This window comes from Pempheris klunzingeri, chromosome 3 (assembly GCF_042242105.1).
Source record: "Pempheris klunzingeri isolate RE-2024b chromosome 3, fPemKlu1.hap1, whole genome shotgun sequence".
Lineage (NCBI taxonomy): Eukaryota > Metazoa > Chordata > Actinopteri > Acropomatiformes > Pempheridae > Pempheris > Pempheris klunzingeri.
In genome coordinates this window covers 5784273-5856106 of record NC_092014.1, presented here as the reverse complement: position 1 = coordinate 5856106, position 71834 = coordinate 5784273, and the positions used below count along the sequence as shown (strand labels likewise).

Below are 71834 nucleotides of genomic sequence, written 5' to 3'. Positions count from 1 at the left end.
CCTTGACTCAGTTATTCAGGAACTACTCAGATGATTCATTAATGAACAGATGCTCCTGACTTATTCTCTCTTTTCCATTGTTATGAAAAAACAACTATTTCTTATTTTCATTGTGAATTAATCTGCCAACTATCGCCACCAATCATTTGATCATATGAAAATGGTGAGAAATGCCGTCACAATTGCCCAAAGGCCAAAGTGATACCTTGTTCTGTCCAACCAATAGTTCAAAATATTACAAATTAATTAAATTCATTAAGATAATTAAAATGGAAAAGCAGCAAATTCTCACATTTGTGAAGCTGGAATCGGGAAATGTTTTTACAGGAGTATGATGATTATGAAAACAATTAATTTTCTGTCAAGTGCCTAATGATTGCTCAACTAATGATTTCAGGTGTACTTGTATATACAGTTGGGTAGTTTAACAGATATCAAAGCATCTCATTTATAAGCTCTTCACGTTTGTGTGCAACAATCATAATTTGTAACCAAGTAAGTAATGCTGTCAGACAAATGTAGAGAAGGAAAAAAATGCAATATTTCCCTCTGAAATGTTGTGGATTACAAGTAAAAAGTGGCATGAAAAGAAAAGACTCAAGTTAAGTACAAGAACCTCAAACTTAAGTACACTACTTGAGTAAATGTACTGCTGAATTGAACCATCATTTGCAAAATCCAAAAATAAGAAAATGAATGAGCACTCTAGAATGAAAGTGTTGAGATGCATTTATTCACTGTCAGACCAGCGAATCGCACCCGTGGTGTTAACGTAGCTGTCTGTTGTAGCATTTTTCTCACCCTGCCCCCCGTCTGCTTCTACCGCTCAGGTTTTTACACCCAACAGAGTGACTTTCAACATCACCTGGACAATGAGAACAAAGCTGTTGCCTTCAGCTGTGAGTCATCCATGCAGTCATACATGTAGACATCATTATATATCTGTAGTGATAGTGGTACCAGACCAAGAGTTATGGCCCATTAGTCACGATGCGTCATGTCATGCATGCGTTCTGCGTTGTGGTCTCTTGTGGCTATAAATGGTATCTCTTCATCGTCTATGATAGAGGCCCGATTGTTGAGCGTCACCGCAAAGTGTCGAGAGGCTTTTGCTCTTTGATGACGAGGGACTGACACAGCGACCTAATGGTTACTGCTGATGCCTCGGATTGCTAAAAAATATTCCACTTTCAGACTCTTTTGTAACTATGCAGGAAACATGTTGATGTGATGTCACATCACATCAGGATATTATATAACCCTTGGCCAGTTTTCTGTGGAAACAAGAAACACAAAAACAGCAAACAACAGCATGGGCTCAGCAAATAAAGACACTGTTTCAGGGTTGATGTCTCCTGTGAGTGTCGTCTGTGACTTTGACTTAACCATTATGTGTGCGTGACCACATGTGTGTCCTCAATTAAATGTGATCTTAATGACCTTTAGTGTAGGAACACTGGAGGGACTATACTATGGTTTTTAACACACTCCCATTTGATTAATTATGAGTGAAACCTGTCATCTGATAGACTAACACACTGGATTACAGCAGTCAAATATGACTAGCCAATAAAGATATCTGCACACTCTTCAGGACGTCTATACACGTGCAAATATACAAAACGCGTTTATGCAAATTGTACCTACATACATACAGACATGAAGTGTGGTTGACAGCATACATTGTTACATACTGAATGTATTATACATGCACAGTATGTAACTTTCATGCACAAAAACTGTGTGGACTCACAAATAAATAGCTACATGTGCACTTGTGTATTATTTATGCACATAAATGCAAACATGAGAAAGTATTTGTGCTACTGTAATAAAACATGTTTTACATTCCCTTTGCGCTGGCTTGTGGCATTTATTATGCCGACTTATGAAATAAAAAACAAATACTTATCTATATACATTTGTTGCCTAACATATGTGATCATACACAATTATCCATACATTGGTTTTGTTTAACACCTTGCTCAATTTTTATAAACCAAAATCTGAAAAAATCTCAGTTATATTAGTATGCATTGATATTTGTTTCAAATACTTTGTATTATCATACAAATCACAATGCATTAAGGTTTCTGTTTATTAGATCCTCATTAGCGTCTGCAATGATAGTGGTTGCTGTTGCTAATCTTCCTGTGGCTATTTTGATTGTGTTTTACAAGAAGAGAAGGGAACATGCAATTTCTGTGACTTAAATTAGTAGTAATATTTGAGAGGCACAAACTGGGTCATGACAAAAACACAATTTTACATATTTATATATTGTACAAACACCTAATATACACCCATCACAATGTTATTAATACTGTATGCTGTCATGAAGTATATTCATATACCATATGATCACTTCTTAAGGACACACACGTCAATACATCCAAAAATAACCCTACATTTTTTAATACAAGAACATTTATATGAACACATAGTAGGATCACTAATGCAGTTTTCCTATATTGACATGTTTTATAAAAATAAAAAAAAAGGCACATACTGTATGTGGTCATACTCTAGATTTAATCTCTTTATGGGTAAGAAACCGAGACGGACATGCAGACAATCACATCATGGAAGTCATGCCAACAGACAGACAGGCAGACAGACAGACAGACGTTGACAGGTGCAGGGTTTAAGACGACTGACAGCATGAGAGAAGTGGCGGATGGAGGTGAGAGGGAAGTCTATCAGACGCTGTTGGGTTACGTCTGACCTCTGTCACCATGTAGCTGTTAGGAAAGTCACACTCATTTGTGTAGATTGTGTGTTGTGTATCAAGGCTGTAATGGTGATTACCACTGGTAACTGAAATTACAGCCTCAACCCCACAATTATGTTCGATTTTTCAAAAATAGGACACTTAAGAATAAACGTGAATTGATAATTGACCCTTTGCTAAACCCTCCCTCTGACCAGAAACTGTCCAATAGTAGCTTAGCAACCGTAACTAGGCACACCAGATCTTTCTCGACATGGTGAAGAGACGCCTGTAGCAAGAGAGTAGAGGCGAAATATGTGATTTGAAAATGCGAACACGTATGTAAGCTAAGCAGCCAAATAGGATTATACTGGAATGAAATTACAAAAACAGTCCGAGCTCAAAATTTCCATTTTCTTACTTAAAACATTAGATAACATCAACTAACTGGCTCTACACAGCAACATGAGACTAATGTTTCTGTATTTCCTTGTCTACTACACGGATCAGTAACTGGTAATGATGCTGACGTTTTGCCTGGGACATGAAGCCTTTCAGCCTCAGTGTTTTAACACCATGTCATGCATGTTGCTCCAAAATGCATATTTACGACCCCTTTACCCCTTTTCATAGAGTCAGAGTCAAAGTTTTCAGCTAACTCACAGAGTTAATGTTTAATTAGCTGGCTAGCTAAAGCTGATAAAATCTGCTAGTCACGGCGATCATTTCAGCCACCAAAATCAACAGTTGTTGGCTTGAAATGAGAAACAGTGTTCTGTCTACCACTGCGTGAAATAAATGACCCTTTGGTTCAGAAATTACACTAAATTTCTAGAGGTAAGCCCGTCACCCTTATCACTGCAACCTAGCCTTCATACCAGTCTGAGATTTGAGAGTTTGACAACCATAGCTTAGCAGTCACTTCCCATATTTACTACAGTCTTTACAGGCTATATGAAATCTGACAGTAGTGTAATTCCGTTGTAAACTAAACTTCAGGATATACAGTTTGTGAAATACACACCATTCTTGTCATTTATCCTGGAAATACAAGATAAACCTAAAATTAGAAAGTAGATCAGCTGATTTAGCTAGAGCCAATAGAATATAACTTAAGATAAGAAATTAGACAGAAAACTACATGATGCAGATCACCAAATAAAATCCTGATGAATGTGTCTATTTGTGTGTGTGTGTGTGTGTGTGTGTGTGTGTGTGTGTGTGTGTGTGTGTGTGTGAGTGAATCTGCGTCATGCGTGTCTGGGCCCCAGAGGACCAAAGTCTCCTTTGATACAGAACGAAAGGCCAGCGGTGGCAGCGAAGACTAGCCGAGGCGAGAGAAAACATGAAAGCAGCAGCCGTAATTATGCTTAACCCTCACCCCTTAAGGAGAGATTTGGTGATGTAACATCACTCTGCCATCATGAGCCTGATAAAACACCAGCACCTCGCTCTACCTTACATAGGGTTGGGAAAAAAGAAAAAAACACACACACACACACACAGGCATGTAAATACACACTTAATGGAGGAAAGTATGAAGGAGTCGCAGGATGCAGGGAAAAAAATAACACTTGAAATCTTGAAAGCAGCTTCTGTAATCGCTCTTACTCTGTAATTATACCTAATCCTTCAGGGTGGGTTTTGGACATGCAGCATCTCACCACCTCCATCACGCTCTTCACACACATGCATATACATATGCAACTGCACACACACATAAAAACGTGTATGCTCTCATTTATCTCAATACGGTAATAAGACTAATGATATCCCATGGGTACCTCAAAGTATAAAGGAGGGACTGGAGACGGAGAGTGGGAGAGAGAAAGAGTGGGAGAGTTAGAGTCTTTGTGAACAGTATGCTCTCATCTCAGTTGGCAGGAACGCCATTTGTGAGTCTGTAAGATGTTTAAATAGAGACAGCAACTGACGCGTGTGCACGCACACACGCTCGGAAATGCTCACACGCGTACGCACAGACGAGCGTGTGCACTGACTAGAAGACAGAGACTGGGGGAATGGAGAAGAAAAGAGGATTTAAGCGACACTGGCAGGCTCTCGCACTGTTTTTAGGTCAATGACAAGAAGCCTATTCAATAGACAGACGCATGCAGACACACAAGTGAAAAGTACACAAACACTTGCACACGAGTGCGGCTCAAACTCACACATCCACACAAGCTGTGCATACGCGCAAAATATACTTAGCTGCATTTACTGTCAACCCTCAACAAAGAATCTCTGTAACAGTACTAGAAAGGCTTGACAGATATCACACTCTCCTCAGCCGTTATTTCTCCTCATTGTCCTCTTCTCTGCCTCTCTGTGTCCATCTTTCCTCTCTCTGTAACATCTAAACAGGAGTTTTCTACTGCTGTTTTCTACATGGACTGGCTCCATTTCCTGTTTGGTTGGACACTGTGTGCTCCGGACCCACCATCTTGGCTGGGGTTCAAAGGGACAGTGTGTTTGTTTGTGTGTTCATGTGTGCATGTGTGCATGTGTGTGTGTGTGTGTGTGTGTGTGAAGTAGGGGCATACAGGAGCAGGCAGACAGATCAAAGGGGGTTGAAAACAGTCTGTCATCCCACTAGGAAGCATCAACTCTCATACATATTCACCAGAGGACGTGTGTGTTCATGTGCGTGTGCACGTGTGTTCAAACGAAGCCCACTCAAAGAACTTTAAAATTAAACCAACCACAAAAACCAATAAACTCTGCTTAATATTTTTTATGTGTGCAGTTTAAATCTTGTGTGCTCTCAAGTCAGGAACGAGCAAGATGTGTGGAGGGGTGTAGCTTAAGGACAAACGTATGTTTCAGGTACGTAGGATGGAGTCACTTATCCAAATGTTTCAAATAAGGGTTGGACACCAGGCTACAAGAAGAATTATAATTCTGCCTCATCCCCAAAATTCCCCCCACCCAACAGTCGTGAGTACAAATCATTTCAGCATCAATAACCCAAAGGCAAAGCATGAAGAATACATAAGTTCCTGCATGTAGCAGTACACATGGGACTGACCACATACGCCGAGACTACCAGCATCTTCCATCTATGTTTTCAGAACGGAAAGACACATAAAAATGCTGCAAAAATTGAAACACACCCATCTGCACACAGTGAACAGCACCAATAGATTAGGAAAATATTCAGGAGTGAAAGTGCTGAGGAGAGGAGAAGCAGCTCAGCCTTGGGAAATCACTGCAGCTCTGTGAGACACCGGGACATGGTCTTGCCATTTTATGTCACATATCTGACTACTACATGACTACTTTCACTCTTGATATACTAATGGAGAAACATGTTGGGCATCATTCATTTATTATCTATAGGGCTTATAACTTAAGGGTTGCAGAAGGGGGGCAATCCCAGCTGGCATTGGGTGATAGGTGGGTTACTGCCTGGGCTGACACATTTAGACAGATAATCACTCACGCTCACAACTACAAGCAAATTAGAGTCACCAATTATCAAACCTGCATGTGTTTGGACTGTGGGAGGAAGAGGAGAGAACCCACGCAAGCACAGAGAGAACATGCAAACTGTAAACAGAAACCAAGGTCACCACAACATACTGGCAACATGTGATGCATTTGGATTATATTCTAGAGCCGACTTTGCATCACACATGCATGTTTTTCCCTTTACGACGACTACATATCCACATTTGTGAAAGTGGGAATGACTGCTGATAGAGATAACGGTAGCAATTAATCACCAACATCCATTAACATCCACTTATATTCTGCAGTTCTGTGTATCTAATGTTGGTCTTGTGATGGGGATGGGACACATAAAGTCCTGATTCAGACAAAGGATTGTTGTCCTCTGTTTGTGGCAAAGTGCAGTTTTATGACTCCAAAGCCATTATTTTAATCTTTCAACAAAAAGCTGCATTTTTACAAAACTACACTGTTTCCTTAAGCAAAAACACAAATACATAACACAACCCTGTAGTGTGTTAGAAAGTAGGTCATATCTTATTGGAATATAGTTGAAATATAATCCAAGTTGACAATGGGCTTGGCTCAGGTGAAAGAAATGAAGCCCAAACAGTATCAACAGTCTACAAGTAGCCAAGAGAGAGTCCAATAAAACAGCAAACTTACCGTAGATGGTTCCTTGGGGCAAATGAGAATAACCAGTAAAGCAAAAAGAAAAAGAAGTTGAGGGTTAAATCCAAGGAGAAAAAGGTGAAGACTGAAAAAAAGAATCAATCATAGCCACTCCAGGGATCAGCACTCTGCCTGGCAGCACACGGTTGCCCAAGTAGGAAATCCAGCTAGCTCTGCATACAAGCTGGCGCTCACATTCCTCCAAATAAACCTTTTTCTTAGTCATACTTGTGTGCTTTTTCTCTGCTTTTCACTCAGGGTTAAGGAACAGTGTTCAGAATCTGGATCAGATCTAAAATATCTCCTTTCTCAAGACATTTCCTCCTCTCTCCTTCACATTCTCCTCCATTTTGGTTTGCCTGGCATGTTTTGCCCCCTCCCACAATCACAGGTGTCACTCATTTATCTCCTCACCTTTCAGGCTCTAAAGGGCTAAGCTGCATTTTTTTTTTCACCCCTGTTCTTTCCTCTCTGCTACATTATTGCTTCCCACAGCTAGCGGTGCATTCATGTCTCCCTGTTTTATCTGACAAACCTAAAAACTCTTCAGGAGATGCAGGATTTTCTGTATTTCAGAGTCTTTTCCAGCTTTATACACCACTGTTAGCGCAGAAGTTTCTCAAACTGCACATCAGAACTCTGGATAATATTTAACCCATTTACATTCACTCACACAGACTATTTTAACGCACACTTAAAAGTACAGTTGGATCAATATTGTGTTTGTTGTGGTGTGGATGTTATGCTGCCGTACTGACTATTAGTGTTTATAACTGACATGCTTTTTTCTGTATCTTTAATATTTGTTTGTTTACGGTTGTGTTGTATTGGTTTTCTGACTCTTTGTAAGCTGGTTTGTTGTTTAGGAGTATGCTTTTTTTTTATAAAGGAATATATACTTTTATCTGATTACACAAGTGTATGGCCTTTTTTTTTAAGAAGAAGAAGTTTAAAGAAAAGAAGTACAGTTCATGCTTTGTAGAAAAGTGTTTCCCAGTCTTTTGTGGTCGATCTCCTGATAGAAAGCAGTGTTTTCTGCAATCACATCTATGAGGTCTTAGTGATTTTTCATGACTTTTCCCGACACAGATTTTATAGGTCTGAAGAGGTAACACTATTCTGTAGCTTCCTAGAAAAAAGCAAAAGTTAAAATGAATACAGATAATTTTGTGCAGCAGAATTTTGTTTTTTTCTAACTTTCTACATTGGTGATCATCTTGTGATTCCTCCGATTCATGTCACAGCTCCTTGTGGGGGTCATGATCCCCCAGGTTGGGAAATAGAAGCACTGACTCATCAGCAGTTAAATGTGCGCAGCTGTGTCTAGATAAAGAATCTTTCCAAGCCAGCTGCTTCAGCTTTGGGGCTTCTGGACCATATATTACCTGGATTACTGTGCAAGCTGCACTTAGGGCTACATTTTAAAGTGCTGTTCTGACTGCCTGGGTTTGTATCAGTGAAGTTTAACCCATCAGGTGAAATATGCGACAGTCACCAACAGGAACTGATTCCTTCCTGGGATCCATTAAATCCATGTCTTTCAACTTTAGACTAGTTTCTATCATCTGCTTTCAGCTGCTGACAAATATTGTAACGCCTGGAAAAGTTATTACTTACATCTTGAAAGTCTTTCAAACTGATTTCAGCTCCATCACTTAAACGGTTTTGATGATATCTGAGTGAATTAGGCTGTAGAGGATGTAACACCTGTAATGGAGATGATTATCTTTTTTGTAGTACACTTTATCTTCCAGGATGACAAAGTCCTGTCCCATTCTGCTGGTTATTTGAAGATTTGTTCTATACCGACGCCTTTATGTTGTCTTTTAAGAACAACACTGACATGTGGTTGCAAGCCACACCGCCACTATAGGTGTTTCCATTAATAAAAAAGAATCACCTTTGGCATTTTGAAAATACCTACTGTTAGTGTACACACTGACTGTGGTGAAGAATGAACAGTTTCAGAAGAAACAACAGAAAGCAATATGCAGGAAACACTCCATGTGAAAACCTAATGGCTGCCATAACTCACCGGCACCTTAACACTTCCCTTAAGACCACATCTGTTTATGTATGTGTGGGCCCTGTGTGTGTGTGTGTGTGAGGGAGACATTGATTTATCTGTTCTCGGACAATTTAAGCAGTGTCCGTTTTAAATGAGTCCATTTAATGGCCTACTGTTAACAAGTCCTGCAGGATTCTTTTTTTTTTTTTTCTGCTTTTTTTTCTCCTCCCTGCTCATTTTCACTCATGCAATGTCTAAATAGAGTTGTGTTTTGATTGTTAATCGCAAAGTTATTTTATTTCTGGTGTTGTGCATTACCACGAGCAGGACAAATAAAAGAAATAGAGAGATATCAAGAGATAGACAGATACAGGGTGTTAAAGAGAGAGAGAGAGAACAGACCAGCCAAAAAAAAAAAAAGTGAGAAAAGGTTTTCTTTTCAAAATGTCTGAAAAGACTGAAGTGGTTGTATTCGAACAAAGGCGGCCATGAAAGAATACATAATTTGAAACTCACATGTGAGGCCTTTTCCACCTGTCATGCAGTGCAGGACATCAGGCTGTGATATGAGTGCTCATGGGCATCTCCTGTGCCCGTCCTGTGGAATATCTTCCCTCACTGCAAAAATGTGCCCTCAGGCAACAATAGACAAGCTTAGCTTGAGTGTGTGTGTGTGTGTGTGTGTGTGTGTGTGCATGTGTGTGTGTGCGCTCTGCATGTACATGTCCATGCACATGTCTTTGTCTGTGTATCTGCACGGATATTTGTGTGCAGTGTATGTGTCAAGGACAGCTGTTCCTTCTGTTTCTTAGTAGGGCCTGAGGCAAATCCCCATCCAGCCTGTCCAAACGCTCCTTTCTTCGGGGGACAGCGATAGATTGTCACCATTCTCCGCCCTTAATAAATCCTTCCCAACAGCAATCAACACAATCTGAAAGCTCTGCTGCTCAAAATGTAAGTTTGTTTAATTTCAGTGCTGGTAGCTCAGCACTGATCTGCAGGAAGTGTTGAATATGCTGTGCAGTGCATGAGTGACATTGTGGTGAATTGTTTTTTCCACAAATCATGAATAAACTTATATAATAAATCTTAGCTTCCATGGAAATAGACCAGATAATATATGTTAGAGTTTTTCTCAACTGTTTACACACTAAGAGATAGAACGACCACAATGACTCATGCACCAAGACTCTGAATCGATTCTGCTAAAATACAAGCATGTCTCCTGCTTTACACACAGACTGCAGTTCTAAACCTCACTAAAACACACTGTCAAAACACTAGACACAATTCTCTGCATTTGGCACAATAGTCATGAATAAAATCTCTTGTGTTCACATGGATTGCACTGCCATTCAAAGTGCCAAACTTACATTTCCTACTATCTACTCTGACTCATTACATGGGGAAACACATGTTGCAGCGGGACAGAGGGCAGCTTTTGTGTTTTGTGGCAACAGCTGCCAACACGGGAGAGAGAGAGAGGCAGAGGAGGAGGAGGAGGAAGGGGCGGAGGCAGAGCATGACAAAGGAGAGCCGTAATCTCACATGAGATTTGGACCACTTTGGTGGACCATGTTGCTGGGCGGAGAGGACAACCAAAGACGCAGCCTATTTTTATTTTGTTTGATTTAATCTATTTATATCTATTTTGTTTTACTAAATATAGTGTATTTAGTACATTTTTTGATTATTTATTCTGTTCTTAGAACACTTTACACATCCACCTGTGTGTTTGCAGGGATATAAACTGTACTTTGGGGATTATAATATAATTATATTATATTTGTGTGTTTTATATTTGAGTATAAAAGCATAAAAAATATCTTACAGCACACGACTACATGTGTTTTCTTTTCATAATTGCATTGGCTCTTAGAGATCTAGAGGTCTATTCATGTGATGTTCATTTGAACACAAAATGCTCCTCTGAGAAGATAGAATTGCTTTGAAATTGTTTTGTGTGCGTCTTTTTGGATTTTGCGTAGAGTTCTGAGAATATGAGGTGTGCTTTCAGAAAACGCGTGTAAACAACCGAGACGAACCAATATGTAGTCATAATGAATGAGCTTTGTAAGCTTTTCTGCCTTTCTTAAAAGGTTTGAAATCACTCACATATATGTTGATTCATGTTATTTTAATTGGTCTGTCCCAGTTTCTCTGCTTTCCCTTACCGGCCTGAATACTTTGTGAATCATTTTCCCCAGTCAAACTCCTGGCTAAGCATTTTAACAGCATTTAAGGAACTTTTCTTTCAGCTTACAGAGGCTTTTTAGCCACGCACACCCCCTGAGGTTTACCTACGGCTACCCTCATACACCCACACACACAAACATACACAGATTCTCATAAAGGATTATTAGGAAAGACTTGACACCCACCTCCTCTCTGTGAATTTAAATACTAGAAATGAAAAAAGACACACAAGTATTTCTCTCTCTCATCTCTCTAGAGGGAAGTTATACCTAAAGATTACAAAATGTTTAGAACCAGCTGAGCTGAATATGAATGCTCCAACTATTTCATGCTAATGCATGTGGCTCCACTATCCTTCAACCTCTCTCCAGAAATGCATTCAATATGTTTGTTTTCTAGCAAATTAGGTCTAGATATCATATGTCTTTTGAATATAGCAGTTTGGCGTGTCAGATCCCTTTACCCTGCACAGGTGTCTCTTAAGTGAAGCTTACAGCCACTCAATAACGCACAGCTGAAGATCCTCTCTCCCCAAACTGCCTGTCAGATGTCTGTCAGTCTAATACAGGCCAGAAATATACTATAATATACTATAGAAAAGCAGTGCCCCAGTTCCACACTACATGTTAAGTCTAATCTGATATATAATCACTCTGCAAAAGTGACAAAATCAAGTTTTTCTCAAAGAGACCTGTGTGTTAATGCCCGCTTACAAACCAAACTTCCTCCTGGATAATAAATGAGTTGAAATTGAAGTTGATGGCAATATAGTGTCAAAATAATATAACATCTAAATAAATTGTGGACACTTCCAGAAAATTTAAAAACTGTCCATTTTTGAACATCTGATGCAGATGCAGTTCAAAATGGTGACAGAGAGAAATTCTTGTATAGTAACAGAGGCAAAGGAATATGCTACTGCTGCCTAAATGCTCTGCAACTCTTTAAATATTTTTAAATGTATTATACAGTATTGTATTATGGAAATGATTTATTCCCTAAACCTTGCTTAAGGCTATGTGTTTATCTGTATTTTGTAATTATAATTTGAATGAAATTATTTCTTGTATATACAGCCCTTTGCAAAACTACCTCAATATCTGCACTGAATCCTGAATCCTGAATTGATTTGACTTTCCTATAAGCTGTGATAACAAAGCTGCAATGCATTAACAAAAGAAAAAATTCTTCCATTTCCCCTGAAATTACAGTGGCAGGTAACACTGCAGGAATGCCTTAGCAGTAATCACACATGACCCCTCACAATTGGACAACCTTGGTAGAAACCTCTTGCTCGCTGAAGCAGATGGTAATCCACACTGAAGGAGAAAAAAATAATATCCAAAGAAAACACATTTCAGCGCAGCAGAGTGAGCAGTACGATAGGCCTACAAGCAGGACAATAAAAAGAGAAGCATAATAAGAAAAAAAGTCCTCATGACTTTAGGTTGATCAGGCAGAAAGCCGTATAAACCACCTTCTACCTCAGTCTGGGAGCCGTGTTGTATTGGTGTGTTTGCTCTAAACCAGAGTATACACTTTATAGCCCGCAGCACAAGAAAAGCTTCTTTTCAGATTACACTATTTTCTTTACAGCAGAGTTCAGCGATGATCACAGAAATTGTTTCACATTCAGTAACAACACTGCAGCATTTCTGTTTATCCGTGCTCGGAGTTTATTTATTTTATTCGGCTTCATTATCAAATAGTGTGTGTGTGTGTGTGTGTGTGTGTGTGTGTTTGTGTGTGTGTGTGCGCATGTGTTTGGAAAGAACATTCGAGAAATGTGCCGTATCATCATATTCTATTCCAGAGTGCTGTTTGTTTGTTAATTATATTGTAAGAGGCTTATTCTGTATGGTACTGCATGTATTTTCACCGAAATTACATGCAGTCACGGGGATATAGAGCAACCAGCCCTCACCCTGTGTGTTCTTCTGTGTGTGTGTGTGTGTGTTGTGTGTCTGCAAATTTTGCATGTATCCGGGCATTTTGAAGTGCAAATCTATAGGCAATAATCAATGATTCTCTTCTGTAATCTGTAATCTTTTGAGCATTGTTTGCATGTCTCAGATGATAGATTGTGTGCAAACTTCAAAAGACTCATAGATTAATATCTGTCTATTGATTTGTACTTTACAGTGCAAAAACAAGGGTACTTTGTTGTCACTATACTACGCAGGCTTGTGCAATGACATGGAAGTTGTTGCTCCTTCATGCCACACATAGAGCAGATAATAAGATATACAGTAAGTTACATATATATATATATATATATGCACCCAGAAAATAATTCAGTAGAGCAGTTTTTGAAATTGAGTCTGGATGAATGTAAACAACAGCAACAAGATGGTGCTGGTCTTCATTTTCACATTAAAAGCTCGACATCTGGGAAACACAGAAACAGTGTCCACATTAACTGCCTCCACATACTGTTCTGCATTTACAAACACACACAAGAGAAAAAAAAACATGCAAGGATGTTTTTTTCTAACGGGAGCTGTGAAAAATAAATCAGTTAGCAGCATGAAATTTAGCTCGGAGCCCACAGAGTAACAAAATTTTCTCGTCTTAATTGCAGTACACCTTAGTGCACAAATACACACACCCAACACAGAATATGAAGATGGATTGAGTTGTGGATGCAACAAACTGATAGCAATTATGAAAGACTCAGCTACAGGCTGTATTAACATTTTTACTGGGAAGAAACATAAAAAATATACAGGAATTTCTGTCGGTACAATTGTTGCAGAGAGAGGCTCTCTGTGAGATTGTTGGGTTTTAGATGGAGGGGCCGTGGGTTAAAGGTCATCTGTCAACCGTAACACCACATTAACCGCATGGTGCTGTGAATGTGTTTGGCTGAAGGTCACTGTGTTATGAGTTTGTTTATGAATGAGTATGTTGGGGATGGATGTATTGCACTGTTGTGTAATACATCCTTGTTTTCTTTCCTATCAGCCCACGTCTCATCAAACCCAAACGCTAGGCTTCAGATTATTAATGCAGGCATGAACGTGATTAAATACAAACTGAATGACTTTTCAGAATCTACACCATCCCCACTCATTCCTTAATATTCAGTACTCATAAGTCCTCAGGGAGAGCATTAGTAGCAGCAGATGTCCCCTGATTGTAATATCCAAGAATCTCTCAGAGATATCACTGATCTTTGCCTTGCTGCCATGGTGAAGGAATCCCAAGTGCCTGCAGTTTACAAAATGTTTCCTTTAACTATTTCAGCTCTTTCCAGTAGTAACTTTACAAAAACTCACCATTTGCTTCACCCAAATCGCAAAAACATGATATGTTCTTGCTTACCACATGTCTCGCCATGTAGATCATTTTAGTTTGATGCTCTCAACCTTGAAAAGAGCAGTCTGAAGTATTTCCCTACACCCCAGTGTTATGGAGCATTGAAAAAACTCAACAGCAATGTCTTTCCACAGACAATATCCTGGTTATGCCACATGCGACACTGTGAATAGTTTTCATTGAAACTACTTTCTACAGCAGAAAGTGACTTTTTTCAGTGTTTTGAGGAAAACAAACAAAAAATCTATTCACTTCCATTAGGTTTGCGGCAGCAGAAGACATCCCCAAGCCTGAGCAAACAAAACTGAAACCATCAGCATGACTTAACTCTAATGCCAGAAAGAGCACCGATATTCTCAACTCTGCAGAACTCCACATTATGTTAAAAGACAACGTATCTGCACATGGTAACTACAGGATGGTGAAGGTAAGGGAAAGACTGTGGTTTGGTTTAAAGTTATTATCAATATCTTCATGTCCTGATAAAGACACAGAGAATCATCATCCAACTCTGCAGTTCCCCTTTAGCTCTATCAGTGTTGTTCCCAGACGCAGCAGGCAGTTGTTTTCAGTGAAAAAGCTTAAAAAATCCACTTTACACTATCTGCCCAGCACCAAACAACAAACAGACAAAGTTAGAGATTAGCTGGTGAACATAGTGGAGAATTTAGTAGCTAAAGAGTTGGTGGAGACCAAAACAGAGCTAAAAAGAGAGGGATATATTGAACTTTCATCTCCATGTGTATGTTAATTTTTCTCTGTAGCTCCTGGATGTGTAAATAGACAACTTTTGGCTAACATGTTTGCCATATTAGGTGATGTCACTGATGTGTTCACAGCTTGTTGGAGGCCAGAACAATCAGGTAATGCAGGTTTAGATACTACAAAAGTAACACATTCATTCTCGTGTCAGCATCACCCCATTCAATATTTAAAGGTGTGGTCTGTAAGTTATTTTAGAAGCTATGTTTGCTAAATTGGTTGAAACTCTCATAAAAACAGGTATAGTTGCAGGTACATTCTTTATAAACATTTTGTGATTCACTCACAATGTTTCCGAATTTTTCAGAATTGTCTTGATAAAAATGAAATCTGGGCGGCCTTATGTTTCTTTCATTCAAAAATGCATCTGCTCTACCGTTTGCATCGACAGTTTGATTTGCTTCCCTGCTTTGCTTGTACTCTTTTAATCATCTCATCTCGGTCAGTTCTGATATGATCCGTCACTTCCATCGCAATGTGAGAGTTCATGTCATGGCTCTTATGTCAATGTGACTACATAACTCAGTGGATCATCATGCATATCAAAGTGATGTTTCAAGTTGGATGTCATGTAGGAACTTGGCCTGTTTTTTTCTGACTAAAGCGACCACCTCAACCTCCACACCCCGACATCTGGCCATCCAAATATCACTGCAAGGGATGCTGGGCTGGACTACATTACACATGGGCTTAATAGGAAAAAAAAGATTTTTTTGTGGTTTGTTGCTTTGAAGCTGTTTTGTGTGCTTGTTATGTAGTGATGTTCCATTTGCATTATGCTGTAATGAACTGACATTAGCTGCAGCTCAAATGTTTTCCATAAAATACAGGAATACGTGTCATCACCTGTAGTCATCATCAGACACATGATATTTTCATTTTCCAGTCCAGCACATTAAAGTTTGTTCTTTGGCTCCACTGCACATGGACGGGTGTGCTGAGCAGCTGCACAGATAGCTACTGCAGCCCGGCCTTAAAGACCTCCAACAATTTCATTCCTATTCCATTTTTCTATACTGACTGGGACTTCCGTTGACACATTTGACACTTAAAAGCACCACATTTGCATATCTGCTCATGAGGTAGTGCTCACATCTCTCTCCGTGCGTGACAATTTGCACAAATTCAAGGTTTTATTAGATTCATACCCCGCTATTCAGCCTCACATGTGGTACTGCACACGCTCCAGTTCACAAACTGCTATGACGGCTGTTCTGAGGGTGGGCAGCAGCTACTGTGGCTAGTCTGTGGGCAAAAGAAACCCAAAATAGCATGTGAGGAAAGAGTATTGTATTTGACTAAAAGTGAGAGAAAAAACTAAATGTCTAATATTCATTATTTCCTTTATGGGAAGGGGATTTATTTCAATCCATTTTGAAAGCCATTGTTGAATTGATAAACTTGTTTCCTGTTACACCAACCGGTTAATTTTTAGTGTGAACAGTCGGATCTGATTCATAAGAAGGACAAATGTCAAGGCTACAACAGCATTTAGGATGTCATAAAAAGATAATATGATAATCATGATGATACAATGTGGAAGTCATGAATATATTAACTTTGCTACGAATAATCTTTTAAAAAAACCACCACAGACCGGATTTAATTTCCATTTGTATGACCTGCTGCTGACCTGAGATCATTTACAGCTCTGTTTATTATCTAAATATGATTCTGTGCATGCATGGCATGTGCATACGTGGGAGAGAAAAACAGGAAGAGCATACATGTGCAGATAGTACACAGCAGTGCAAAAGCTCGTGCTGTAAATGTCCAGGGGAGAATATATGGGCCAGTTTTCTGGGGGTAATGGCAGGAGGGGCTGCGGGAGGAGGAGCACCAGGACGCAGCATCTCATCGCGGATGAAAAACAGCTCGCTCTGGGACTTGCAAACCCGCAGCGTAGCTCACCTTCCACTCTTATGAACAAGGACTGCACTATGTGTGGGGAATTAAAAACTGCTCTCTCCGTGTGTGTCTGTGTGTTTCCTCACAGGCTACAGTTCAGCCTGCTCTACACAGGCACGAGTAGTGTAATAATTAAGAGAGGCCTGGGCCTCCAGCCCTGGTCAGTGTGTCTATTATTGGTTCAAGCTGTGAGTTGTGTCTGTGCCCAGTGAACTAGAATAAGTGCTAATTTATTCGGCTGGGAGACAATTAATCATTTCATGTTTTTTTGAGATTCATTAATTGATACTGAATACTTAATACTGTTTGCAAATTTAGGGTATGAGTTTAGTTGGAGTTTTCACACACACCGTCACTTGTCCCCCGTCTTCATCCTGTGGCCTTGCAGTTAGCCTCAACGTGCTCTCAGCGAACAGTCTTAGGTCTCACCACCTAATTTGTAATTTTTTTTTGTAAGGATTTAGTTCTTGTACCGCAAACTGGAAAATTGACTTCTGGTTTTGGTAGCTTCAGGTGATACATTCATTTAATTTCATTATTATGCATTACAACAATCATTATTTTCATGTATATTATTCTACTGCACTTTTGCATATCTCAGTTTTCAAAAAAAACAACCTCCAGCTTGTTCAAAACTCTGCTGTCAAACTTCTAGCAAATTGTTTGCTAAAATGACTCTGGTTCAGCCCCATCTCACTGGTCCCCAGTTCATTTTGGATTCCACTTTAAGTTTGACAAAAAAGAACCTCATCTCAAGGTCCATCTCTGTCTCCTTCCAAAGCCCGCAACTGTATCTCGTGTCGTCAGCGGATGGAGTTAATATAGTTGACATGACAACCCCATACCCTGATGAAGCCGTGAGATGCAGCTGAAAGTTCAAAGGTTCGAAAGGTTCAAAATAATTCATTTATTTTTTTGTTAAACTGCTATATTTTTCATACGCCACAGAATATATTTCGGAATTTTAGAAAACATTTTATATTATCTCTAACATTAAACATGTTAGCTTTAATTAAGTCTGTGTTAAAGGTCTTATAGCTAAACCACCAACTAAACCTAAATCCTGGCCATTTAACTCTTAAACACATTCTTTTTACATCTTCAAATGGCTCTGTACCCCCACACAGGTCTCTTTACTTATTCTGTCTGGTTAGGTCTCTGTTTAAAGATGAGAGGAGCTATGGTGGGAATAAAATGAGTTCCAAACGCAATGTGCCAATAAGGTAGTAAGGTAATTTGCTCCATCTGAACAGGTGCAATAAAGCAGAAGAGAGTGGGAGCTGCCAATCAAACACAGGCTAGGCTGGGTCCGAAATCACCCCCTCATTCACTTTCACACATTCACTACATGCTATATGAAAGACACTCCTGACTCTTATCATCATTTTGCAGCATCATTGACGGGTGTAGTGTCAAACCACTGTAGTTATAAAATGTGACGCATTGCATCATGGGATGGCATGGACACTTCTTTCTCTTTTTCCTTATAGGGATTTTTTGAAAGCACTTTCTGGCATTAAAAGAAAATGCTCAAAATGATTAAGTATAGTGCACTGTGTAGTAGGTAGAGAGTGATTTTGTCCACATAGTCCTTAAGGAACTGTCAAATTTACCTTGCATATTATGGCCAAAAGCCGGGGGGGACAGGACATAGATTGTCAGGGATATAAACAAAGTTGTAATTTATACAGTCTTTTATCAAACATTTTACTGCCATTACTGTCACCTGTTATTAGACTCAGTGCAGCCAAACATCATCTGTCCTTCTCTCCTGTTTGGGTGCTATGCAGTTGTATTATACATTATATAATATTTCCTGAAGGAAAGATCAGTTCCACTGCCTCTCGCAAACTGGCAGGACATTGGAGAGCCTCGCAATTTCACATGTCAAAGTCGAATTATTAGATTTAACTCTGTGCAAAGAAAGCAAGGCGGGTCAATTTGTGACAGGAAGGAAATGTGTCTCACTGGGAAGTAAAATTCAGTCTGACTGTGCCATTAGAGGAGATCTAATAAACCAAAAAAGTAAAATAATCTGTGCAGGACTGGTGTTAAAATCTTTTTTAAATCTGTGTTTGCTGCCTCCTCTTTTGTGTCTCTTTTGTGATTTCCTATGATTCTAACCTGTATTTTATTGCAGTTTTAAATTTTTCTCTAATTAACTAATTAATCACAATAAGTGTACAATACACTAGAGACCAGTTTGGTTGGCAGTAAATAATACGTTTTGACAATACAAATAGTATCTTTTGCCCTTTTGCTCGGATGTTTATCCACTTTGGCCCTGAATTAGTGGGAAAATCTCTTAAGCCAAGAGAAAACTCTCACTAAATCTGGTATTTCATTAAAACAGTTGACATTTCAATTCTTTCTGAAATGTGTAGCTGTGAAAGTATCCATTTTATAGACCTTCACCTGAGCGAAATGGGTTAAAATATTGTTCCAAGAAGCGGGATACAAAAACGCATGAAAATAAGCTCTGAAGGAAATAGCGAGCTCAAATCAAATTCAGAAAAATGTTTTGAATTACTAAAAGTGAAGAAGACAAACAAGACAAGCTGCGGTTATAGAAGTTGCATACAAGCCCGCTAATAGAAATGGACTCATACACACACACATTTGTCAGCAAAAGGTAACTTTCTACCTTTTACACGGTTTATGAGATGACAAATTTCACTCTGTATATTGCATTGCATTTCTGACAGTGATTTAATGAGCACACACTGAATTTCAGCCCTCAGATATAAATGAGAATATGACTTTTCCTCTGCAGTGTGCTGCATGCACATGTTAGTGTGTGTGTGTGTGTGTGTGTGCGTATGCATGTGCACGTGTGTGACATGCTAGTAAAACACAATCTCATTTCCTGCTCGTCTCCGGGCTGCATGTCAAGGCCGTGACATGCAGTGTGTTGGGTGTCAGTTTACAGCATACTATCAATCTTTCTTTTGAGCGTGATGTGTAACAAACTCTTCACATGCATGATCACACATTTGCACACCAATAATTTAAACACACACACACTCTACAACAACAAATATGAAACAAAATAAAACCAGAAGAAAATCAGATTTTGTGTGTAGTTTGTGTAGATGAGAAAAAAAAGACATAAGTGTATGTATATGTGGTTTGAAGTGCGTGTGTGTGCATGTGTGTGTGTCTGTGTGCTATTGTCATATTAGAAAATGAGAACAGCCCCTAACCCTAACATGATCTCCCTCTCATTATTATTTCTCATTTCTTTTCAATCGTTTTTTCCTCTCTTCATTCCTTCATCGTCCCTTCTCTTTCCCTTCAAGGCTAAACTCAAGCTACCTCAGAATCCTCCGTCCACACAAGGCCGCATAAGATTAACTCTGTGTGTGTGTGTGTGTGTGTGAGAGAGAGAGAGAGATAGAGAGAGAGAGAGAGAGAGAGAGAGAGAGAGAGAGAGGGAGAGATTCACCATAAATTCTGTCCTCGCTCTTCTTTCGCACAGTTTTCATCATACAAACAGATAGATCTTATTTGTATGTACTCCATACTGACAAAAAGGGTTTTTATCTGAACTGTGGTGAAAGTGATAAAACAGGTGTGGAAGAAAAACATTACCTGAATGATTCATTTATTTGTCTCCTGCATGTGTATTGGGGGTATTTTTGTTTATTGTTTTGTTTGTTTTTTTGGGTTGGGGGGGGGGGTCTTTTCTTAATTACTTACTTACCTTAGTGTATATTTTTTTTATATTAATTGTTCTGCAGCAGACAAAATGTTAAAAAATATCAACTAAGGTGCCCATCCTTTGGCGAAAATGTGATAAAGTGCCCTATGGGCTGCCCTACATGCTAGAACATTAGATAGCCTCTTAATAGTTCCCTTTGTGTTTTTATTACAGAGGTGTACTGGTTATTCCAATAATCTGAGATGGAACATGAAACATGACATGGTGAAACTGTTTTAATCGGGGTTTGGAACTGTTTTACCATAAATGCATCACTTTCTATGTGCTGGTACCACATTTAGCTCTATTATTCATAAATGACAGGATGCAAACATACATACTTTTAAAGACTGCATGTCATAACCATAGTTTAGCTTTCAGTAGTTAATTCCTATTCCAGGAACATCCACTGTGGGACCACCAGACACCATGATGCACAGAGATAATTCTGGCTTTAACTGAGATTCTGGTTCGTCAACGGCACTTGAGGACACAGACTGAGACAGACAGACAGATAGGAGTTCAAAGAGGGCAGTGAAAAGGAGGATCATAATATATAAACGCTAAAAGACAAGTTGATAACACAGGGAGAGGAAAAAGCAAGAGAGAAGGTTACGAGGGAGAGGCAGAGGAGGCGAACAAAGGACACCAAACACAGACTACAAGTGATGTAATAAGACCTGAGAACCTTTTTAAAATCGATACATTTCACACTGAGCTTGACAAACTCATGAGGACACTGGGATATAGTAATCCTGCATAGAATTATTTAACTCCTATCTCAGTGCGTTTTATCACCTCTGTGATTATGAGCCACCGTTGCTTTGATGTTGATGCTGTTTTCACCTGGATTGTCTCGTTTTTCTATACACATGTATGTATGCTATCAGAGCATGGTGGTGCTTTTAGTTGTAGCATGCTCACATTTGCCAGTTAGCACTAAATGAAGTACATCTTAGGGGAAAGTCATTAGTTTCGCAAGTATTTGGTGTGTTGGACGCATTGAAATTTTGAATAGATAATGGTGCTACAGGGAAAGTTCACTACTTGTGCAAGCTAGTAGGATTTATCCTCTGTGGACCATGAATGTCTGTACAAAATTGTGTTTCAATCCATCTGCTACAGGTTGGGATTTTTCACAATTTAAGTGAAATTTGTACCTGTTGGTGGCACTACAGGAAAAGTCAGGGGAATCACAGAAGTCGTTAAATTTCATCCTTTTGGGGTCATGGATATTTGTGCCAAATTTCTTGGCAATCAATTCCTGGAGCTGCTAGCATGGCTAAAAAGTGAGCGAGCACCTGCCTGACTGTGTGATCGGCTAACTGATGAAGTGACTGACATCAAAGTGACTGGCTGCTCAACTAACCGAGTGACTGACTGATGGACTGACTGACATCGGACTGAATGGCCATCTAATGCACAGTATGGGAAGGCACTTGTCCATGCTTGTGTGTGCATTCATATACCACCCTTTGCAACAACTTGTTCTTCATACATAATGTACAGTGTTTTCATGTTGGTGTCACTCTCATGCTTTGCCCACGCAGCATCTGAACACAGATGAGTTACATCTCACACACACACAAGCCTGTTCACAAAGTACACTCATACCTCTACATATATAAGCATCAGTGCACACAAGCTTCATTAAACCACAGCTTGTACAGGTACACGCTCTCTCTCTCTTTGGCACACTTTGGCACACACTCAGACATACACAAAATCATCCACCTTGATCACTTGACGACCTTCCTCCTCCACAATGTGAGGTTATGATGGACAAAGTGATGATGTTTAAATGGAGAGAACTATATAGATTGATCCAATTAAAACAATACTCCCCACAAGTAATTGCCATGTTAACTGCAGTTTCCAATTAGCTTAAAAAGGTTATAGGTTTGAGTTTAAGACGGGGAGGATTCAATCTCATTATTGAAGTACACTTTAGACATGTATATGCCTTCATGAAACTATGACTCATAGAGTTTTGATGGCATTACATATAGAAATCCGGCTGCTTGATGATGCATGAGTTATTACAGTGAATGAATCAAATCATATATATAGCCATAAAAAGGATATGTCAAAGTGAAATTTGCACAGAGCAGCGACAGGACAGAAATACAGTCAGTAACTGTGAGTTTCCACTGGCCTGTTTGAGATCCCAGACGGTGGGATTTGTCCAAGCTTACATGTTGTGTATTTGGAGCCAGACTTGGGGGTTGTGAATTGGTGGGGGTATTGGGCCACGCTGAGGCACACAAGTACAGGAAAAACCTGCTACCTTTTAATGACGTACACCAGTGTGGTCTAGTGCAACTCATAGCCCTGTTCACGTCATGTAGGATGGATGATGGGATAGATTTAAGTGTTTACAATTTCCTTTCACATTACTGGAATTAGCTGTGTGAGGGTTAAAATAATGCGTGGATCTACTATATTTGGGTCTAAGTTAGGCCTATCTTGATCAATGGACTTAAGATGAAGTGAGCACCACTGAAAAATGAGAAAAGCAATCATAACCCTTTAGCTGCACCACCAACTATGCTCTGCAGACAGTTGAGTCGGTGGTGTAACTATGTCTCTTGAATGAAACGTTGACCTTGTGCCCCATTGTCTGCCCAGCTAGCTAACTTACTTGGCCACCTAGCTTGAAGAGCCATTGCAACTGGCTAGCAGTTTAGCGGTTGCTCACTAGCAGCAGTTGTTGGCCAATCAGCCCTGTCAGTTGTTTTGTCACCAAACTTCTAGCATCTCCTTTCTGAGGGAGTGTAGCTGAACTTCACTGTGACATTTTCTGATGAGACCAGGCCTTAAGTTAGTTTTTATTGACACTATGTCAACAGCCCCCAAAGACCACAGCATGGCCAATTTGAAGGTTGCAGTTTGTAGTATTGGATTATATTAACCCTCCAGAGTCTTGGGGTAAAATGGCCGTTTTTTTACTACTTTTCATTTTACCCTTGTGTTTCCCATTAAAACTGTTTAGCTTGCTTTCTTTGTGTTTGTGTCTTTGACGCCGACGGGCGGTCCGAGACTCTGAAGAGTTAAAAGATGTTTCAATATAAGATGGAAAGTACATTATTATTACTATTTTAATGATGATAGTTGTGAATGTGGATCTTCTCAGCTAAAAGACAAATTCAAACTGAACAGACTCATGTTGCACATGTCCATACAAATGAACTTATTTTGGTGGTGGCATATTTAACATCATTATATGTCATTCAGAAGAATAAAAAAGTGGATTTTGTTTAAGTACCATTTAAACCAATATGGATTACTGGTGGTCATCTGTAGAAATACTCGAGACTCAGTTAAGTGGACATTTGTGAAGAAAAGCAGTTTTTGTCTTTGCCTTCTTTTAAATTAAACAGTTTGTCTCAAATGTCATGTTTGGATGAAAAATTGATTAATTCATCAGGTCTATTCAGTCGGAACAAGCAAAGAATCTAGATCCAGCAGTGCCTGAAAGCCATTTCTCAGCTAAATTAAGTGGCGGCAAAGAATAGTTTTTTTTTTCCCATCTCTGTGGAAATATTTTTGAAAATCATTCCATTTAAACTTCGCTGCAGAGTCAGAACCATGGCGTGTTTAACAGTGATAATTTTCACAAACAAACACATAATTTTAAACAACACATACTCTCTTGAAGACTTCTGAACAGACTTATTAAAATACTACTGTGTCCCCTGGTGTCTAGTGCACACTAAAGGATTTTCAAATCTTAACTGGTTTTAAGATTCAGATTCACTTAATCGTAAAAACGCAGACACCAGACAATTCAGCCAAGATGCAGGACCACACACTTGGTTTTCAGAATAAACAATTTCAAAATGCGGATTCCAGGGACTTGGGATCCCACAGAAATTTGCATGACCAAAGGTGATGTCAGAAAAAAACAAACCAAATTCTGTCAGCTGAATATATAAACTACTATCTAGGTATATTAACCTTCACATTACTGGTAATTGTGTTTTCAGCATTGGCAGATCAGTGTGTGTACCTGGATATGTGTTTGTGAAAAATACTGTACAGAGAGACCAAAAGAGAGAAAGCAAGCTGGAGTGCATGCTTTTTTACTCAGTGGAATGATGAAAGAGAGTGTAACCAGAATACAAAGCTGTTCGAAAGGTATATAGGTTCCATTTTTGTATCTGTCTAAAGTATCTATCTATCTATCTATCTATCTATCTATCTATCTATCTATCTATCTATCTATCTATCTGTCTATCTATCTGTCTATCTATCTATCTATCTATCTATCTATCTGTCTATCTACAGTATCTTGCAGCTAGAGATAGTATTGGACATTAAAAAAGGGATAACACAGGCAGAAAACTGTATGGTAATTGCCTCCTATCTTGCAGAGCAAGAGGTCTGGGAAATTGGAAGTGATTCATAAAATTACTGTGGCACTGAGTGCCATCACAGGCTGAGATTATCATCATCCAATGCTCAGCTCTGTGTGAGTTTGTGTGTGTGTAAATGTTATACACAAGTTAAAGTTAATAAAATCCAAAGATGACGACGCAAACAACACCTACATGCAAATCCAAGGCCGACATATTTGTCAGATTATTCACATCCTACTTTACCCACCTGGCCTGACCTGTGTGTGGGAAAAAATCAAAGAGGCAATGATCCTAATCCTCATATGGCAGCATAACACAGCTTCAGTGATTCATGGCTGAATTTGTTGCATAAAAAAACTCAGAATAAAAAGTTATCCAGCCACATCTTTAGCCTCTAAAGGTATTTCTGAGGCTCTTAATTTGGCCTTGACATTGACAATTATAAGGTTTAACACATTATACCTCACATGAGTTATCATATGACTGAAAAGACATATCTGAGCAATCAGATATATAACTAACACTAGCCAGCACTGTATGAAGGACAGCATCTGATTCTCCAGCAGTGATAACATTCAGGTTAAGACAGAACAGAGAAAACACTGAACACTTAACCTTAAACCCGCAAAAAGTTTTTTTTCACTTAGGGGCAGCACATCAAGCTGTAGATACAATATTACAGTCCCTTAAAACGCTGATATGGTGAACTTTTTAGCAGACAGTGATTTAATTTACACCTGATACGGATCAACATTAAAATTCATTATGAGTGATGTTTCTGGTAGCCTGAACATGAATAAAAGCCCAATATTTACTCTCCTTTTACCTCTTTTTTTGGTCTCCGCCAACATCTACGGGAAATGTCTGACGCTTTAACTTCTAAATGCCTGCTTGGTTTAGAAGAGCTCTGGACTCTCACAACCTGCCTCAACATTCAACAAGGCAAACCATCATCTAAACCAAGTCATTTACTCATGATGGTAAAAATAACCACACATAGGCTAGGTGCAGAATGAATGAAGTCAACATTTGCTCTCCTCTCTCCCTATTTTTGGTCTCCACCAACTCCTGGGGGAAATAATTCATGCTTTAACTTCTAAGTCCTCTGTTGTGTTCACCAGATAGTGGCCAACTTCTGTCTGCTTGGTGCAGGTTGGGGATGCAGATGCTTGATGCATCTGGAAACAACATATGCTACGAGTGGTGAGACTGAGCAGAAATAGAAAAGTTGTGGGCCATTAAACCAAAACAATGAGTTTGAAGGTTGTAAAAATGCTTTGCAGAGTCTGGTGATCTGAACATTCATCACTAATACCTTGGTCATTTGTGTCATATTATTAGTGTCTGCATTACATACTCTCCAGTTATACCCTTTTTTCAATCTTGTGAACATAGTGTGTATGACGTGATGTGTATTGTCTGCTATCTCTTGTGTGCCCTGTGCTCTGCCATTGCACTAAATGTTGAGTCTCTGTTATCCCGTGCGCCTTTGAGCTGTTGAATTAGCCTTCGCCAAAGTCACCAAGACACATTTGGATTCTGATACTGTGCATATGTGTTTGGTTTGAGATCTCAGTCGGATCGACAGCAAACAACGGGGGGACCCAGAAATGCTGAAGAGTCGTTTTCAGAATTTGCAGCACTTGACACATGATAAATTTAGAGTCAGATGTAATAAATTCAGCTATTTTTGCACTCTAATGATGGAAAATGGTTGGTACAAATTCTATGAGTCTAACCTCTGAGATGTGAGACTTCCTCCTCCTTGTCTCCACAGCTGAGATTCACTCCAGCTCTTTCCTTTCATCTGAGTCAAACCCCTCATCCTCCCACAAGTTCTTTTCGAACAAAGAACCAGACCAGAGAGAAGCAGCCAGCAAAGCTCCTCTCCCTAAATTGCCATCAATTTATTCTTTGTTCTTACTTATCTGTTACACTTCCACAACTCTGAAAAACTTTTATCCCTTTCACAGCCATGTCTCTGTTCCTTTCCCTTCCCCACCCAACAATTATAGAGTGATAAACCACACTTATTCATTCCTGAAAGCAAATCAGTTTCTATTCACTTGAGGGCCAGTTAAAACAGTGTGTGTGTGTGTGTGTGTGTGTGTGTGTGTGTGTGTGTGATGAAATGGAAGAGGACGTGTCAACAGCAGGTTTTTGCTTGTGTGCTGCCACCTAATCTCACGCATGATTAGGACAGTAATAACACAACTGTCTGAGCAGGTTACCCCTCTGTGTGTGTGTGTGTGTGTATGTGTGTGTACGCTTTTGTGTGTGTGACAGCCTAGAAAATGTTTACTGAACCACTAACTGCCACAGTACCACCAGACTCCTACTTCAACAACTCGATCTTTTTATACCTGCTGCATTACAAATCGCCTCGCGTCCCCCTTGACCTTCACCCAACCTTTCTGAATACTTCTTTCACTGATTTTCCGTCTTCACCACCTCTATCCCTCGTGACCTGTCATCATTTTGTTTATGTGCTCTAATGAAGGTTTGCCCACTGGTTGGATCAGTGAACAAACAACACGCAAAAGGACACGCTCACTTGGCCGATGCTAATGGTCTCCCCTCAGCCGGCTTCTTCCTTAAATTGTAGCTCCCCTTCTCCCGTCCACCCTCACTGCTTCTCCCCCCCCCACTCATCCCACTCCGACTGTACTTCATTCTTTCATTCACTTCCTGACTCTGCCCAGTCTGTGGCTTCCCCATTGTGCTCCTTTTGACTGTAAAAGCTATGATGTACTGTGATGAAAAATGAAAAAAAAAAAAAAAATGAAGGGAGCCGAGAGCTTTCATTGTGAGCTCAAGCATCCACATACAGGTGTGTGTGAGTATGTGTGTGTGAGAGTGTGTGTGTGTGTGTGTGTGTTGGTGAAAAAGAAGAGGGGAGGGACTGTTGAAAAGCAGGAGAACTACAAATCTCAAATTGTGGAGGATAGCGCCCTCCTGTGGTGCCTATCTAGCTGAGATTACAGCCAAACTGAGGATTTAAGCACACTTTATGAAATTTGGGGACTTTCACCACCTTCAGCACCCACAAGGATGTAAATGTTACCTCAGGAACCACAGGAAAAATCTCTAACTAGACATTCATGTGTGACATTGTTGCAACCAAACAATCTTTACAAAGTCTATGAAGAAGGTAATGTTCAAGAAATTGTGCTGCCTTCAGCCTAATTTCGCAACGTAGCACACGACAAACTTTGTTTAAAAGATGTATTGTGACATCCAAATTGAAAAGCATCTCTTTCAGTGGCTGATTGTGTTACAGCAAATCAAACAAGGCAGCAGGGCTACACAGGCTTGTCTATGGTGGGCGGTAGGATGTCAGGATCTGTCTGAAGTGTTTTTAATCTGCGCTCTGGTGAACGACACCAACATCTTAGTTGATGTTAGACTTGAACCTGCTTGTCCCGTCTAGGAATGAAAGCACAGGCAAGATGAATTAGTGTTTTACATCGTGTTGTATCTCCTGTACCAAGGTGTGCTTGGTACAAGGCGTTGCTGATGTTCTCTCACTGATACTTCTGTTTCATCTCTTCGTCAGAATCAGACCTGCTTGGTTTTGAAGAGGCCTCTCTGGACTCTCACAACCTGCCTCAACGTGAAGTCATTCAACAAGGCAAACCATCGTCAACACCACATCATTCACGCCATGTCACTTGGCCTGTAAAGTAAAGCTAAATTATAAACCTGTAAAGCTGATTGATCATCACTTTATTGGCATATGATCTCAGATTTTCTGGTTTCCATTTTGCTGCCTTATTCTGTCATATGGATCAAATCACTGACTTTCAGAGAGCACGAAAGCTCCAGGTTCACTGTGTGAGACTTTGTGGTAATATGACTGTGTGCTAAGTGTTTTGACAGCATCCACTGCTAAAACATAAGATCAACTTGATTGATGATAAAGTGCTTTCAGGTGGTGATTACTAACCTTGTCTTGTGTCAAAATATATTTTCAAGACCACAGACATTTCAGTTGATAACGCAGTGAAATTGTAGCCTGGTTCCGGACATTGCGGTCCATGTCTCTTTCTTTCAAAAAATTCAGATAGATTTAGTTTTATAACCAAACCCATCAGAGTTTTTCAGGCAGGATTATGAACTTTTCAGTGAACTGTGAAGTGATCTCATCCACACTTTTTGCTATTTTGGTGGCAATTTTTCAGCAGCTATTTTTCCTGCCATAAGTAAACTTATAGAAATAACATCTTAAATTGGCTTATTTATTTCATTGGTTTAAAAAAAAAAAGCAATAACTGCTCCTAGAACTAGAATAGATGATTAGGTTAGGGTTGACAGAAAATGGATACCATGAACACAATGTCACACTGAATAATACATATGGAAAGAAATGTCAGTTAAGTTTGATTATCGGACGACAAACACGGTACGTAGTCCTAAAAATATATTTGCATTTAATAAAAATGACTACAGACACCACGGACCAATTAATGAGGGCAATTAATTTTCCAACGTGGCAGGACTGGTTGGATATGAGCCTCCGGGCAAAATATAACGAAGCTGTCATGTGTAGTCTGGTGTGTGCACTGAACTTGACTGACACTTGTGACAGGTGAATTACTGCACACACACTGCACACAGCTCATTTTCCCCCCAAGGCCATTGTGAGTGAATGCGGCTGTGAGTTAGGTTGGACAGACACATGTTGAATTACCCTACACACATATATGAGGATTACTTATACAACACTGACCTCAATTCTCAAGTTATGTATGTTCTTATCATCCAGATGGGGACTTTTGTTGCATTCAGTGCTGTCATTCCCCATTTCTCTCTCTTCCCATTTCCTGCCATCGCTCCACTTGTCACTGTCCGTTAAAGGACAGGTTCACATCTTTTGAAGTCTGCTTTCAAGCAATCCTGACATGCCCATACGGACATGAAAATCATTTTCAGTTGCTGTAATCATTGCTGCTGTCCATACTGGCTGCAAAGAGATCCCTCCCTGAGTGATGGGGGACCAAATCCACAGTCCTCATTCTATATAAAATGACTATTAAAGTTCAGCTGAAGCTAGTATGAGGGTTCAACAGTCTGAGTTAGTCCAATAAAGTGGGTGTCTTTCAAAGTTATAGTGTTTTAGGTTCAAAATGTTCTCTTTAAGTTCCCACAGACACTGTTTCCTTGCTGAGCCCTGGCAAGAATAGTCCCCAAGAATAGTAACACAAAGATGTAATTTTGAAGAAAAGAGAACAGAACTCATTTGTCGAACCCAAAGTGTGTTTCCATCCACCCATTTTTAAGTGCATTTATATATATAGAAAAAGTGGAAACGCTGAACAATCTCTCGCTCAAGAAAATCGCTCAAAACTATCTCAAAAATGTTTTGACACCTGGCTGAGGCAGAAATGTTAGTAAAAAGCAAAATGCGACAAAGTGCAGTGGAAACATAAATCACGACGATATGAAGCATGTAACATAAACGTCCACTGGAGAGACGGAAAAACAGCAGCACATGAAAACACCATATTTGTGTGAAGCAATGAACAGGCTGGGAACTTCCTTAAATACCTGAAGCAAATACAAACGCCACATTTCCATCACTTTTGTCATTGTTTTTAATTATTTGAGGTTTGACTGGTGTTCGTTTGGCTGTCATCTCATTACACCCCCATCTTCTGTAATAGCTTAATGGAACCTGCTGGAAAATTAGTGCCACAAACATCAAATACTCACATAACGGTACTGGATGGAAACATGCATTAATTCTAATTTTCTTCAACTACATTTTCTCAAAAATCTGTCAAACTTTGCATCACATTTGGATAGAAACCTGGCTTCAGACTGATGCAACATCTTATTAACTTCAGCTGAACTTTAGACCCAATTGTTAAACCGAACAAAGACTGCAGAGTTTGTCCCCCATCACTTACAATGAAATGCTTTAAAAAGTAATCTGAACAGGAGCAATGATTACAGCTACAGTTAATTATCTTAAACATCCATTTGAGCATGTCAGATTGTTTAAAGATATACTTTAAAATGTGAAGCTATACTTTAAAAAAAAACCCTGAAAGGTTTAAAAGTTTTCACACTATTGCAGGTTTCATTGCTCAACAAGGAACGAAGGCGTTTGGAGAAAATTATTTCCTGAGATTGATACTGGAAGTGTGGAGTCAAGCAACAGTGTGTGTCTCCTCTCTGACTCACCAAACAGCACCCTGATGGCTGATGGCAGAACGTGTGGGAAAACCTTTCAGGGGATGTTTTTTTTTCCACAGGGATGAGAGACTCATTCAGATTGAGCCCAGCTGTTCAACATTTCTGTCCAAATGTGTAACAGACCTGAAAACCACATTATGACTAATCATTTCTTCAAGCTGGAGGAAAATATGCATTTGCAGTTTTTCAGCAAAATATCACAGATTTCACCAGGTTTCTGCCAATGTGTGTGTGTGTGTGTGTGTGTGTAGGTGGGGGATGGTGGGGACAAAAACAGCAGTAAATCTGAAATGACACCTTAAAGGTCATTCAAAAATAAAGGAATCCCATACATCAATTTTGATTCAAGTGCCCTCTGTTAAAGTTCATCACACACACACACATACACACACATTCACTCCCACTCCCACTCATCAGCTGTATTTAATCAAATCTGTCTAATTGGCCTTGCCATTTATCACTTATACAAGCATTTGCCACCATGTTATGTTCCGCTGTAATCTACTTTTCCATGTCACTTATATCTGTCATCTTGATGTTTATTTGCTTCCTTCTTCCTTTTTTTTCTTTTGTTTGTTCTGAGGTGCTTTTATAAAAATGCTTTTGATCACAGTTGCATATTAATGTAATTATTCTCTCCTCCGGTGATTGTCATCTTAAAATATATACTAATAATAAGGAGTGTATGGAGGGAGTGTATGGCCTAATCTGTATCCAAGCCCACAAGGTAATACAACTACACACAAAGGAATGCAGCATGTTGCACTATATTTGCCTTACAGTGGGATGACTTAGATTTCTGTTGTGTGTTAAAAAGCCTTAAATCTGAAGGCTTGAAAAGACATTGTAAGACTTAATTTGTAAAATACTGTCGAAAAATATATACTTCAGCAGTTTTATACCCTTGGAGAAAACATTAGACATAAAAGCTGAAGCCTTTTCCTGTTTTCCTGTATTAGCACTGTCCGTCCTTTCTGAAATGTCATCTTTGAATTTCAATACCTCACCCCTGTTTTCACTGTGTGAAGACTTTTTTTTTATATTCATCTTAGAATACAAACTGTATATATTCATCACATCGGACTGTTCTCTCACTTAGAAACTCTGTGGCAGCTGTTTCTCCAGCCTGACTACAGAGACGCCACCTAAAGTCACATCAGGATCTTGAAACTCATGAATGTCACCGATCCGAACGCGATCCACAGTATGAGTAACAAACCCAAGGCAGATTTTTGTGGATACTGCCAAGATATTGTACATTATGTTGTGATAGACTGTGGGTTTTGTCCAACATCCTTTCCTTGTGTTCCTTGTATTCACCTCGTGTTTGTCGGCTCCAGCTCCCTCTGACCCTGAAGAATATGGAAGCAGAAACCATAAATGAATGAATGTGGTATTTTTCTGCACATGAAAAGCAACAATGACATGGAGAGTAGCAGATAGATAGATAGATAGATAGATAGATAGATAGATAGATAGATAGATAGAACGTAATAGTACAGAATCCTAAATATTTCTTTTCATATGATCTGGTACTTTTAATTATTCCTGGATCCTGAATTATTTCCAGGTTTACATGAAAACATTTTCAATGTGGACTGCACAGAAGATATATAGTAAGATACTGTAGATAGATAGATAGATAGATAGATAGATAGATAGATGGATGATAGATAGATAGATAGATAGATAGATCTGACAGGAACTGTTTCCTGAACTGTGTGTTTCATCTGTCTGTGAGCTTAGTTTAAAGTTAGTCAGCTTTAAATACATTTAAAACCAAAAGAATTAAAGCTTCTGCTGTAAAACACTGAATTACCTGTATAAGTCCGCAGCCAACAGCATGAATGACGAACATCCTGATGTTAAACGTCTCTACTGTGTGCATGTTGAGCTCGTCGGACCCGGAAGTGTTTGTAAAACGGTTAAAAGCCAGTTGACGTAGGCCAGCTAACGTTAGCTGTCAGCCGGGTTCAGTCATTGTGCAGGGATGGAGGTGACACGGAGAAGTAAGTAGCCAGCCAGGTCTCTCGCACTGGATTTTTTTCCTCCTCTTTACACACATCATGATAACACACAACAGAGCAGTGACCTGATACGTGTGTATTTAGCACAGGACTCCGTCCGTTGTTCAGTGTTTGTGCTGCTAGCTAGCAGCAGTTAGTTAGCTAGTGCTGCGGGTTTAGCTAACATTATGTGTTCCTGTTGAGGCAGGCACGCTGTCCCCCATCACTCTCACACACTGGTGTTCACACACTTTCTCCCTTTTTATCTCCAGATTATAAAGACTGTTTAAACGTGGTGTACAGCGCCATAGAGGAGGCTGACTTTCTCGCCATCGATGGGGAATTTTCAGGTAACTGCGTTCAGAGCTTTAGCAGAGATTAACGCTGAAATAACGCTAGCGAAGGCGTGAAAATGTGAATTGTGACATGTTTTTTTTTTTTTTTTTTTGGTGTGTTTTTAGGGATAAGCGACGGTCCTAATGTCAGTGCACTAACCAACGGGCTGGACACACCGGAGGAGCGGTACATGAAGCTGAAAAAGGTTTGCATGTTTGCTATGATGCTGCACACCTCCGAGGAATCCCGCTTTCCTCTTGGATGTTAACTCTTTAACTCTCTGCCCACCAGCACTCCATGGACTTCCTGCTGTTCCAGTTTGGATTGTGCACATTCAAGTACGACCAGGAAAAGTCAAAGTGAGTGATTTCTGCTAAACAAATGTAGATTTTAAAGACCATCATAGATGTTTGGAGGCATGCTGGAAGCACAGTCTCCCTCAGGGCCTCTCAGCGCTGACATCGGCTCATTTTAAAATTCATTTTGAGATTGATTCATCGCCAGGTACAGACTTCCTTTGTGCCAACTGGTTTGCTAGTTATTTGGGAACATGAGAACACAAGCAAAATATCACCTGACAAGAAATGGGCCTGCAAGGTGGCTCCGTCTCGAAGAATGTTTCCAATGTAGCCTTGAGCCAACATTTATTCAGATCTGGGCTCCTATGATGCCTTTTTCTGATGCGTTTTAATCAAATGACTCTACAACAAACCAGGTAGTTCTCTAAACTGTGGGGGTTAATAGGAGGTAAATTCAAGCCAATGTAAGTCTTCATGTTTAACAGGTTTTACCATTAATTTAATTTCATGTTAACATGGTACAAACAAGCACCAGTCTGTATAGATTTCCCCAGTGCCATCTTTAGGTTTTATGTAAAAACATCAGTTAATTAGATACTAATAATGAAAATGATCCAGCTTTTGTGTGGCTTGCACGCGGGTTATTGTAATGAGTTCCCAGCTACAGGAATGATTTCCCTAATCCTCCTCGTTCTGTTTCCTGTATTCCCATCTCTGCAGGTATATCACAAAGCCTTTTAATTTTTATATATTCCCGAAACCATTCAACAGGACGTCCCCTGACATCAAGTTCATCTGTCAGGTAAGTCGGTGTTGACCCTCGAGGTCACTGACTGCTTCCGTGTGAACTGAGATAGATGAACTTTTAACGGTGACACTGACTTTGAGGGTTTATAATTGTGTGTTCCTGAAAATGCCTGGTCAACTGTAAAAAAGATGACCCGTCTGTTGGCTTTTTATTTGACATGAAAAATACAATCTTCCCTTTTCCCCACTTTCAGAGTTCCAGTATTGACTTCCTGGCCAGTCAGGGATTTGACTTCAACAAGGTGTTCTGTAACGGTGAGTTCACCACCGAGCGACCGTCTGTCTCGGTGCGTAGTGCCTGATATGAGACCTCAATGTCTGACTCCCAGCTGATTCAAGTTTATAGCATCACATATCAAACTTTTACATATGGGGAATGCTTGGTCAGTGTCTTTTTGATTAGTTATCTCCTCATTTTAAAATCAAAATCTAGATGTCAATGGCAAAGATGTATGTATTAAGATAACCTTAAACTTGTGGGAAGTTTTCTTAATTTGATTTAATTAGCAGGATTTCTTTTAAATAAAAAGATGGTCAAACATTGATCTCAGCCCCAGTACTTTTTAAAATGTTGAACATGACCCAGCCTCAGTGTTTTGTTACAGCAGCAACAGCTGACTTGCTCTTCTCTCAGACTTTTGTTTGCCAGGTTCCAGATCTCTGAATGGCTGCCCACTTCTGATTCAATTATTCATATATTTATTGATTTTTCTTAAATGAAATGGAAGCCAAGTCTGATCATTAGGCTTGGCTTTGTAGAAACAGAGCTGACTATTTCTTTATTTTTAACACTGTGGTGTCTGCCACTGTAGGCAGAGGTTGATGCTGTTTCTTACATTCAAAAATGCAAATGTGAATACAGGCTGTGCAACATGTAGTGGAGCAGTGAAGAGCTGTAATTGTTCTGGTTCACTTGTATTTCACTCTAATTTCCAAATGCTGGTTATGTTGAGTATTTAAAAAAAAAAATACAGCTTAGAAATGTAAAAACATTTGCTTTCTTATTTAGCTGTAGTCTTTGCAGTTGTTATGGACAGTGAATGTGCAGAGCCACCATTAAACTTCAGGTCGCTACTCAAAAGTAAGATGGAGACTTTTCTGGTTTTTAAAGGAATCCCATACCTGAATCAAGAAGAGGAAGCCCAGCTGAGGGAGCAGACGGAGGAGAGGAGAAACCAGCATGCTAACGGTGTAGGGACACCATCCTACATCTCCCCATCCTCCAAAGGCCCTGCACATGTACCCGAGGAACATAAAGACTTCATCAACAGGGTCATGTAAGTGTTGCAGTACATATGCAGTATTTTTTTCTCTTTTTGATACATCCTACCTGTGTGTGTGTACATATAAAAAAATAACACTGAAGGCCGTAATGTGGCTTATTGTGATTTAACACAACCTTTTCTTAATTACGCTGGTGTCTGCTGCTTTGTGTTTTGAGCTTTTTTTTTTATCTTTTCCCCGCAGAGAGAAGGTCGAGGCCCTCTTCGCCAACTCTGAGAAGACGTTGGACTTGGAGCCCTGCACCGGGTAATCCAGCACTTCTCTAATAGTACCACACCTATACTAAATTTGTCTTTATCATGTACAGTTTGTGTTGTTTGTTCTTCTCTACTTATATTTGCATTTTTCTCACCAGGTTTCAGAGAAAGCTGATATACCAGACGCTGAACTGGAAGTGAGTGTCACTTTGCTGTATTGTTGTTGTGCTTTTGCTTCAGTTTGTAGAAGATTAAAACTTTTTTCGCCTTCACAGGTTTCCCAAGGGGCTTCATGTGGAAACTGTGGAGACAGAAAAGGTAGGAACATGTTATTTCAACCAGTTTTACCCTTTTGTCTGTTTTTTTGTGGAATATGTAAAATATTGATGCAAGTTCTGCATGTGTGCAGAAGGAGCGATACATCCAGGTCAACAAAGTAGATGAAGAGGAGAGGAAGAGGAGGGAACAGCAGAAGTTGGAAAAAGAGCAGGTGAGATGGATAAAATGGATATTTTAAGTGTTGGTTGCAATCTTGCACTAATTGTATCAACATTTTCATAGGATGTGCTATTTTTTTATTTTATTTAATATTTTTGCTTCACACCTCTTCAATAGGAGGAGCTAAATGATGCTGTTGGCTTCTCCAGGGTCATCCACGCCATCTCAAAGTCTGTGAGTCAACTTTGTTTTTTTTTTCCCAGTTCAGCTGTAAAGATCTTGAGTTACGCTATAATTTGTGTATTCTAACTCTTTAATCAGCAGTTGGAATCCACTACCTATGTTTCCCTTCATTATTTCTGGACATTATTGTACTAAAGCTGCATCTTCCTGTTGCTAATTCATGTTTTTCTGGTTGGTTGTGGTGTGTGTTTTTGTTGTTTTTTTTTTTGGACTCATCCCTGTCCCATTTCGTCGGACACACAGGGTAAACTCGTGGTTGGCCACAACATGCTGTTGGATGTGATGCACACCATCCACCAGTTCTACTGCCCTCTGCCAGAGGTAGAAACTTAAGATGGAGATTTTAAATACAGAAGCTTTTTGGCTGCACCTGAATTTCAGTTTGTAGCTAAGTAATGTAATTTATGCATTATTCATGTAAATTATGAATTATTTATGTCAACACTCTTTTCTTCAGGATCTTCAAGACTTTAAAGAGGTCACAATGTGTGTCTTCCCAAGGTAATGTTAGTCTCCTTTGCTAGATTTGTTCACTTCTCTTTACAACAAATGCTTTTATGTGCTTTGTTTGTATAACACATCATTGGTTATCCCTTCATTTGCAGACTTCTGGACACAAAGTTGATGGCTTCCACTCAGCCCTTTAAGGTAAATGATCTCCTTCAGTGCTGTGGAGTGCCAGGGCTGCCATTTTGTAGTAGGTGTAGAGGTTTAAAAAAAAAAAAAATCACTTTCCAAGTAAACTGATTGGACTTTATTATGGCTAAATAGCATAGTTACTCTTTTTTTTGTGTGTCTCTTAATGTATTTTTAAAAATGCATAACGTCTGTTTGTATTTTACTTTTGTGTTTCAGGAGCTGATCACTAACACCTCTCTGGCAGAGTTGGAGAAACAGCTGAAGGAGACCCCCTTCAAGTCACCACAAGTTGGTGAGTAAATGCACCAACATTTGTCTGAACCACTTTTAACCCAGCAGAATCCTGCTGACACCTTTCCCCCCCCCCCTCTACTGTTCCCGTCAGAAACTGCAGAAGGCTTCCACAGCTATGACACAGCCCAGGAACAGCTCCATGAGGCCGGGTACGATGCCTACATCACTGGCCTCTGTTTCATCTCGATGGCCAACTACCTAGGTAACATACAATCACACTGATCATGTTTACAAAAACAAATCTGAATACACATTGTTTAACTTGGTCTGCTCACCCCTCTTCACAGGCTCTTTCTTGACTCCACCCAAAGCGTACATCTCCGCTCGCTCCAAACTAATTGAGCCTTTCTTCAACAAGTAAGAGATGCTCTTAAATTCACTTTGACTCCTAAAAAAGTCCTTAAACAAATGCATATGATGCTTATCTTTTCTGTTCTCAAGGCTTTTCCTGATGAGGATAATGGATATTCCCTACCTCAACATCACAGGACCAGATTGTGAGTACATAGCGGAGCAGGGCTGTGTGTCAGGATTGTTGCATTGACTACAAGCTCATTCCTGCCACCAGATTCACACTGTTCAGCACAACAAAACGTAACACAAATGGTGAAAAGGACGGCAAGCTAGAAAACATGGATGTATCTACTGCGTAAACTAACATTTATAAAGTCAGCTTTGTAAGTGTTATTAGGATATAGAAGATGCTTTTTGATGAGACAACATATAAATATAGTAACTCCACAGGGCACATTACTTTTTTAAAGCTGCATGAAGAGATTTTTTTGGACCAACAGGAGGCAGAAAAACAGCAAAACACAGGCCTGATATATTATCCACTTAGCTGTGTATCTTAGTCTGCCAGCTGCTTTAATTTTTCAACCAGCCATCTGTTAATGTCAGCTTCTGATTATTTTTTTTTTTAATATGAAATGTATCACATAATGAAGCCTTAAATTAAAACTACTGTTGCCACTTTTCCACCTCCCCTACCTCCTGTTCTCTTTTTTTTTTTCTGCTGATCTGTTCCTACAGTGCAACCTAAGAGAGACCACGTCCTGTATGTCACCTTCCCAAAAGAATGGAAGACGAGTGACCTCTACCAGCTCTTTAGTGCCTTTGGTAAGCCTTTCTATAGCCCTCCATCCTGCTCTAATGTTTTTGTTTGTTTGGTCTGTCTCTCATTTGTCATTTGTGCCATGCTTTTAACTCCTTGCTGAGCTGTGCTCTGCTGCTTATTGCATGTCTCACTATTGATTGTACTGATGTTTTATTACTGGTTGTTTATTGTATGTTATTGCTGTTGTTTTTATGATGTTGAGGTGACCTTGAGTGCCATTAAAGGCACATTTTTAAATGTATTCTGATTTATATTGTGATTTATTTTTACTCTTTGTTCATTTTTTTTTTTTTTCTCTCCTTGTTTTTGTGTGAGGCACTTTGTAACTGTTTTTAAAAGTGCTATATAAATAAAGCTTTATTTACCGACATGATTTATCCTGATAATTCTGTTTTCACACAAGTATGAGCCATTGTTTATCACTCACTTTCTTTTTTTTCTATTATCCACTCAGGAAACATCCAGGTGTCGTGGATAGACGACGTGTCGGCATTTGTGTCCCTAAGTCAGACGGACCAGGTGCAGATAGGTAAGTTTGACACCCCGGCTGAATACACACCCCAGACTGGAAGCAAATGTCGATGTAGCCTGTTAATGTCTACCTCTCACCACGCAGCTATGAACACCAGCCGCTACGCAGAGAGTTACAGGATCCAGACGTACGCAGAGTACATCCAGGGTAAGCAGCAGGAAAAAGAGAAGCTCGGCCAGTCGACCAAATCTTGGGGAGAGGACAGCTGGGTGAAACCTCCCTACTCCTCCGCTGCTTCTGCTGGTTTTGGATATCCCAGGTACACCATGTTGATTTATACACTGCTTTCTTTCCTACACAACACTCTTTCTGCAGATATTCACACTTTCTACTTATACTGATGATGTGTGGCCTTTTCTTTGTTTTAGAGGTTTGAGGAAACGCAGCATGAGTCCCGTTCAGGGAGAGCATGGGACTGGAGACGGTGTAGTTACAGACGGATGGAGTCACTACTCGTACCCGGACAGCAGCAAGGCGGGCAGCAAGAAGATGAAAACCGATGGTGTGTGAACTCATGCTCATAAGTGTTTCAGTGTGGCAATATGCAGCAGGTTTTCTCTAAGAAAGTACTTGGCAGCGATTCAGTGTGGCCTGAGGGAGAGGGCAGGTGGCGTTGTGAATAATCATCACAACCAATGAGATAAACTAAGGCAAGCAAGGCCAGGTGATTTATTAAACATCAGATTTAATATTTTAGTAACAGCCACCTGCTGCAGAACGGAGAGACCAGATGCATTTGTGATAGACAACATTGTCCTTGAAGTTTTGAGTTTTAAATCGGTACAATTCTTTTCTGTTTTTCTGCTCGGTGGCGCACACTCATGGTATCCCTTAGTAAAATGCAGTATATACTCTGTATGAGGAGGTCTAATTTGGGCTGTCATGTCCACTTATGTCCAGGAAACATGAACACAGAAGCTGTCGAAAGCAAGACCTCAGAAGGATGGCTGAAAACGGCGTAAGTAAAGTGATCATTTGTGCCGTCACCGTGATCCTGTTTGCTGTGATTTAAGGCTCGTAATGGTTGCTGTGCCCTGCAGAGATTCATCAGATTCAGCCGGGTTAAGCCCAGTCCCTGATGAGGAGGAGAGCCCTGAGGACATAGATCCAGCCAATGATGCTGACGGGACGGTCACCTGGCAACAAGCGCCAACGGTTCATGGGAGGAAAGGTCAAAAGCACAAGAAAAAGAAGTCTGAAGGTGCGTTTGTCCGTACGCTGGTGTATTAACCCTCTGACTCTGGTTTCTAAGATGTCTAAGGCATGGTGGGGATATAAGATGCTCTTTTTAAAATTTATAATCTTGCTTCATAGACAAAGCTTACAGCTAACTCACTTCCCATGAAGGGAACTGTGTCAAAACTTGGAATATGTTTATCGAATTGAAGAAAACAAGTAATCAAAATCAATGACTGGCTGGTGAACATAGTGGAGCATTAAATAGCCTAAGAGCAAGAAAGAGTCGAGTAGAATAGACCAAAAACGGAGCTGAGAGAGGGAATGATGGACCAGGTGAACAGAAACATGACTACAAACAAATGCTAATGTTTCCCTGTAACTGCTGGATGTGTAAACAACTGTTTGCTAACAAAGTCATATCTACTGAAAGTATGATCAATGTTGTGTTCACCACTCGTTTGTGCTTCACACTGTCCCCAAGTGGCCAAAAACTCAATTATTGCAGCTTTAATCTCGTTTCGCTTTACAAGATCTTGTCCCATCAACCTGCATCTTCTGTTGGTGCAACATTTAATGTCCCGTCTTCTGGTCTTTTCATTTATATACAGTGCAGATATTTGTGTTGGACTCGCAGGCAAACGACTGAGAATGTGAAATTGCCCAGAACTAGAACATGTATAGTGCCGTTGACACATGAAATGAGTAGTCCAACTTAACAGTTATTACGATTTCCAGGACATTTTGTGACACAACCTGTCACAACAAAGTGAATGAAAACTGAGGGGTAAAAAGATTAAATGGCAATTTCATAGAACTTGCAAATCAAGGTAGTGGAAGTGGTTCTTGTCCTCATGTCTGCCTGTCTGTCCCTCTGAACAGGTGCTGAATCTACAACATCGCTGTTTGAGGTCCCAGAGGTTTGGTAGCGAGAGGTGAGGAGTGGAGAGGCCACTGTCCCACGCTGAGCTCCCGCTCTGGGTCCTTTCGTAAAGCACTTGGGGCGCTCTCCTGTAAGGTTGTACATCACTGGGAGTGGCGCACACCCTAAATTCATTCGTTCACTTCAACAGCTGTGGATACTTTGTCCAAAGCTACCAGCCAAGCTACATGACTGGACCATTGAAAGAGAACACAAGCCATAACGACCGCTGCCATATTTCGATCTCATACCAGAGGAGCAGGCAACTCTTCCGGATAAACGCACACACTCATGACTAGAATCTTTAAATCTTTAAACTCCAGAAATGTTCATTTATTCTCTGATGTGTTCAGACTGGAATCTGCTACCACGACATGCTATCAGTTTGAAATATTCATCAGTTTTAATGACACCATCACCTCCAATCAGTCTTATATTTTGTGAGTGAGTTTGTGCATGTGAGGGAGATGTACATTTTCTCCGGTCTTTGTATCCCTGTGAATCCGTTTCCTAAATTGTGAGAGAAACACCCCTCGACAGGTCCTGTAGTTTACAGCGTCTGGGTTATTTAGTATTTTAACACAGTCAGATATTTTTTTTTTTTTTTTTCCATTTTAAAAAAAGTTTAGTAAACTTCCCCAGTTTTATCAAACATATATAAGGTTATCAATGATAATGTGATGTTTATTATTGGTGGCATTTTGATCCTTCATGAGAGGTGCTTGTGTTTTGTTTTTTTTTTTCGTTTGTTTTGTTTTGTACAGAATTGTTTTTCTTTACCTTTTTTGTGTGTAATGTTTTGTAACTGTCATCCTGCAACAATGTCAAACTATGTTCAAATGCAAAAGGTGTAAACGTTAACATGACGTATACAATTTTGTATAAGAAAGTTTAAAAATCCTTAAATATTTCCTTGGAAAGGGGGAAAAAATTAAAGAATGTTTCTTAGTATCTCTGTTTATGATTTTTCTTTTCTGAGCTGAAAGTTGAATTGAGGGCCATTCTCCACACACTGTCATCACACTGTACAAGTCACATTTAGGGCACAAGAGAAACACTTTCTTCAGTCATATGCGCTTATTTAGAGGCCATGTTGAGACTGATAACGTCGTTATCTAATGGTTAAAAGAAATCCTAATATTTGTCCCCCTCTGTTTAGAAAATGAGCTAAAAATCTTTATTGGCACATTTAGATTTTGTCTTTAATAAAGGTGCCTGGGAAGCTGTATGATGGAGAGTTTCTGTTGAAACAGTGACAGAAAAAAGACTACAGCAATTTTTTTTTTTTTTTTTTTTTTTTAAACAAGTAATTTATAGAAATGTTTTAATAGTGATCCATCTAAGAAAAAACAAAACAAAAATAGCTCGGGTCCTCTACCAGAGGCCTGGGAGTCTGAAGCCTCTGCGCAGTATCGAATCTGCTCTTATAATTGTGCTCCTCTGGACAGAGACCTCAGATGTTGAATTTGCTGGAGCAACTCTCCCAGTTTGAGTCACAGCTCCCAGTGCTCCGATCACCACTGGCACCTCTGCAGCCTTTACTCCTCACGTCTTTTTCAGCCCTCTGTTTTTTGAGCTGCTCATGTTCCTTCTTTTTGCTCCATCTATCACCACTGCCTCCTGCTGTAGTTTGTCAATCACCAATCAGTATAGCTAAAGGAGATCTTAGCGCTGTCTCCACCCGCACTCAGCTGAACCTAGCTGGTAATGAACATAAAACATCTTTTTAGAAAAAATTCTATAAGACTTACACTTTGTAATGATGTCAAACTGTCTACTTCCCTGAATTAGTCATATTTCCATGCAAAAGGAAACACATTTTTACATGTCAGTAGGAAAAGCACAAGTGTAAAAAAAAGTGATGGCCAAATTCCATGTAGCTGCTTCAGTTTCAGGCTCCTGGTATTGTGCATGCAGGCATGGCCAGCAGCAACACCTGTGCTTTCCCTACTATGACAAGTCAAAATGTCTGCCATGACAAAACCCCGTTTGGATTTGTGAAACACTACAAACTGATCAGTTACTGAAGGTCTATAATGAAAAGACAAAGTTTGACACAAACATTTTTAATGGTACAGTATCAAAATGCATAAATCCATGTAAATGCTGCTCATAGTTAAAAGTACAATTACATTTTACTTAAAAATAAAAGTAGCGTTATACATTCACATGGTGTTTGTTATACATTGTGCATTAATTCAAGTATGAGGTAAGGAAAGTCTGTAGAAATTTATTTTTTTAATAATTTATTTTGTCTTCATTTCACTTGGTTCAAGTGAGAAACAAGATCAGGCATCGTTGGAGTGAAGGCATTTCTGATCATTCCTACAGAGGACCGGGTCACTGTTCTCCCCCCGACCCCGGCGTCACCTCCATGAGGCACAAACCAGGAATGTGGCCCTCGGCGCTGAAGAAAGAAAGAGAAGGTTTAGAAATATTTCACTTGGTAACAGATGCTCAAATTCGAGCTGCGTTTCCATCAAAGTATGTTTAAGCACATTTTATCACAGTATCACATCAGAAAAGGTTGATGGAAATGGGAGTATTTAAAAAAAAAAATGGGAGCCTTTATTATCTAATATATTCTGGCGTAGCGAACATTTAAGTCACATGACTGATGAACTGTTTGTGCTGTCGGGGTCTTGTCCTGTGCATTTAAATCATTACATTTCCTTTTCCTCGTCTCCAGACAGTGTACCGGCCATCTTGCAGGGGCCTAACTGACTTGATCTGAGCCTTGTTTATTCACTCCAGATTAGTTGATAGAATTATGACTAATTAGCATTTTCTTTTTCTTGTTTTTACTGCGACATTTCAAAAATTTGCTTTTTTCTTGAGGTTTGAGGGAAGGCGCATCTAACGTCAGAGCCCTCACCTGGTGTGTCCGGGCAGAACGACCACTGACAGGGTGCCGGCTGGGAGATATCTGAAAAGCCTCTTCAGGTGGCGATCCAACCTCCTCATCATGGCATCCACTTCTTGGTCCTGCACAGATTACACATTTTCATCACATGATCAAGAAATCATTAATTGTAGAGGTCAGAAAAAATCAACTCATACAAGGTGCTAATAACTCTGCCTCATGTGCACTTTAGAACTTTAGGCTTTATCATAGCCTGCCTAATACTAATCTGTAGTCTGTTATGTTGACAAAGAAGAAAAGACATTGACAAATAGAAAAGCAGGGATTGACTGAAAAACTGATGGCCTTTTTTCATTTTTCTACAAGAAAATGTGCAGTCAGAATAATCTGAAACATTTTGTCAGCAATTAATCATAAAAACAATCAGCAATCGTTAAAAAAAAAAAGGTATCTTATCTTTACCTGAGAGCTGGTGTGCCGGTGGGTCCTCTCCTCGTCCTCCGCTGCCGCTTCCAAGTCAGGATCCACTGTGGTGACTGGCGTTGTCATGGCAACCCATGAGCGCAGGTGGTGTGGCGTTAGGGATGGACAGGCGAGGTAGTTTTGCCGCAGGAGATCCTTGGAGGAGCTGAGGGCTGCTTCTTTGGACTCTGAACTCTCAAACTCTGTCAATCCAAGACACACTGAAGCTTTAGTATGAATTCAGAAACATACAGTACAACAATAATGTAAAGAATAATATTGATCTTTACTCACTTATGTATACATGTCTTGCATGTCTGTCACGTCTTTCAGGTTTGGGAGGCAGGAAAACTCTCTCCACCGCACCAAAGCGACCAAATGTCTCTCTGACTGTCTCCACAAACACTTCACGCTTTTTGCAGATGTGCCGCCGCCGCTTCCTGTTTACTTTAGCTGTTGTACCAGGAGTATTACCTGAACAGTTTCCATCTAACGTGTGTCCATTGACCTTTGCAGAAATTTGCATGGACTCAGCCACAGTGGGTTTTAATTTTACGGCGTAGAGCTGACTGCTGTTTTCACACATCAGGGCATCAAGAGTCAGATCCAAGTCCAGCATCGACTCATAAACAGGCCTCTGGACCTTGATAAAGGCACACACAAGCAAAAATGTTGGAGATGCAGCAGTTTAGAGATGTTTTAGTTAACAGCCTGGAGAAGCCTCAGAATGTCTTTAACTTCCTTGTGAAGGGAATAAGTAGCAGGAAAAGAAAAAAGGGAAGACAGTTACCTTGATGCACTGTCCCTGCATATTAAATCCATTCAGACTTTTTAAAGCCAGCAGAGCTCCCTCCAGCAGCCTAAACTCTACTTCTGCATGAACCTGGAGACCAAACATTGGCAGAAAACATAGGAAAGATAAATGAATGCATCCAAAAAACATAAAAAAAACTATTTTACAGCTTTAGTTTACATGAACTGAAGTACTTATGACCACATCTTTAGAGGTACTCAGTTGTTAATCGGTGACATAAACACAAAAAGCAGTTTATTAAATGTAAAATAAAGAAAGATGATGTATGTGAGACATACTCTGGAAGTTAATTTCAACATTTTGACTTTCTCAACGGGTCCGCAGCGGCCAAACAGTCGCTTCACTTCCCCCTCAGAGGCACCTGCAGGGAACGGCCCGGCAAACACTACGCACATGTCTCGAAGGTTTGCACACACCTGCAGCGTAAACACACGCATTAAGCAGCACATTAAAATATCACTCAGACACTTTGAATTCTTCATGTTCGGAATAAACGCCTCACCGTCCGGTAATGATGAGGAAAGCGCTTCTTCAGGTGGCCTGAGAGGGAAGGAAGCTGGAGCACTGAGAGGAAGGAATGCCTGGTCTGCCTCCTGAAAGAGGCCAACACCTGAAGGAGATGGGAGAAAGTAACAGAGGCAGGGGAGGAGGAAAGAGGAAGAGTTAAGGGGAGGATGATGAGGAAAAAGAGGAAAGGCACAGGACATAGTGAGTGGAGGGGAAAAAGAGTGCAAAAGCAGCTGCCGATCGCCTCCTGCAGCAAACGGATACATGTAGTGTATATTCACCAATAATATCACCAGAGATAATCAAAGTCATCTCTGGAAAATAAAACTTCACCTGTCCGACTTTATTGTAAACTGTCAAGCTGTTTCATCAAAACCAAATATCTTGGTGGAAAACCAAGCTCATCGTAAATGTCTGACTGGGTAAAGGTCAGGAGGAAGTACACGGCTCCTGTCTCACCATTTTATCAGAGTTGTGCCACTGCTGCTTGGACAGATCCAGGGCGACGTCAGAGCGCTTCCCAACAAAGGCAACAGACCGGCCGAGTGTCTGTAGCACGTCAGCAAATCTGCACAAGAAATAAAGATGGAGAATCAGAATCAGAATTACTTTAATAATCCCCAGGAGGAAATTGCTTTTTGTTACACACAGCTCCAAAAGAATAAGAATAAGAATACACTTCAAACACAAAGTAAAATATAAATATATAAAAGTATGAATAAAAAAAAAAAGATGTATCAAAAATTATTATTACAAATTATTACACAGAGGTAAATTACTGCACCAGGTGAGTCCAGAGTCTTATAATAATAATAATAATAACAACAATAATACCACTACTAATAAAACTACTAATAAAAATTTATAACAACATGCACAATCATAGTAAGGCGCTGTACTATATAAAACCAATAATACTACTACTACTACCAACAATAATATATAACAACATGTACACTGTACCATATTATAATAATAATGATGATACAAATAATACCACTACTACTAATAATAATATATAACACGTGTACCTTCAGAGTGAGGAGATGTGCTATATAATACTACTACTACTACTACTACTACCAAATGAATGAGAATGAGATGCGATGTGCGATGAGACTCCTTCTACTAGTAACTAAGATGTGTCACAAATGCTTTGATAGAATTTTAATGCTTTCATTAGTAATGGGAGATATTGGTGCAATAGACACATCTATCTACATCTATATATTTCTTCTTGTATAGCCACTCCTTTCTTTTCCTATTCATCTATTCATCTATCTATTTTATTAATCCTGAAGCAGCATTGAAGGCAAAAGGTCAAAGCAAGAATTTCATTGTGCGGTGAAACATGTTTTTATCCGTACATATGACAATAAAACCACTGAAGTGAATTGAATGTATCTTTCCCTAAGTCTATCATTTCAGATTTTCAGCAGGGCGTTAAACCTCATACAGTCTTTTGCTCGTAGTTGAAATTATTCTAGTTTGTTTGTTTTTTTATAAGATTTCAGATAAAGACAGATGAAGGTAGAGAAATTAGTAGATTGCAGACTCTATAATATATTGTACCTGTGGCTTGGAGTCGGTGCAGGTGCACAGTCAGGGGAGTCCTCTTCTATTGCATATCCCCACAGCTCCTCCATATGGCGTTCTACAACCTGACAGTGAGCATACATAGTTATATCAGCTGTGTGTGAGTGTTTGTGTGTGTGTGTGTGTGTGTTCAAAAATGATGTGTTACCTGACGAGGTCCTGTTTTAATAAAGTACTGAGCCAGCTCCAGAGCCGCTAAAGCATCCTCAGTGGGATTATGACCCTTCTTCTCTTCAGTTTGTATTTGCCTCCTGGGACACAAGTGGGAAATTAAATTACAAAGCATGATGGGAGAGACAGACAGAGAGAGAGAGAGAGAGAGAGAGAGAGAGGGAAAGACCACTTACTTCAGCACAGTCTCAGCCAGGACCTTGAGCTTAAACCTCTGTCCAAACTCTCTCTTGTACAGCAGCGAGGTGTCGATTACATGCTGGTGGATGAGCTGCAGGGAGAAGACAATCACAATACAGGTCGTAACTTTGAGTTTTCATACAAAAACAATAATGTGGGTTTGAAGAGAGCCTCTCCAAAATGAAACACACCCATAATATACCTGAAAAACGGAATTGCTGGCATGAAGAGTGTAAAATGACATAGTTGTTTCCTTCTGCAGCCATTTAGTCGATCATGTTGACATTTTGGACAACATAACTGTCTGCCAGTTTTGAAATAAGAACCAGCTGACATGAATTTCTGACATGTTACAAACACCTTGATGTCTGCTTTCAGATGTCTATATTAAGTGAGTGGTGAGGACAAGCATCCCCACAATGTGGACAAAAAGGTCCCAACTCATTGTCCAAAGCCTTTTAAGTGAAACCCCCAAAACGTGTGAAGGGAATACTCTGATAACTATAAAATACAACTTTATGTTTCATGTTGTGCCAGACTAGGTTCAAGTTTTACTACACCTATCAGACCGTTTACAGCGTCTGAATATAAAAGCCCTACAGTGTAATAGGTTTATTTGAATATATGAGACGTTCATTTCTGAGGTTCAGTTGAGTGCAGCGCAGCATCCCAACAATTAAAGTCTTCGCACAGTGGTGGAAGAAATACTCATATTTTTTACTTAAATGTAAGTACCTACACCAAACTGTGAATATACGTATTATTATTAATGGGTCAAAGGTTTTGCAGAAAATCTGCCGGTGACAAATGAAATTATTCATACTGTTGCATCAAATGTGTAAGCAGCCTCTCACTCTTATAGTTTGAACTATTTTATATAAAGTTTGGCATTTAAACTCAGGGTCAGGCCTCTCCAAAGGGTCACAAAGTGAATCTGAGAGGTCTGAGATGATTAATGGGAGAGGAAAGAAGAAAAACTTCTGCAATCTGTATTCATCTTTGGATCTTTCTCTGATCTTTGATTTTTCTGTGAAATATTAAATATATATATATATTTCACAGAAATATTTAAAAGAAGCCGTTTGAAAAGTTTAAAGGGAAAATGTCTCTTTGGTGGAACTGCAAATAATAAATAATCTAAAATGAGACAAGGAGCCCCAAAGAGACGCTGATTATTTCGTAAACATGTAAGAAGCCAAAATGGTGGGAAATCTTTCACCATGTGATGTATTTTCTAAACTTTTCTAAGTAATAACTTAATCTAAAAAATGATCAATAACTAAAGTCATCAAACAAATGTGGTGGAGTAAATCGTACGATATTTCCCACTGATTACTAGATTCCAACACTGCCTCTATGTGCACTATTTGAAAAATTGTCAGTGGTAATAAAAGACATGCACTCTGGTAGACAGCGATGCAAACGGTTGTACACATAGAGGCTGTAAAGACTATTGTAGGCATGTTGTGCTGAACACAGACTTTTACCAACAGGCACAAAGCTGCCCCGACCTTAAGTTCACTTCACATTCAAACATCCCCAAAAAAACAAAAACAACTCAGATCACAGCCGGGTCCTGGTAATTAAATTGTTACAAGCAGAAATCAAAATGTCAGTGGTGACTCACTTTCAGAGCCATGAGGTCGTTGTTCAGGGAATGGCCCACCAGGACTGCGTCTCTTGGCAACAACGCCAGCAGCTTCACCTGAACGTCCCGCAGGGTGGTTGTGATTGGTTGCAACATCGCTGCGGTTATACCAGAGAACCTATCAGAACGCAGCCAGCACCGCAGGCAACATTTTAACACAGCGGCTGATGATGGTTCTCAAAAATACAGCTCTGTGTGTGTGTGTGTGTGTGTGTGTGTCCTCGTACTTGGTAAGGTAGTTGTAGATTAGATTCTGAGGTTTCACCAGTTCGTCTAGCAGACAGTTCCCGTCACTATCCACCAGAGAAGCACGAACCAGCTCGTATCCCTTCTCTGTTAGACACTGAAGCACAACATAAACACACTTGGATGGAAACCTTGAAGTATCCCAAAAATCCTCACAGCAACCTGCTCACAAAAGCAACAATAACACTATTACAGGACGCAAAGAAATGCTAAATAAATGGAGAGTGTACTAGAGAGGAACGACCCAATGATTAAAAAATAGAATCCATATATGTAGAACAGGGTGTTTGATCCATCCACGGTTTAGTTTCTGCATGGTTTAGTCTTAAAAAGTCAAGTCAAGCAGAATGCAGCTATTTACAGACTATCCAGGGTGACAGGTGAGTGAAATAGCAAAGCTTCAAAGTGATGCAGCTCATTCTGTCATGTGGTAAATATTTCTCAAAACCGACTACAAGTAACACACATATGCTTTAAATCATTGCAGCGCTCGACTCAATAAAACCGGCTGCTTTGTTTTTAAGCACGTATCCTACATCCTACACATACTTTTACATTTATAGTCTTTACAGGACAGTATTGTACATTTTATCTGGCCAGAATGTGGTATGCTATTTTGATTTGTTTGTTTATCTTTAATTTTCATATTATTGTATCATACAATAATATGAAAATTAAAGATAAACAAACAAATCAAAATAGTATATCTATGATATATATCATAACTTTAAACGGTACTGTAGAATTACTGTATCATGAGCATATTTCTTCACACTTGTCTGTCTGTGGGAATTAAATACATCATTGAGAGCGTCTCACCATCTCACAGTCAAGTCCATATAGACGGCTGCTGTCGGTCACGTAATCATAGCTGTCCGTGCACACAAATTCCTCAAAGCCCGGCATTCCTGTATCAAAAGAAACAAAAAACGAAGTGAGAAGGTGGAAATGGTGAGAGACCACGTCCACACTAATCCAGGTAAATCTGAAATGTATCTCTTTCTCTGCATTCAGGCTTTTGATCTACACTAAGCTTTAAGCTACCATTTTTCACACCCAAAAACTGAGACTGTTTTGTTTTTTTTTTTAAAAAAAAAGGGCTCCATAGTAGACAAAATATAAAAGCCCTTATGGTTTAGTGAAGGTGGGAGAAACAGGAACACAAGAACATAAAGTATTCCTGCTGAGGAGTCTGAGTGGCAGTAAAAAGCACTGAAAGCACAGGAGTGGAAGCATTTTATTTATCCAGCTAACTGTAAATGTCATAAGAGAGAAAGAGAGAGAGAGAGAGAGAGAGAGAGAGACTAACCTTTGACAGGAAAGTGTTTCTTGATCATCACCTCCTGGGTGAGAACATACGCTGTCAGTCCTCTCCTCTGCGTCCCAAACGAGATGATTACTGGGTGAGTGATCAGTGCTGCAGAGGCACACAGCAGCACACGCATGCACAATTAAGAGCAAGATCAAAAACACAAACCACAGCTGAGAGAAAATATCATAATAACATTCAACTCTTGAGCAGCCTTTAGAAACCAGGAAAGGGTAAAGTCACGTGGGTCACATTAAACAGCCAAAATGACAACACCTGGTCTCATGTATTAAGATGCTGCCCAGTTCTACACACAAACAGAGCATAACCATGCACGACTCTCACCTTTGTGTATTTCAGCACTTTCATTACGTCTTTGGGAAAGAGATCGATCCTCTGGTTCAGGAACTTCACTGCTGAAGATTTCTGATGCCAGATTGGTAGATGATGGAGTAAAGGTGACTCTCTAATCCAGCAAGAGCAAAAACAGACCAGTGTAAACACAAAATACTGACACTGCAAATATGATTTTTTTTCCTAATTCTCCCATCACTCCTTCTGTGATCCATTTCTCTGGTTACTTACAGTGGTGTAGTTGGTCCTGAGGTGCTGCAGGCTGAGGTAGTATTTGTAAAAGTGACTCTGGGTCAGGCCCTCCACGATCACCACGTTCAGAGCTTGAATCCACCTCTGACCGTGGAGATGGCACCAACTACAAGAGACACAGGGGAGGAAAGGAAATTAAGACATTAGTGTAAGTGGTGTTGTTATAGCACATGGACGCAGTTAAAGAATGTCACAGAGAAATAACTGATGAGAGCTGATAGGACTTTACTACCAGAGTCATTACCTGGGCTGTTTAATGCCACCTCTTTTCCCCAGAGCGGCAAAATGCAGCAGCTCTATCATCTCATTCTGGGTAATTGGTTGTCGAAGGCAGTCGAGCGGCACAGAGATGCTCTGTGAGCAGGAGGAGCATTCACCCTCGAGCGTCTCGTCACCTTCCTGCGCAGATTTTGACCTCTTGGCGTTTTCATGCACTGTGGGGAAGATGATCTCTCTGTTCTTTCTTTTGCATGTCGCTGCTGATGACGTCGAAGGCTCCATGTTCAAGCTGACGTTTCTACTGGGAGATTTTTTAAAAAAGAACATCATCTACTTCCTGTCAAACAGCAGAAGTTTATATATGAGCAGGATTTAAATTTGTTTTTCTTTAAATTTGTATTGTTTTGTTTATGATGGTAGAACAGAGGCCTGTGTTCAGTAAACTGGGGCTGTGCATGGAAGCTCAACATTCTTTCAACATAAAAAAATTGTCAAATATCAAAAGTTGGCACTGAATATTGCACTGAAAGTGGGGGTTTTCTGGCTTTCATTAATAATAAAACATTCATTCCCTGTAGATACATCTCTTAACTATTTTATATAGTTGAAATAGAGACACCACAGATCATAGAAGTCTGAGGCACAACAAGAGAAAAGTGGTTTGTACAAGAACACGCTTACAGTATAATCCTCAATGGGAGGTGCCGTATTGTTTTAATATAAGTATCAAATTTCCCATTCTGACTGGTATTCTGTGACAAATTCACCCTTTAATAGGTTATAATGTTGTACATGTTGGAGTTTTGGGTTACATTTAATTCCTTAGTTTATAAAGCAGCACAGTAATGATTTCAGTGCCTGGTGTCTTTGAGGTACTTTATCCCACTGTGAGGGGAAGTGTGTGTTAAAAGTATAACTATTTAGCTTTCTTGGTGCTGCAGCTGTCAGGTAAATAAAGTAAACTAACGTTACACTGCTTCGGTGGCTGAACTCTGAGATCAGATTTGTGGTTCATTAGTAAAAAAATAACAATAACACAGGAAACACCAGGTTACACTTTTAGCTAGCTAACGTTATCAATCTAAAACAAGAATTTACACTTATACATGTATGACTTAGGAGAATTTATAAGTTCGGTATATGCGTGACAATAGTAAGGACGATAGAAATATGTAAATACCAGATGTTATTGGTCCTGCAGGCTCAAAATTCATGTTTCTCCACGACTGTAAGAAGCTAAAAACACATGGTTACAGCACAGGCGCTACAGAACGTTTCCATGGATGTGCGTTACCGGTGTAAAGTTTAAAAAATATTAACACTACTTCCGGGTTGTATCTTTTAAAAATACACTGTTTATGTTTCAAGCTAATGTTTTTCAGTCAGAACATGTGGCTAAATAGTATGGATTGTAATTGTGTTTAGCTATAGAAAATCGTACATTGCCTATCAGGCGACCACTATGTTGGCATATAAATGTTTTTCAGCGGTGTTGTCTTTTATATGCTGTGTTTTAAGTCTTAAGGTTAAACCAAGTCTATGCTTTTATTTTGATGATAAAGTGGTAAAACCGGAAGTAGATTTCGTTCAGTTTCGATACATTCAGAGGATTTTTCTGTGATCGACTATCTGTGTCTGCGTTTGATTTCAATGACTTTCAGCCGCTCTTAATCAAGCGCAGAATGATGGATGCACAGTTTAAAATAACAGCGCGATTTTTTGCTCCGTTTTCTAACGTAGCTGGTGACAAGACCCTTTTTTAAAACTATATTCTTGTAAAGTTAGTTGCCCGAATTCATTTACGGCCCACGCTATGTCTACAAGGAAACTGGCCAAGTAAGTAGTTAACTGATAACCATGAACCTTTAGCGTGTAGCGTTAGCTAAAGAGCTAATGTAAACAACTAACTGGGAACACAAAGGGAAATGACATGTTGTAATATGTGATTTGATTCTTTTTAAATAACGATCATTTGTGTAACGTCACTTGCCTTAATATTATTTAAGTACTGACTATATCTGTGTTTAAAGATGTTAAGGGCACTCACCCTTAGCTCCAGTTTGTGGCTCTCATGTATTTGCTTTCGCTAAGATTTGGCAAAAACACGTTAAATTAACAGTAAGTTCAACGATGCTGCACTTACAACAGGCTCTTTAATGTCCTGCCTCCACAGAGAACTAGGATTACTGAGGCAGCGGTCCTCTAATGGATCAAAGAAATCACTGCTATCGAGTAAGTAACGTATTGTTTATTTGAACTGATGCTTAGACTTGTCTGTTCATTTTCACTCTGGATCACACTGTTGCCTTTGTGACTGTTTAATACTGTGTGTTTTCTTTCAGATCAAATGTTTTCATACCTGATTGTGATTGATTTCGAGTCCACTTGCTGGAGAGAGAAAAACAACTACAGCCAGGAAATTAGTATGAGGCCCTTTATATGTTATATGTGTGGACAGTTCTTTTTTCCCCATCTTTTCACCCTAATTGCTGATAACATCCGTCCCTCTTCCCTTTCCTCTTTCTGTGCAGTCGAGTTTCCTGCTGTTCTGCTGAACACGTCCACAGGGGAGGTCGAGTCCGAGTTTCACACTTATGTTCAACCTCAAGAGCGCCCTATTCTGTCGGAGTTCTGCACTGAGCTGACCGGGATCACTCAGGTGTCTGCATACAGGCATAAATACACTGCCACAAACATATCATGCACAATCTGGTGTACTATATACAGTTTTACATCTGTCTACTATCTGACAGCTTCATTCTTGTGTCTCCCAGATGCAAGTTGAGGCAGGGATCCCCCTCCAGATCTGTCTCTCTCGGTTCAACCGCTGGCTGCAAAATCTGCAGCTCCAGATGGGTGTGGTCTTTCCTGACACCCAGCAGAGATCCTCTGCACCTTCACCTTCTCAAAAACGCTGCACTTTCCTCACTTGGTCAGGTAAAAGCCTCTGCAAGAGCATACTTAACATCAACTAGAATGCCATTTTCTTTAAGTATTGTACTTCTTGTACAAGAGCACTGAATTATCTGGGTTTGTTTGTCAGTGGTAAGCCTGCCTTACCACAGTAGCATGGTTTATTTGGAGACACTTAGCAAAAGCACATTGCTAATTTTGATGTGTCTCCATTTTTGTTGCAAGTCAGACTGGGATCTTGGAGTTTGTTTGCAGTATGAGTGTAAACGCAAGCAACTCCATAAACCTGATGTGCTCAACAGTTGGATAGACCTGAGAAGCACCTACAGGGTAAGTGGAAGCTTATTCGCTTTGTCTTTACACCTCTGTTCTCTTTAATGCTTTCTCGGTCATACCTACCACTGTACAATTAGTTTTGCAGTTGTTCAGTGTACCTGTTGTTTTCTTGATTGTTTTATCTTTAAAATAAATGATATTCTATAGTTATGGCATATTCACATCCTAAATTACCATAGCCCTAGCTAAAGTATTCTGCTTGCTTATATTGCCCAAACACCTAAAGGTATTTAATTATTATTGACATGAAAGCAGGAAAAGCAGCAAGTCTTCAGATATGATAAACTGAAACCAGAATTTGAAACAATTAAATAATAGATGATTATATGATTAACCAAATCAATAATCACTTCAGCACTGCTCATCTCATGATTAACCACCATTATTGTATTTTACAGTTGTTTTACGACAGGAAACCCAAAGGCCTGAACGGTGCACTACAAGATCTGGGAATACAGTTTTCAGGGAGAGAACATTCTGGTATCCAAAAAAAGAAAAACTTCCTTGGTCAAAATAAATCTACGTAGAAATTAGACTAAATCTAATCCTATGTGTCTTCCTTTTTACTCTTTCCTCAGGTTTGGATGACGCTCAAAATACAGCTCGGCTGGCAGCCAGGATGATGAGGGACGGGTGTGTGATGAAGATCACTAGGAGCCTGGTGAGGGTGAGTGGCTACCGTCCAGCGATGCATCCCAACTCCTAAATCCCCGGTCCCCTTCTGTCTCCCCACACAAACTCTGTTATGGATGATGACTGTATGCAAGACTACATGGATGAAGAGTTTTTAAGGTTGTTGTGAATCTTTCTTATGTGAATAAACAAATATATAAGTGGACTGTTGCAAATCACAAACACTGATATTTGTGCCTTCACTTGGTCCAGTTTTTAGACAGGTAGAGAAAGCTAAATATACATGCTGCAGACAAGACAGCCACTAGAAAAAATAAGGAATAGGTGATATATTTAAGTTACTGATTGTATCTCTCGTCTTATCTTCCTCTTATAGACCCCGTTAATGGTCAAACCCATGTTTGGAAACACAACCGCAGACAAGAAGAAAGAAAAATCCACAAGTGACAAAGAGGAAAACACACTTGGCACAAACAAGCCCTCATCATCCAAGATTCCCCCTAAATCATGTCAAATAAAATCATGTTCAGAGAACCTCAGAAGGGATTTAGAGACAAAAGAGAACTCCACATCAGTACAGGAATGTGTTCCAATCTGTCAGAGCCTGATCTCACCAACGACGCTGCTGAATGGTACAACTGGGCCTTTATGGGGACGCAGAAGGGGGTCAGTCATTAACGTTTCCTCTCCAGTTACGATAAATTGTCAGTCACGGCACAATAACAACAGCCTTGTTCTGTGTTCCACTACTGTGGGCTGTCTTTCAAATCTGCCTCAGCTCTCAGAAACAGTGGGAGCGGTGGAAGAACAGGAAGATGCGGGACTGTTAGTGGAAACAGAGGACAGGTGTGGGTCATATGATGATGTGGTGTTGGAGGGTGGTGAAGATGTAACCAGTGAAATGGAGAGAGGATTTGATGATCGTGTGTGGGAAGAACCTGTTAAAACACATCATCAGATCATGTTAAGGGACAGTATGAGAGAAACAATGAGCGTTGAAAACGGCTTTAAAACTCAAAAGATGACGAGTAATTCATCAGCAACGTTTCTATCCACTAAAATGAGATCCCACCTTAATGTGTCTGAGCACTTGAATGAAATCAGGCAGCATTCAACGAGCTCAGAGCCCAGTGGTTGTTTTGCGGTGCCGAAGACTGTTACTCGGGTCTCCAAATCAAATCAGCACAAAACAGGACTCAAAGTACTGCAAGTGCAAGAAAAGTCAGATGGACCCCATGAAAACTCTAAAGCAAACACACCTTTTACCTTCAAACCCAAACCCTTCATTCCAGATAAGACCTCCACCCCTAATACCTCCTTCGCCAGGCCCAAAGCTGTCATCACACAGCACAAACAGACTCCAAAATCCTCCTTTACCATCTACGCTGACCCAGCAAATCCCTCCCGTCCCTCCTCATGCTCTTTTTCCACCCCAAGGAACGTCCTCTCATCTTTGTCAGCCAACACGCTCTCCTCCTGCCCCAGTCGGCCCTGCATCTCTGTGACCCTGAAAGGAGGGCAGAAGATCACATCCCCGCTGTGTGCGTGCGGGCGCCATGCAAAGCGCCAGGTCGTATCCAACGGTGGTCCCAACCACGGGAGAGGGTTTTATTGCTGTCCGGTGCGCCGCTCGGGCAGCGGAGGCAGGATCCAGAAGGGCTGTGAGTTCTTTAAGTGGGAGTCAGCTGTGATGAAGAGCAGCTCAGCGGCCTCTCCTGCTGTCAGATCCTCCGTCTCACTCTGCCAGAGCAACTCAGCTCTGAGCTGCCGTCCGCCCCACAGGTCAGTGATAAGAAAGAGCTGTTAACTTGTTGGAGAAACAGCTGATGGTGTGTGTTCTCCCTCAGGCACACAGACTCTGATGAAATAAGTTTCACAAAGACTGTTCATCTATAATGGTGTTTTGTTCGTTTCTCCGCTTAATGTTTTATTTTATTTATTTAGGAATTACATACAGCAGCACAAAGCAGGTGTGTTTTATTGACATTGATCTATTAAATGTATTGATTCTAGTTTGGACAGTTAATTGGCTTTTATCAAGGTGAAGTGCCCAAAAGAACTACTTCATTGCTTTTTCTGTATTTCACAGCATCATAAAGTGAGTCATACTTTTTATGACAAGTGTAATGAGCTTGAATGAATAATGACATTAACTTATTAAATTAATCATTATGTTAGCGATATGGATTCTACTGAAAGAGCAATTAATAAAACAACCAATAATGAACAGTGATAATAAACTTCAATGTATTGTATGTTAAATATACCCTTTTAGAAATGTGTTTTGGAGATCAAATGAAATGTTAAATAAAACTATGAAGTGACTGTTTTAATTTTGACTTTGTGTCATGTTTTAATCATTTAATTGTGCCCACGGTTTTGATTAGACAGTTTTTATCAGTGGTGGAAGAAGCACTCAGATCTTCTACGTAAATAAAAGTAGCAGTATTACAGTGTAAAAATACTCGATTACAAGTAAAACTCCTACATTCAAAATCTTAGTAAATAGTATTAGCATCAAAATATACTTTAAAAAAGTAGAAGCACTCATGCAGAATGGCTCATCTCAGAAATACATTACAGGATTATAATGTTATAATATATATAATATATAATTATGATGTTTTAATGTGCCAACTAACTAATTTTAATGACTTTTTTAAACTCCTGGGTAACTTAACCTATAAAAGTACATCATAATTCATTAGTTGATTTATATTTTGTATGAATAATCTAAATCTGCAGAGTAACTAGTATCTAAAGCTACTGAATAAATATAACTACAATCAAGAAAATACACACATTACATGTTTAAATGTATATAGTTACATCACCCCACAGTTTTTATGAGGTATGCAGCATGTTACAGTGACATTTATCTGCAAGTGTGTAATGATTCGCGAAAACGCGGCAGTGTTTTGTCCCTCCTCACACGCCGTACAGGACGACCAGAAAACGTGGTGTGTTGTGTCTGAATGAAACACCGTCGGCTGAATCAGCTCCAGCTTGTACTTTAACACATGTGCAGCCAGGAAGGTTGTGTCGTTTTCTAAAACTTCACATGGCTTTTACATCCAAGCCGCTGCAGCTTTAAATGCTCCTGTTTTAGCCCGAACTGTTTAGCTAACGGCTAATAAAGCCGAGGGGAAGTAACCAAAACAACAACGCAGCCTGCTGCTGTTTTAGCTTTAAAAAAAAAAAAAAAGGTTTGGACTTGAACCAGAGCTGTCTGCTAACATGTCCGCCGTGTCAAACGACTCGAGGAAACGGAGCAAGAAGCGGTACGGCCACCACAACAAGCGGTGTAAGGGCTCCCGGGAGCTGGAGGTGGGCATGCAGGGCATCCTCATCACATGCAACATGAACGAGAGGAAGTGCACCGCGGAGGCCTTCAACCTGCTCAACGAGTACGCCGAGAAGCTTTACGGGCCCGAGAAGGTGAGTCCAGCAGCACTGGCACACAGATCACATCGTTTTCTCTGCCAGTTACACACGAGGCCCCTTTTTTCCACGTTGGTTCAGGTTTTAACCACATAACATTTTACTTGCACATGTTTACAGAGTGAGAGCTTTTCAGTGTGCACCTGGGAGCAGACTTGGATTAAATCTCATGCTTCTCTAATGTTAGTGTGTCGTCAGGGGATTTACTTAATTGTGACCAACTTGTATGGAGCTAAATCGATTAATCGTTTAGTCAGCTGACAGGAAGCTAATTAACAACAGTCAAATGTTTTATAAAAGCTGTCAACTAAACAGTGGCAACTATTTGCTGCAGGGTTCATAGGGGTGCTGGAAATCCTCCAAAATGCTCGAATTTTAATGTTTTCAAGGTTTTAAAGGTGCTTAAAAAAAGTTATTTTAAGTTGCTTGAAATTTGAATTGCATTAATATAATAAAGTTCTATCCGACTGAATAGCTTGCTTTTTAGAGTATGTTTAATCCACAACAATTTAAGGTGCTGTTTCCGTCTAACAAATTTGAGGAATTGCTCGTTTTATATCATTATATCATAAATTGCTTATCTTTGGCTGAAGTAAATATGAATGACGGCCCCCTGCACTCACACCACAAGGGGCTTTTCTTTTTATGCTTACGTTTTCGACTGATCGATTGATTAACAAAGTGCCCACTCATGGTCACAGCTGCAGGACGATAATGGGAGCAGCAGTGAAGAAGAGGAGGCTGATGAAGAAGATGTTGATGTGGCGCTGAAGAAGGAAGTGGCAAAGCTGCAAGCATCTGGAGCGAAACAGGAGAGACGCTTTCAGGCTTTGGACAGCGGAGCGAACAATGTCATCTTCATCAGAACTCAAAATCTGGGTAAGTCCTTTAAGGTCACTGATGTCTTTTTTTATTATGTCAGCTGTCAATATTGTGGTCACGATTAATTGATTTATTTTTGTGTTCTTTTCCCTCCTAGAATCTGACAAGCTGGTTCATCACATCCTGTCTGATCTCCACACCACCAAGAAGAAAAAGTCACGTGTGATCCTTCGAATGCTACCAGTGAGGAGCTGAAACTGTGAAACAGTCAACCTAACTGAGTTTGATTAGATATATGTGATCTAACATATACAATATAGAAAGATGTTGATGATGATATTTGTTAGCTTCTCGTGTTTATTGAAACTATTCATATTTTTACATATTTTGGGTCTGAGTTTTACATTTTGGAATTAGTAGATTACCTCAGCCACACATTAACAGGCTCAGATTGTCATTCGAAATGACCGACTGCATTAAAGAAAGGACCTGCCCTATTGTTCAACCACAAACAGCCGTTATATTCCTTGGTTCACAGTCACCAGACTCCATTAAGAAAAACAGTGATTTTTAAATTGCACAACACAGGAGTTGCTGGTCTAACACTGCCTCAATCATTTAGTTTGCATATGTTGTTGGGTTAGTTCAGATCCAAACTAATGTTTTAAAACACTAAAATCACAATAACTAGACCAGAAACTGCCGTTTTCAGTGAGGTAAAATTATAATATTTATATAATTATAATTAAATGTTTTTATCAATGGAGTCTGGTGGTTTGAACTGAGCGACATAATGGCTGTTTTTGGGCAAATAAAAAAGATCTATCTCTGTAGGGATCCTTTCCTTTCCAGAAGCGATCTACTGGACCAATTCCAAAAGCTTTTGTACCTGCTACTCATTTTCAACCAAAAATATGTAAAATGAAAAAAAAAAATATAGGGCCCAGGTTATTTTAAAACCTGGGCCCTATATATTTTTTTTTATCCTCTTAAGTTTTACTTAGTGTCTTATCCTTGTTTTCCTCTCATCCAGGTAACTGGAACATGCAAGGCCTTCCAGGATGACATGGTGAAGTACCTGACCACTTACCTGGAGACTTGGTTCAAAACCCCCAGCTGTGCTACCTACCAGATCGCCTTCAAGGCGCGCAACAGCAGCCACAACAAGAGAGACGACATAATCAAATCAATTGCAGGTTGTCCTGTTGTTAACACGGTCCGATAATTTCCTCGGGTTCAAAAAGTAAATGAAAACTGACTCATTCTTTTGATTTCCCAACATTACAGGTCTAGTGGGGAAGCTGAACCCAAAGAACAAGGTTGATTTGACCAACCCAGAACTGACAATCATTGTGGAGGTCATCAAGGCTGTTTGTTGCATCAGTGTGGTAAAAGACTATACGCTGTATAGAAAGTACAACGTCCAGGAAGTAGTGAAAGAGGACACACCAAAGCCTGACGTGACCACAGCAAAAACGGATACGAGTACAGCTGAGCAGAAGGAGAAACAGGATTCACAAGAGACGAACAAGGAGGAGAAGAAAGGCGAAGGAGACGATGAGAAAAACGTGCCACAGGACAACAGGGAGGTTGATACGGGTGAAGGTGACGGGGAGTAAAAGCTCACATTTAGAGAAACTGATCAGCTGGTGAATTAGATTTAAAATATCTTTTTAAAAACCCTTGTGTTGGTTTATATCGTAGTGCTTTTGTCTTTAAAAAAAAAAAGATGTCATTTTTTGTTTTCACAACTAATAACTCGACAAAAAAATGTGTTTCAACAATCTGATTTAACATCTTTTTATTTTCATACAGATATCCACGATACACTGGCACACACTTATACGGCATCCATTTTAAATGGCAATGATTTTGAATTAATTGTACACGTCAAATGTCACTTTGCCATCAGCTGACATCTTTTTTTGTTTTTTAAATGCTGAATTTGATTTTTGTAATTTAAGTGTCATTTCATTTTACTACATTTTTACTCCAAAGAAGAAAAAGGAGTTTTGTTCAGGTTAACTGGTGTGTTTTTGTAACTGTTATTTCCTAAAGCAGTCCCTGAATTAAAGCTACCTGTGTGTTTTGACGTTTTTTGCCAAATATCCTTTTCTCGTTTAACGTTACAGTATGCTTCGGTTAAGGCTGATACAACAGAGGGGGAAATGGAGGAAATGAAAGAAGGGTCAAAGCTACATTTAAAAAAAAAAAAAAAGTACATAAAGTAAGTACACGTGGTGCCTCACACCTGCAGGGTGTCAGCTGTCTTGGGTTTAACATCATCTAGTAAAACGTCCTGTTTGACATTGTGTCATGTGCACCACCATTATCATCGAACTGGTAGTTCTTCTCTGCACCACAAGATGGAGTTATTCCCTCATTTAGTAGAACCGTGGGCATCTGGGTGACCGGTGCACTGTGGTTACTGCTCATAGAAGAATAATTTATCATAATCTACTAACTTCTTTGCTACGACACCTCCTGGTATAAACGGCTGCTTTAAATCGTGCTCTTCATGTGTTTTGCTGTTGGTAATTGTGGACATGCTTTCATATAGGTTCAAAAGGAGCTTCATCATTTTATAGATGGTGCATCAGGCAGATGCCCGGGGATCACCAAAGTTAAAGCAGTTCATGTTTAGGGGAAAGTGCATGTCTGTACCCGATTTTGTGGCAATCTATCAAGGAGTTGTTGAGATTTAACCCCAAAACAGAAATTTTAATCTAATGGTGGTGTGACAGGACAATTCGGAGAATAACAAAAGTCAGTAGGATTCATCCTCTGGGGACTATGAATGTCTATATAAAATTTCACGGCCACACCAATAGTTGTTATATACATATATATATTATATATATTTCAGTCAGGGATTGCTGGGCAACATAACTTTGAGTTGTTTTTTCCCCAATGTTTCCACAAGTCTTCCATCTGTGACTCATGCATTAGTTTTATATCGGTTCAGTTTACAAGTTTAAGCCAGAATAAGCGCTCATATTTCTGTGGAATTATCCTGGGTCTCTCCTCTGCGTCCACTGAGCCCCTCTGCAAAGGTCATGAATAGTTTTATGGTTTGTCTTCTGAAGATATTATCAGGAGGACTTGGCTTTGTTGGTAGATTCGAGGATAAACGCATGAAAAACCCAATATTTAAAATTCAGGGAAATGTAAAAGTGTTTAAAAATATATTTGCTGCAGTATAACTGCACTGCTGACATTCAGCGAAGGCATTAAGGACTTCCACCGTTCCGTCAGCCCTATGTGTGTCATGTACACAAACACACACATGTATTAGCAGAACTGTGAATTTCTCTCTGCTCATTACACCTGGGCTGAACTGTTGCTGTGACCCGCCGGTCGTTATCGCCACAATATTCAGTTAAAACTCACAAATTGCATTGCCACTGGCTCTCAGGTGCCTCAATCAGTGTGACCTGCTGACAAGCTTACGGCTCACACACACACACACACACACACACACACACAAAACGGGGAAAGAACTGGATGTTTTCTGCCTTGCTGTGTTATTAGTACAATACCAATTAGACTGTGTGACAGGCCTGTGTGAAGGTTATGGTACGGTGATTCCTCATAATCATTTCTTAATTATATCTCTGCTGTCAGGTGAAATCCCTAATAGAGGACGTAATAACATAATTTTCATGATTGCTGAATGTTTTTTGAAAAGTGTGTAACGAGGCATTTTGTAGAAGCTGACAGTTTCCAGAACAGCATAATCAAAATCAAGACAATATCTACAGCACTGTCCACTTGGTGTTGTCTATATGAGAAAATAGCCTCTGATGTTTTAATTGCCCCCAAGGCCATGTCTAAATAAACCTCAGTGGGAACTAAAGCCCATTGCTTTCCAGCCAAAAAGGCACACCAACACGTACGCGCTGTTCTGCCACCCAGGATCGTACGCTTATTCAGGTTTAAATGTCACTGGCCTGTGAAACAATTGCATCCACAGGCGCATGTGCACACAGTCCCCGGGGTCAGGATTAGCATCAATTGGTGTGGCTCCATATCTGACCTTTATGAGTGGCTAAGTAGTGCTCTCCAGGGTCTCATTTGTCTCACTTCACCCAAACAATGGGCTCAACCCCCTCACAACTGTAGCCTTCTCTCTCACAGCGCAGAAAGAACATGTCGAGGCTCAAATTGTCGAGCTTTGGGGTTTTTCGAGGACTGCAGGTCTACTTTCACATAGTTACATGTGGTTAAAATAACCGTTAAAGCCCACTGTTTTATATACAACCTGCCATTTGCATAACTAAAAATGCAAAAATCAAAGTTCATGTCTGGGAAAAAAAACATTGGTGGATATAATTCATTAAGAGTTTATAACTGAAAAACTGTACCAGTGATGTTTCATTGAACTTGATTGACATTTGCCTGTCAACACGAGCAAGTAGCCCCACAACTGTCATCACATTTATATCACATCTTGCTAAATTGTGACTGGTGCATGAAGGGAAGTGACATCACCTTTTCTTACAGTGGTGCGCCGACTGCAAGCCAGTGAGACGACCACAGACTGAAGCACACACACACAAATCTGTCATGTGAAATAACTAAAACTGGTCCCACTTTGGCAGATAGTTGCATCACCCATAGGTAGAAGCTGATTAAGAAATGTTGTTTTACCTCTAATTGCCTGTTGGTTAGGTAGCTAGGTGATTTTTATTTATTTTTACATCCTTCACCTTTATGCACCCAAATTATCACAGAGACAAAACCACATTCAGTCTTGAGCTTGTAAAAAGCACATAACAAAAACAGCCTCAACTCAAGTCCACTCACTTTACTTGTTTTGAGCTTTTAACTGTATCGTGTGGGCTTCATCAACAACACCAATTCAATTCAAAGAGCTGTGTTGGCACAAGAGTTTTGAAAATCATGTTGCCAAAGCATCAAAATACAATTTGTCCAAATCTGTGGACAGTGCACAATAATGAATATTCACACAACATTAAGATCTATATGCATAAAAGTTATTCAAAGTTTCTATGGCAACTGAGCAAATCTCTGATGAAGACTGTGATGCAGTTGAAGCATTACATTAAATCCTTTTTCTTTTGGTGAATTTACCTCAGACGTGGGAGCTAGGCACGACTGCATGCCTGAGTTGACCGCTTTGTTATGTTGGCTATTGTTAGCAATACCAGCTGATAGCAAGGATTTATATCATTTCTGACTTCCCAATTCAAATGGAACGCACCATTAGTCACTTTCTTCATAAAATTATAAAGCTACTTTATGAATCCTCCACTGTGGCAGAGGACAAACAGTAGTTTTGTCTGATGACTCCTTAAAATGAACCAATGTATTTCACAGGAAAGAAACATTACTTATCACCTGGCTTTGATGAATACTTGATTCTGATCACACAGTTGCCATGCAAAGCAGGCCGGTGCTATAGATGCAGCTCTGATCTAAATCAACAAAATCGTTTTTTAAGTCCGTATTTTTAGTATATTCACTATGAAGCCGAGTAATAAGCAGGATAATGTACAGCAAGCCGCTGTCATTATTGAGGTTGATTCAAGTCCTGCATCACTCTATCAGGGTTCTTTTTGCAATAATGACCATCTGGCTGTACATTATCCCTTACAGAGAAGTCAGAAACAACACATATTTTCTGAGCATTTTTTCTTCTTTAGTGTCCTGTTACTCATTTTGCAAATGTACTCTCCTTGGAGGGTCACAACCCCTTTGAAATCACTGCTCACGAACAATAGGATTAATACCTACACAAGCATTAAAGGGATTTTGGTGTATATATACATTTCCACTTTCATTTTGGAGTTTCAGCATTTACAAATACATTTCCGTACCTTACAAGAATAACCTCAGCTGTAGCCTCATAAGGGCCTTCTTCATGGAAGACATTTTGAAAAGTAACAGTACGTGAAGCACATGTGTAAAGAATGCATGTAAAGATGGCTGAATTCAATGTAGCTGCTTCAGTTTCAAGGACAGTTTCATTGTGCACTCTGGCTTACTGGCTCTGGTCATTATTTACTGGAATGCTTGAATATAATATAGCCATTGTTAATGATAACAGAAACACGTGCTTTTCCTTCAATGAAAAGATCTTGATGTCTGCTGTGAAAAACACCTCAGATTGAATAGTTATACACTGCACATGTCATATGAACCCCTGTACAAATGAAAACAAGTGATTCTTGTGCTACTCAAGTCCAAATATTTCAGTAACAATTGCCATATGCAAGGTTGTCAGACCTCTTACAGCTGAGATACTTGTGTATCTGCGTTTGTAATTGTGGTTTTCATACATGTATAACTTTGTGGTGCAGCAGTCATAACCACTGCAGATTCAGGCAGTATGGCACAAAAGTGACGACCCCGAAGATGCTGCGTTCACTTGTGGCAACTCGGAAAGTTGTCACAAGAAATCCAACATTGACTGCTGGACACTGACTGTGGTATTTGTCTGATAACAGGTTATGGCCTCAAACGTGGCCACTGAGTTGAACCTAAACATCTGACGGCTACAATAAAAAAGCGATTAGAGCTTTTGCCAAACTGGTATTTACTGCAGAGCTATTGTATGACGAGGCTTTGCTGCTGTTTTGTCCACCCCAAGGTGGCGGTTTGTTGCTTTCCAGATGCTTCCTCTTTTGCCACACATATGCATAGTCATTAGATGCACACACCAGTGCTTTATTTATTTATTTATTTATATCTATTGTTACAGTGATGGGAATATGGTTTGGAGGACATCATTTGTCTGACAGACTCTAGGTGTGTGTATGTGTGTGTGGCAGCCAGCTATGTGAATGGGGTTCAGTAATGAGAAATGCTTATCAACCCTCTACAGCCTGTCAGCTTGGTGCTATTAGCTGTTACCCCAACAATCCTACAGGTAGGCCGAGAGTGCTCGTATTGATTCCAAACATCCGTGTTTGTCCCAGCAGAAAGGGAGCAATCAGCAGACGGATTTAGTTGATTAGGATTATGGGAAGTAATTTGTGGAGGAAATAAATGAGGCATATTTAAGGGGTCTATTAATGTTGTGAAATTAGTTTTCTTAATACCTGAGATGAAGTTGCTGTTTGAATGTAAATCACTGTTTATGTGATGGGAACGTGGACGAGAGGAAGAAGGCTCGGTTTTGGGAGAGCCGAGGAACATTTTGCCGGAGCGAAGAGAAGGAATCACAAGATGGAGAGAGGAGTCAGAACAAGGGAAAAAAAAAAAAAAATCAGGAGCAGTTGTTCCCTTCCATACACACTCACATTTACTCACTCATCCTCAAGAGCGGTTTAATCCTTGCTGAGGGTGCTTTCCATATCACTGGGTGGCTTTTGCTGCAGAGACTCATTTTAGCATAATGCTAACAATAACCTTGACAATTAGTTAGACAGGAGAGGGGACGTGGGGGCAGAGAGGCGGCAGGGCAGCGCGCAGAGTAAAGATGTGAATAAAAAAACCTGGGGAAAATAGAGGAGCAGGTGGAAGTGGGACATCAGCTGTGTGACACTAAAAAGCTTTAATCACTGTTCTTTCTTTTTGAACTGGATCAAAGCCCTACTTCACTAATGAGATTTGTAAGGATTTGCTCTTAGTCTAACACAGATGTACACAGAAAGAACTCAGCGTATGAATTAATTGGCATCAAGACTTTTAAGATGTAACTGAAGTCAATAATATAGTAGATTTAGTGGCCACATTATTAGGTACATGCACACAATCTAACGCAGTCTAAAACAAAAGTTTGGTTGATTGATTGATTGATTGAATATAAGAAATACCTCTCAATACAATAGCAGCTAACTGCAAATACTACTGCAGCTGCAAAAATGTATAATTTACACATTTCAACATCCTAAAGGTAGAATTTATGGTGGGGTTGTTTTATTGGCCTTCATTCAACAACATGACAAAATATTTAATTCCAGCATCAGCTTTATTTAGTCTATAAAAATGTACAACACTAATTCAGTTAGAGAGATGGTGTTAAGTAAAACGTACTGAGATGACACATTTTATTGGACTTTATGACTTTTGCCTAGCCAAAGGGAAAACACAAAAACTACATTTCTGGTCAAAACCAGATGTTTTAACTGCTGTTTTATCATATAGAAAAAATGTGCTGCAAAAAATTTTAAATTTCTGTTAAAACAGAATGTAAGAATTACAATTACTACAAAATAAAGCTAAACATCACTGTTCACACTACAGCTAATCAGACAGCTAAAACAAAAGCCATTGCCGGCTAAAAGTGGAAGGAAGTGAAAGTGTCCTTGGCGTCAAAGTGGTTATATGGTTGCTAGGCAGCATGGCCACCAAAAGACTCCCCGCTGGCGTAGAATCCACCAAAGATAGCAATTTAGCTAGCTAGCAAACAGGTAACCTTTTTTTTTTTTTTTTTTCAATGCTTTATTGAGAAAATACACAAATAAACAAGTATGGCAACTTGATTTAACAGACATTGTAACAATATAAAGAGATTGCCAAGGGAACATCAACTTATCTCAAAATATAATACATACATTTGGTGCTTCAACATAATAAATTCAGAGCAGATTGAGCAAACAGGTAACCTAACGTTAATGCAGGAAATCTGAGGCAGATGGGAATATTACCATTTTCTTAAGACTCAAAATAACCAAGAAAAACTCTATACAAGTAAAGTTACAATATATTAACTTACCTCTGAATAATTAACCTCCATGACCTCTGCCATTTCTGAAAACATGAACACGTCACAACTTGTGAACTTGGAGCTTTCAGTAAATGTTCACCCACAAAGTCGTGAGTAGCACAAGATGGACGCCAACTGTGAGCACAGCAAACACAAACGCCTTTGAAGGCACCGTTTATCAAGTGAAAGCTAGCTGGGAAATAGCCACCTTAAATTTAGCTCAATCTAAATTTACTTTTTTCCAAAGCTAATTTTTTTCTACTGAGAAATGTCAAACTTGATTAAATGACATTTTGGTTGTTCAGTTGTTTTTATTCCACACAGCTACATGTAGATAATATAGCTGTAATTAAATGTAGATATACACACACCACATTTCTGCAGCCACTATATAGCAGCGAGGTTCTGGCCATTTCAAATAGAGGAAAATACCAGACACTGAGGGGCCTTTGGATGCCAAAACCAAGCAACAAGGAACAACATTTCACAGGTGAGAAAGTTATTTTTTCAATATTTTTGTGTTACAAATGTGCTGAATTCATTTATCACAATAAGTGATCCTTTTGATTACTTATTGTTTTGAGCTAATATGAAGTGAAGTCCCTGTCCTGTTATGTTAATTCAATCCAAAAAGTTTTACTGTATTGAACGATTTTATCAGTAAGATGCTTAAAGAATAATATTTGTCATTCAGCTGTGTCACTCCATGTGTTATTGTAATAAGTCGTCTGAAATAGTTTCTAAGTGTTAGTTTACAACTGTTTCATGGCGCTAATGTGACATTCAGTAGCTTAACTGCCTGAACTGTCGATTGATTCGCTGTATATCCAATGTTTATACATGTGTGATGTAAATGAGGAAAAATATTAATATTTTCCTAAAAATGTAATTAAAACAAAATTGTGATTTACATAATCTTTTAGCTTTAGTGTTGTGTGTAGTGTAGTTTTGTAATTTTTTTATTCTACAATGCAATAAGAAGAAAAGAATATACCTACAAACTAGTTACACAGGGTAACTTTATCTTAAACATTATGAATATCACTGTTAGCAGCTACAAAAGACAAAGTATTTTGGTATGAAAATCTGCATTTTTAATTTTACCAGATATCCTGTATTATAAATACATTTGTAACAACTGAAACTGGAGGAATATTTGTTGAAAATTCAGCGAGTTACAATGATTTTAATTGTGTACAGGCCTCCTGCCTTGATAGACTTGATACATTAGGAGGCGTAGCTTTCCTTTACCAATATGGCAGCCACGTTGACACATCGCTGTAATGAACAGTAGCTTTCAATGTGTAATCTCACACACACACACGTATATGTAGTCGTGATGGTAAAAACAGCTAAATGCAGTTAGCTCAAAGTGCTCAACTTGCTTTATTTAGCAGAGTAACAGTAACAGAAGTGCCATTTTAACCTTTGACACTTATTCGTATGATGTGGTGTGGTTACGTTTGGTAAAACATTCAGTCTTAAAACGCATTAAATAATGTTTTTCTGTTTGTTACAGAAAGAAAACCCGAAAACCTCACTGTTTCTGTAGTTAGTGCTCTCTGCTTTTATAGGTCAGATACAAGAATACTGGTTAACTGTTATGTAAATGAAGTGTACGTTAATGCTGATGGAGGAGAGAGATGATTGGCTTTATTCTGTTTGCTGGAACATGAATGTTGGTTAAGCGCAACTCATTCTGTTGTTAACCATGTGTGTTTTTAGGCAGAAGATCTCACTGGATTGGATAACAGCTGCCGCAGACGATTGAGAGTGTGACAGTGAAACACGTATATGTGATTTTCAGGCAGATGACAGACAGACAGAAGGGCTCCTCAAGAGGACATACAACTTTAACAGGATTGGAAATGGTACCGACCAGCTGTAAGAGGTAAGAGAGAAAGAGCAGGGGATGAGAGTCAAAGTGGGAGGAAGGAGGGGCGATGACGCAAGGAGGAGTGTTACCAGATCAGTTTGAGAGGGAATTATCTGTCATTTAGCCACAAAGTTGACCAAAGGACACATTTGTGTTCGCTGCAACAGCTTGGAGAGATGGATAAAGAGGACGAAAAATTGGTGGAGAAAAGGAACAAGCTTTGGGATGAATGAAGCCGTTAAACACATCATCAAACGCTGCAGGCACAGCAGGGGGCCTCGGGATACACCCGTCTGAGAGTTGGGTGGTGTGGGTGTGTGCATGTGTGTGTATAGTTTTGTATTAGCCTAATAAACCATCCATCTGCAGGCAGAGGAGAACAGTGGATGTGGGGAGCGGGGCGGGGAGGGGGGTTACAGCACTCTTTATACTCCATATTTACACTCCTTTCAAATGCACAGACGAACAGATACACAGTCCTGCCCAGAGGTTCTTTGATGCTTGTCGATACCGCTGCGTGATGATGTCATACGGCAGAGAGCAAGGGAGGGAGGCATGATCAAAGGAGAGAGGGAGGGATGAAGACGCAGGAGAGGATATCCAAGACAACAACGGGACAAAGATGGCGACTGCTTCTGCTATGGGACGTCCACTCGCGTCCAGACCTCCGAATCACCAGGAGGAACCCTGGCCGGGCAGCAAGTGCATTCACTCCCCTTATTCTAACAGGATGACCACCAGCATGACACACTGGAACCACCAAGCCAACCTCAGCCAACACGTCCGCCGGGCTAGCACGGTAAGCTCTCCGTCTACCTTAGCCTTTCCTCCGCTGCCGTTAAACCATCAAACCCTCAACGCCCCGATGTCTGGTTACCATCACTCCATCCCAAGTATTTATCATGAGTTACCATTCTTTTTAATAACACATTTTCTACCCATTTTCTT

General features: G+C 39.8%; 4 protein-coding genes across 4 annotated transcripts; 3 read left to right on the top strand and 1 right to left on the bottom strand.

Moving 5' to 3' along the window:
• The first annotated feature begins 33214 nt into the window (after positions 1–33214).
• parn (poly(A)-specific ribonuclease (deadenylation nuclease)) lies at positions 33215–42488 on the top strand. The gene is made up of 26 exons (XM_070856411.1): positions 33215–33289; positions 33559–33636; positions 33748–33827; positions 33914–33981; positions 34642–34723; positions 34923–34983; positions 35840–36005; positions 36196–36258; positions 36368–36406; positions 36485–36527; positions 36619–36699; positions 36825–36881; positions 37134–37211; positions 37348–37391; positions 37496–37538; positions 37746–37821; positions 37915–38025; positions 38111–38180; positions 38265–38320; positions 38856–38942; positions 39395–39469; positions 39557–39731; positions 39841–39974; positions 40373–40430; positions 40513–40673; positions 41531–42488. Exons 1-26 carry the CDS (start codon positions 33271–33273, stop codon positions 41575–41577), a joined length of 2052 nt encoding a protein of 683 aa, XP_070712512.1. The 5' UTR covers positions 33215–33270; the 3' UTR covers positions 41578–42488.
• Positions 42489–43640: 1152 nt separating this feature from the next.
• LOC139199011 (RNA exonuclease 5-like) lies at positions 43641–53444 on the bottom strand. Its single transcript, XM_070828013.1, has 19 exons — positions 53372–53444; positions 52217–52492; positions 51952–52078; positions 51712–51832; positions 51367–51474; positions 50877–50965; positions 50039–50154; positions 49791–49929; positions 48160–48254; positions 47961–48063; positions 47789–47877; positions 46676–46784; positions 46212–46319; positions 45988–46125; positions 45686–45778; positions 45190–45538; positions 44896–45098; positions 44446–44555; positions 43641–43977 (listed from the first exon to the last, which is right to left on the bottom strand). Exons 2-19 carry the CDS (start codon positions 52471–52473, stop codon positions 43911–43913), a joined length of 2421 nt encoding a protein of 806 aa, XP_070684114.1. The 5' UTR covers positions 52474–52492; positions 53372–53444; the 3' UTR covers positions 43641–43910.
• A 560-nt stretch (positions 53445–54004) lies between these two features.
• eri2 (ERI1 exoribonuclease family member 2) lies at positions 54005–58300 on the top strand. The gene is made up of 10 exons (XM_070828389.1): positions 54005–54027; positions 54365–54423; positions 54534–54614; positions 54723–54850; positions 54966–55128; positions 55334–55434; positions 55839–55920; positions 56019–56107; positions 56450–57047; positions 57114–58300. The coding sequence occupies exons 1-10, from the start codon at positions 54005–54007 to the stop codon at positions 57878–57880; spliced, it is 2091 nt and encodes a 696-aa protein (XP_070684490.1). The 3' UTR covers positions 57881–58300.
• Positions 58301–59027: 727 nt separating this feature from the next.
• Positions 59028–62426, top strand: thumpd1 (THUMP domain containing 1). The gene is made up of 5 exons (XM_070827682.1): positions 59028–59511; positions 60216–60393; positions 60494–60579; positions 61370–61532; positions 61624–62426. The coding sequence occupies exons 1-5, from the start codon at positions 59311–59313 to the stop codon at positions 61953–61955; spliced, it is 960 nt and encodes a 319-aa protein (XP_070683783.1). The 5' UTR covers positions 59028–59310; the 3' UTR covers positions 61956–62426.
• The last annotated feature ends 9408 nt before the right edge of the window (positions 62427–71834 follow it).

Coding starts and splice junctions, on each gene's coding strand:
- parn (XM_070856411.1), top strand. Junction 34,984..35,839: donor CAACAAGGTGTTCTGTAACG/GTGAGTTCACCA, acceptor TGGTTTTTAAAG/GAATCCCATACCTGAATCAA. Junction 38,181..38,264: donor ATTGAGCCTTTCTTCAACAA/GTAAGAGATGCT, acceptor TCTGTTCTCAAG/GCTTTTCCTGATGAGGATAA.
- LOC139199011 (XM_070828013.1), bottom strand. CDS start 52,473: ATGGAGCCTTCGACGTCATCAGCAGCGACATGCAAAAGAAAGAACAGA. Junction 50,966..51,366: donor GAAACACTTTCCTGTCAAAG/GTTAGTCTCTCT, acceptor CTTTTGATACAG/GAATGCCGGGCTTTGAGGAA. Junction 43,978..44,445: donor GTTCTGCCCGGACACACCAG/GTGAGGGCTCTG, acceptor TTCTTTCTTCAG/CGCCGAGGGCCACATTCCTG.
- eri2 (XM_070828389.1), top strand. CDS start 54,005: ATGTCTACAAGGAAACTGGCCAA. Junction 55,921..56,018: donor TTCAGGGAGAGAACATTCTG/GTATCCAAAAAA, acceptor CTCTTTCCTCAG/GTTTGGATGACGCTCAAAAT. Junction 56,108..56,449: donor TCACTAGGAGCCTGGTGAGG/GTGAGTGGCTAC, acceptor TTCCTCTTATAG/ACCCCGTTAATGGTCAAACC.
- thumpd1 (XM_070827682.1), top strand. CDS start 59,311: ATGTCCGCCGTGTCAAACGACTCGAGGAAACGGAGCAAGAAGCGGTAC. Junction 59,512..60,215: donor AGCTTTACGGGCCCGAGAAG/GTGAGTCCAGCA, acceptor TCATGGTCACAG/CTGCAGGACGATAATGGGAG. Junction 60,580..61,369: donor TGATCCTTCGAATGCTACCA/GTGAGGAGCTGA, acceptor CCTCTCATCCAG/GTAACTGGAACATGCAAGGC.